The 52,333-nt window shown below is 39.1% G+C and overlaps 1 protein-coding gene and 1 long non-coding RNA gene across 3 annotated transcripts; one reads left to right on the plus strand and one right to left on the minus strand.

Moving 5' to 3' along the window:
* Positions 1 to 12,545: 12,545 nt before the first annotated feature.
* Positions 12,546 to 15,729, minus strand: dmrt2b (doublesex and mab-3 related transcription factor 2b). Of its 2 annotated transcripts, none has more exons than XM_035413198.1 (3): positions 14,928 to 15,729; positions 14,177 to 14,273; positions 12,546 to 13,897 (listed from the first exon to the last, which is right to left on the minus strand). In XM_035413198.1, the coding sequence occupies exons 1-3, from the start codon at positions 15,261 to 15,263 to the stop codon at positions 13,122 to 13,124; spliced, it is 1,209 nt and encodes a 402-aa protein (XP_035269089.1). In that variant the 5' UTR covers positions 15,264 to 15,729; the 3' UTR covers positions 12,546 to 13,121. The 2 variants fall into 2 exon arrangements, with proteins under 2 accessions (XP_035269089.1, XP_035269087.1); XM_035413196.1 differs by having other exon boundaries at positions 14,177 to 14,297.
* Positions 15,730 to 24,069: 8,340 nt separating this feature from the next.
* Positions 24,070 to 38,781, plus strand: LOC118225387. Its single transcript, XR_004764821.1, has 4 exons — positions 24,070 to 24,117; positions 29,397 to 29,469; positions 36,312 to 36,379; positions 38,427 to 38,781. It is a non-coding gene; the product is annotated as an uncharacterized LOC118225387 (long non-coding RNA).
* Positions 38,782 to 52,333: the final 13,552 nt, after the last annotated feature.

Below are 52,333 nucleotides of genomic sequence, written 5' to 3' on the forward strand. Positions count from 1 at the left end.
ACCCTAACAACCCTAACCCTAACCCTAACCCATTACATTACATTACATTACATTACATTACATCACAGGCATTTGGCCGACGCTCTTATCCAGAGCGACGTACAACAAAGTGTATAACCATAACCAGGAACAAGTATGACGAATAACCCTAACCCTAACCCTAACCCTAACCCTAACCCTAACCCTAACCCTAACCCTAACCCTAACCCTAACCCTAACCCTAACCCTAACCCTAACCCTAACCCTAACCCTAACCCTAACCCTAACCCTAACCCTAACCCTAACCCTAACCCTAACCCTAACCCTAACCCTAACCCTAACCCTAACCCTAACCCTAACCCTAACCCTAACCCTAACCCTAACCCTAACCCTAACCCTAACCCTAACCCTAACCCTAACCCTAACCCTAACCCTAACCCTAACCCTAACCCTAACCCTAACCCTAACCCTAACCCTAACCCTAACCCTAACCCTAACCCTAACCCTAACCCTAACCCTAACCCTAACCCTAACCCTAACCCTAACCCTAACCCTAACCCTAACCCTAACCCTAACCCTAACCCTAACCCTAACCCTAACCCTAACCCTAACCCTAACCCTAACCCTAACCCTAACCCTAACCCTAACCCTAACCCTAACCCTAACCCTAACCCTAACCCTAACCCTAACCCTAACCCTAACCCTAACCCTAACCCTAACCCTAACCCTAACCCTAACCCTAACCCTAACCCTAACCCTAACCCTAACCCTAACCCTAACCCTAACCCTAACCCTAACCCTAACCCTAACCCTAACCCTAACCCTAACCCTAACCCTAACCCTAACCCTAACCCTAACCCTAACCCTAACCCTAACCCTAACCCTAACCCTAACCCTAACCCTAACCCTAACCCTAACCCTAACCCTAACCCTAACCCTAACCCTAACCCTAACCCTAACCCTAACCCTAACCCTAACCCTAACCCTAACCCTAACCCTAACCCTAACCCTAACCCTAACCCTAACCCTAACCCTAACCCTAACCCTAACCCTAACCCTAACCCTAACCCTAACCCTAACCCTAACCCTAACCCTAACCCTAACCCTAACCCTAACCCTAACCCTAACCCTAACCCTAACCCTAACCCTAACCCTAACCCTAACCCTAACCCTAACCCTAACCCTAACCCTAACCCTAACCCTAACCCTAACCCTAACCCTAACCCTAACCCTAACCCTAACCCTAACCCTAACCCTAACCCTAACCCTAACCCTAACCCTAACCCTAACCCTAACCCTAACCCTAACCCTAACCCTAACCCTAACCCTAACCCTAACCCTAACCCTAACCCTAACCCTAACCCTAACCCTAACCCTAACCCTAACCCTAACCCTAACCCTAACCCTAACCCTAACCCTAACCCTAACCCTAACCCTAACCCTAACCCTAACCCTAACCCTAACCCTAACCCTAGCCCTAACCCTAACCCTAACCCTAACCCTAACCCTAACCCTAACCCTAACCCTAACCCTAACCCTAACCCTAACCCTAACCCTAACCCTAACCCTAACCCTAACCCTAACCCTAACCCTAACCCTAACCCTAACCCTAACCCTAACCCTAACCCTAACCCTAACCCTAACCCTAACCCTAACCCTAACCCTAACCCTAACCCTAACCCTAACCCTAACCCTAACCCTAACCCTAACCCTAACCCTAACCCTAACCCTAACCCTAACCCTAACCCTAACCCTAACCCTAACCCTAACCCTAACCCTAACCCTAACCCTAACCCTAACCCTAACCCTAACCCTAACCCCCGGCATGTCTTATGACTTAGTGCTGTAATAGGAGAGAGGCATCTTTAAATACTTGTTCAAAGCAAGTACTTTTGTCTAAGATTTCAAACATTTGGCCGCTCACCAGCATGTATAACCCAGTAAAGGACATGTAGCCTAAATTATTAGGCAATAGTTTTAACGGATCGTTCCAATGAGTTCATCTGGGAGCAGTAAGAATAAGACCCCAGGCCAGATGGAACATTAAAGATCTAACCTCAGGCTTAATAGCACCCTTCTGAGTATGTAGCTGGGGCCTATTTGCTGGTTGATACATGTACTGGACTGGACTGAGCTGATTTAGACTTATAATCATTTACAGTATATTTCTCCCATTGGCCTCTTTAAACATAATACAAGGTGGCTGTTTATATTTTAAACAATTTTATATTCTAATTGTGTTGTTATTATTGGTGATGCATGTTGGTGATTGTGTAACAAGCGGTTAATATTTTTCCATGGAGCATGGAATGAATGTATTGGAGTACAGAAACTACAGAATAGTTAATCTGTTATAATAACTATAGAATATAATTAGCACTTTTAATGTGAGGCTATACCAGAGCTTGCACCTCACACCAGGCCTACTGAATAGTAGAGACATTCTACAGTTAGAATACAATCGAGAAGAGGTCTACTAAAACAATTCGCCCTCATATGTATGTCCACCTGTGTTCTAATAAAGATACAAATAAATGTTCCCAGCAAATGTAGGCTTAAATGTTCATTTAACCTTCTTCTCAAGTCTTCAATAATTCCCAGATTTCAAACAAAATTACTGAAATAGAGGTATCTGAGGAAGAAGCTTGTCTTTTCAACACATTGAAGTCTGAAAGCTGTTCTCTAAAGACTTCGACGTACTGTAAGAGGAAACCTAAAATAAACATTGGGCCGGGTTACAAGCACAATGCACCGCCCAAAGTAAACACAGAGGTGCTGGAGAGACACGCTTCTCAACCCACCATAGGAAATCAAAATAATTACTGAGATACTTTGATACAATGATACTCTTTCCATCCGCACGCCTGCTTTTCAACCGCCCCTCGGAGGAGGCGAGCCAATGAGTCTTTAGACTGCAAATGGCTGCAAACTACCGCTGATACAACTGCTGCTCTCGAGCAGAACCTAGATGGACAGCGCTCTATGACTGCCTGAGCTGTTTCGCATGACTGTAGTTTAATAATAATAATAATAATAAAAACTTTTTGCAGAAAGGCTTGTTAGTTTCCTGACCTTTTTTTGTTGTAGATGTTTCTTGCTTGTGGTCATTCACACTCAGCATGGGGTAGGCCTGAATCTCGATTTTCTCTCTAATTATTGAAAGAGATTGACGTTTGGTCGCAGAAGGAAAATGAACATATGGACAATTGTAAATGCACAGCAAAGTTTGTGCGAGATTGTGCAGATGTATGAAGAATTGTCACCAACAAAACGAATGTGAGAACGATTCTTCAAAAAAAAGCAATTAAAAACTATGATAATATCTGCAATTTGTCCATGTTAAACAGTTTAATTTTAAACCCATGTTTCTTAGTTATTAACTTAATTCCACAAAGTACCAGTTAATCAGTGAGTTGTATATACAGTCTGTGAGTTTTGTGCTAATGATGCTTCAGGCAGCTGGTTGGGAGTAATGACTCATTTTTCTGGCAGCGTATAGACTTCTCATTCAGTTGTCCTTGAGAATTGATGTTAATTTGGGACTTTTGTGCTGCAGTTGTAAGGAAGCGATTTAGAATGAGAGAACGGAACGGAAATTGGCAGGGTAAATTTTTGCCTACACTAATTTATAAATAATAGTCTTGGAGGCCTGTGTACACTCTTTGATTAATGACTGGAGAGTAGCTAGGCTAAGTGACTTTTGAGTTGAATGTAAAGTAAAAACTGTGTTGGGCAATAAGGCATCTGACTGTTCAGAGTGCTTTTTAATTGTGTGTTGTGTCAACTGCATTTTCACAAAAAGCACTTAGTTTCAAAGTTGTAAAATGGTGTACAAATTTACTTTACAGGTGAGGTTTTTGGATTAATTCATGACATTTTACAGTACAGCCTTACATATGCTCCTATGAATTGATTCACTCTGACTGACTCAAAATGCTCAAAATTGTTTAGCAATTATCACCCTCTACTTTCTCACTAGATCAGATATTCACTGTATTTCTAACAGAGTTTTTAACTCTTAAGTGGAGTCAGATAGTTTTAGCTATTCTTAACTGCTTCTTGCAATGAGTTGGTTCCCCACTGCACTGGAGACAGACTGTAATTATGAAACCTTTTTCGAGAGAAATGCAACTTGGAATCCTCTGTAAGTAATTTTGGACCAAGGTCAAATCTCCCATTTTAAAGCAAAATTTAAAGAAAATGAAGGGTGGTTTCTAAGCAAATTAAAGTACACCTTAATGAATACACCTTACAGAAAAAGTTTTAACTGGTTAATGTTATAAGAGACCTTCAGCTGAGTGCAGTTGCTGTGGGCATATCTGGTCTCAATTTATTACATCTAACTGTTGCTTTTGATATAGTAGAGCATGCAATTTTATTCATTAGCTTGAAAAATGGTTTGGACTCTCAAGCACAGTACTCAACTGGTTGAAATCCTGTACGACAGGGAGACGATACTGTATTATCCTGGGAGATACTACTTTTAAAATGGTTGACATCATGTGTGGAGTATCACAGGGATGAATTTTGTGAACTTTACTATTTCCTCTGTATATGTTCCCCTTCGGCAGTGTAATGATAAAACACAGTGTTAGTTTCCATAGCTATGCAGGTTACACACAACTCTATATTTCAGTGTTATCTCATCATAGCAGTGCCACCAGCCGTTTAGTGGAATATCTAAAGCTGTGGTTTGCAATATAGCACAATAAACACAATATAAACATGGGAATGTTATTCTTCGTGGCATGCCAACAAGGTGAATAATCCCTCTAAACATGAAAAGCACCCAATTAAGAAAAATGAACAGCTTTTTAAAATTCCGGTATTGCAATTGTGGTTTGAATGAATTAATGAGATCCAGCATACACAGGGGGGTACCAGGACCAAGTCTGGGAACCAGTGATCTACGTTGCACAATGTAATAAAGGCTTGTGTTTGTGACAACACAATGCTGTGCCCATCCTCAGTTTATGATGTTTTTGATGTTTTTAAAATCATTACATGTCATTAAGGTGAATGACATGTGTCACATGCCAGTACGACACCCCAGGGAGGGAGTTGCGGTAATTCTGGGTGTACACTGTTGGTTGCCGCATGGAGAGAGAATGAAATGAAACAAGAAATGAAATAAATCAAACACCTTTACCCTCCCCCCTCACAAGTTCCGGGAAAAAACCATAAATTGAAACAGCCAACTAAAATATCAAAGAAAGAAAGCAAAAACAAAGAAAGCAAAACTTTCTTTTCTCCTTGTCTCTGACAAACAAAACTCAAAAACTTGCCCTTTCAGCGTGTTCTCCCGGTCTCGGCCCCGAACTGTGGAGCAGAACACACCATTAAGCAGGGTTGGTTAAATAACGCAACCCAGGTGCGTGTGCTCTGTCCATCAGCCAGCATTGCCGAGACCAATCTGCTCCTCCAGCGAACTGAATGTTCACAACCTGTAAAGATTTTCATGTATTTAGAAAAAAATCTTACTTCTATATATTTATTGATACATTTTTTCAGATCTGTCCACTTTTTCTTTCATTCTGGTGCCTCCTGGCATTTAGAAGTTATACCAGAGGATAAGTTATACCAGAGAATCCCATTTTGTTGGGCACAGCAGGCAGTGCATCCATGCTGTGACATACAGTACTGCACAGGCTCTTGAGATGTCAGTTTGCTCCAGTCACAGTTCCATGCTCACACTTTGATCCCCTTAATGTGCTAAGGCTGAATGTCTGGTGGTTTTGACTTTTCAGCTGCTAAGCAGGGCTTCGTGTTCATATCAGAGGCAGTGGTGCATAATCATGAATTTCGAGTACATCCTCAGTATGTCCTGGATCTGTGCCAAAGTCAGCAGTGGGCCTTCATGCCTTCACGATGTACAGGGGAATATACCTGAAAGAGGTTTGCAAGCATACACATGTCATAAGCTGCCCTGACAAATCACCATGTTTACCAGACTGTTCTAAAGACATTCACCTTTCAACTGTAACTTCTGGCAAAGCCTTTGCTTTCACAAAGCTACATGATCAGTAATAATGTCAGAGTTCTTTCTCTGGGACTGAAGGCACAGCCAGGAAAATTGCAAATGTGAACACACCTGTCCAACCATTCCGTAATAAAATAAGCTCTGGGAAGGTAGTATAAATATCTTGCACAAACTTCAGCACAGAAAAGATTAGTCCTCATTCTATCAATGTCACAGCAAGTAGAAGGCCACAGTTTAGTTTACCATTGTGATGCATGTGAAAACAATGACACAAAGGGGGAGGGATGATTTCAGTGGCTGTCAGGATTTCACTAGCAAAATCTTCACAAAGTTTTAAACTAATATGAATTTTATAAAGAAAACAATGTATCATAATGATAACTTTACAGTATCATAGAGATAAGCGCACATTCAAATATAGCTAATGTATTTACAATGGGACTAGTCATGATACGGCCAAGTGGAAGACAATAGCTATCAAGTAGAAATCTTATAAATTAATTTTATAATGGGCCAAGTAATGAATACTTGATCTTTTCTTGACACATTTTCATTCCTTGTAGTTGGTCTGCACATAAAGCCTGTGTTTACTGTTTTTTTTTAAACTTTTAATTGCTACCTTCATCAGCTAAACTGGACAGTGTACTCACAGTTAGGATTTGGGTTTAATTTTTACTGTACAAAACAATTAATAAAAATTCATAAGCCCTACCGTATTCATCTAAATATGCAAACAAAAATGAAAACAACTGAAAAATCATTACTTACTGTTGTGTATAACATACAGGGGGTATTTTTGTGTTGTATTTTCTGCAAACTATGACTGAACATAAACTGGTATGTTAAATCATTCTTCAGCTTTTTTCCTCCATGAAGTGTGACACTCCAGATGTCTCATCAGAATCAATCAACACGCTTGGATCTGTGCAATGACGCGCGCAGTAAATCCTCCCCTCTCCCCGATGACAACATGTGGTCAGGGTCTGGCATGTCTTATGGCTTAGTGCTGTAATAGGAGAGAGGCATCTTTAAATACTTGTTCAAAGCAAGTACTTTAGTCTAAGATTTCAAACATGTGGCCGCTCACCAGCATGTATAACCCAGTAAAGTATCATCAGTAAGAGATACAAGCTGAACATAAAAAGCTGTGAGAGCCTGGTTGTTGAAGGAGTGAAACATTTACTACTGATTTCAAGCAGACTCAGCCCTTGAAAATACACCAATTTTAAAGGACATAGTCAGATTTAAAAGACATTTTTAATTCAGTTAATGTTTGGTTATCCAGCACCAAATATTGTATGAGTTTTCCCCTTGTGGAAATGACCATGTGGATCATTTATAAGTCTGCCTGGAACAGTTATTAGTTTGACGTGTGGAGAGTTGCGCCTGCTCAGGTTCATTGAGGGCGATTAATGTGATTAATGGCTTTGTTAGAAGTGAAAACACAAGACAGAAGAGCTTATGTTACAGGCTAAATATTTTTTGGAAAAAGCCATCAGTGGGGAGCCATAACAAATGCGATCAGGTCTGTGTACAGACTGGGGTGTACAGAAAGTATGCCAAAACAGACCGTATTACATAAGGTGTGGGTCATTGCATGGAAATCTCCCGGTCAAATGTTTTGGGGAAATGGACCCCAGAGCATGCACTCAGGGAGAAAGAGTAATATTGACATGACAGAGCCGGGCAATAAAGAGCCACTGTTTCTACTCTGGTCTCATTATTGTCCGCTCATGTGGTTTAAGCTCACGGTGACTGCTCTGGGCCTGTACGTAGACTAAATGTCAGCAGTCATTATCCCTGTTGCTCTGTCTGCACGAGTGACGGACTGATGTGGCTGAAATTCTCCCACTGTGTAATTTGAAATGCGTAAATGATATTTGCAGGCACAGTGATGTTCATACAAGCCTGTCTATGAGGCAGTCAAATTATGAATAGAAAGTCTGAAGTAATAGCAGGCAGCGGGTTGATTCCTGTTCATGAATGGAAATGATCGAACTTGGTGGCCGTACACTTACATAATTATAAATACGTGCGTGTATGGATGATCTTTTCTTTATTAACTTCTGTCAATTAAAATAAATATGTAGCTTGGATTATGCATATGCTTATTCATTATCAATAAAAAATACTGAATGCAAATAAAGAATTCTTATACTGGATATATATGTCACAGTGCATTCACACTATTGATGGGTATTTATTTAATGTCGCATCATCATTGCCTTTTTAGAATTTGTCAAAAATCTGACTATTCATGCATGTTTTGTAAAGATGTTCAAAAGCTGAAATTAGAGAAATGAAAATAGATTACAAAATTAATGAAGATAAGAGCTGTTTGTCAACAGACTGGAGGGAAGAATTATAGATCCATTTAGTCTAATGCTCAATATATTCAGAAAGAAATATTGATATTATCGTTGCACATTTCACTAAATGCGAGGCAATATAAAATATTTTGGCAATTTATTCAGTATACATTAAAAAACATGATTTCCTGTAATGAATGCATGAAAAGAAGGTTTACAAATCACAGCATCTTCCCAGATATTAGTCAGAATATCATTCCCTGGACATGAGCTTCTTCACATTCAGGTACAGCACTACCATAAGGAAAGAATGACTTTACCAGATGTCTTACAGAAACACAGAAACTTAAGCAGCATAATAACCCATTTTAATGGCAGTTTATATTGTCTTGGCCATTAGAAGAAATGTATTCTTCATCCCTTTCATCCAGTTTTTTTCTCTTTGAAACTAGGACCTTGGGTTGTCGTGCCTATAACAGTGAACAGTAAATGGAATAAATAGCATTTAAAGGTGCTGTTGTTCTTGGCAGGTAGGAGGTTCCCATTCATCCAGCAGCTGCAATGGCAACAGTACAGCTTGTATCACACCACCTCTGTTTGCCAGCCAGGCGCATGGGTCCATTGCTCTTGGCTTAGCAGCTGTTATTCTTCTTGTGCCCTGTGCTCACTGCCACCCAGAACTGAAGTTTTATGTGTCAATAAGGCTTTTTTCCTCCCCATTATGAGCTAGGCTCTAGTACCATCAATCACTCATAAGGAGGTGCCAATAAGTTTCCACACTACATTTATAGATGGGGACCACATAACATGAGAGGATTGTATTTCCAGTACTGAAAATATTGCTGCCATTTGTTGGTTTCGGTTACCCAAGAACAGAATCAAAACCAGCCTTTGTAAATATCAGGCTAATGGCTCATGCAGGGGGAAACAAATCTATTTTCATCCTCATGTAGCTGCCACGGTCAAGTCATAAATGTTCCTGAACAGGACTGGCATATGCTGCTGCAGCTGGGTGAAGAATAGACCAGCTTTTTTTGAGGTGGGTGTAGAGGGCACAAAGGCTGAACTTGTGATTTGAGTGCATTCCACACTGGGACTCTGTGTGTGGGTGGTGCATTCATTTTTGACACAGCATATAGGTCTATGTCCTTCTTACTTCTGGAACTACAGTTTATGCTCTTGGATTGCACAGTTGGGCCTTAGTGGCCAAACAGCCTGTGAACATGTAACAGTATCACACAGCTGCAGCTGCAGGGCCAGAGTCAATTACCCTGGAGCTCACAGAGTAGCAGAGACAGGAGCTTCAAGCAAGTTCGCAAGAAAAACCAAAACATTTGGATATGGAGTGGGAAAACTATCTTTCTCCTTCAATTGCATATATAGAATTGTGAAATTTCAGTTCCACTGTGCCTTTCTCATCTACAAACCAGTTTCTGGAAAAAGTGCTATTAATTGATGACACTTTTTTTGTGATTCTGTGTTCACTGAGTAGTAAAACGCAAGCTGACTGCAAGCTGTAGCAATGTGGTTATCAAGAAAGAGGCCAAATCAGTAGCTTTGAATGCAATTTCCTTTACTGTTTTGCTGGTACAGGAGGCCATTGAAAACATAGCATGCATTTTAACATGCTTCATCCTTGGATATTTCTGCCTGTCATATACTTTCTTCCTCCATGGCTTTTTAGAAAAAAGATAACTTAAAACCTACATATTGTTTGAAAACCTGCTTATTTTTCAAATAAAACTGGCCCTTAGTTGCCAATACTACATAAAAAGTACCATACAGATAGATTGTTTTAAATGATGAAACATTATGAAAATGATATTAGGAAATCCCAATTTAATATAAAATTTGTCATAGAAAATCCTATTTTACTATATCAATGTAAAAAAATGTACACCAGAATCCCTTGACAGACACCATGTAAATAAATATAAATATTCTTTATTTATTCAGTTATTCAGTTGGAGTTATTTATTCAGTTGTTTAACATTGAATAACTAACAATTTAAAGGTCTAAAAAATAGAGAAAGGCATCAAAATCTTAAAATAATTAAATATAAGATGAGGTTACATAGACTTAGAAGGCAAACTTATGCTTTGCTTTGTTAGAGAAGGAAAATATAAATAGGGGCCACACTTCACAAGGATATATAAATGCATGAGGGAAAAAAATCTATTTGACACCCTCAGGGGTTTTAAAATATCCTGAAATCAGAACTTCAAAAAGTGTCAAATACTGACTCAGAAAGTGCTTATAAATCTGAAAGATAATAAATGGGGGGGGGGGGGCTACACTGTTATCCTGGCTGATTGCTACTTCAATGTGGCCCCAAGATTACAGTGCCATACATTCTGTGGTCAATGACGTGACACAGAGACTTTTTACTGGACTCAGCAGGTGATGTGCCCATAGCTTCTGGCCAGCCCACCCACTATGTAAGAGACACTCCAGCTTAGACAGCCGGATGGGCCACAACCCTATAGCTGCGTTTTGGGGCACGCCTGCCCAGTGTAGAAAGGGAACCCTATGAATGCCTGATTCAAACATTTGGCAGTGAGATCAAAGGCTGACTTTGGGCCCTGATATTAAACATTGCTGATATTCTGTCAAATGAAAGAGATGTTCATATCTAGATTTAAAAACAATATTTGGGTGGCTTCTTGGTACAGGCTATGCAGATAAATAAACTCAGCTTTGGGGTGGCTTATTCTTTGAAATAATAAAAAACTATATTCAGATTGGACTGGGGACACGTTCAGTTCAAGGGAAATAAAGCAAAGACTTAAACATACTCTTTTGGGAAATTAATGTAACAGTAATGAAAACCATTCTTAAAATATTCAGTGACAAAAGACATGAGGTTAATGCCTTCAGTAAAGCCAGTACAAATCTCACAATGTGTTTTGTTCTGCAAACTGTTCTGTCTGCTAACTGGCCTTTATTCAATATTAGCTCTTTTTCTTTAAAAGAAAATGTTAATAAACCAGCCAAAGGAGGGCAGTGCAGACATCCTCAGACAATGGGAACAATTCTAATCGGCTAATCGGCATTTCACGCAATCCTAATGAGAAATGTAATAAGAATGGCATTTACAAAGAGGTCAAAATGTATTAAACCATTCTATGAGGTTCTAAAGATCCTGAAATTAAATGTGGAGAAACGATAAATGTGGCTTCTTTGTGCCAAAAATTAATTTATATTTATGTACTATTCTTCAAAGAAGTCATTATCTCTCCTTCTGATTGATGTTTGTGTCCTTTCTAATTGTTGTAAAAATGATCATTTAAGCGCAAGTGGTCTTAATGCTGTAAATCTGTGCTGATTGAATATAAAGGAAATGACACATTTTCTTCCCACTTTTGGTGTTACTGCATTCCCTCTGAAAACGTTCAATAAGTAGCCTAACTACATTCCATGATGCACTGAGATAGCTCCACACAAAGCCAGGAGCTGTATGATATCGCCCATATTGACGCCACATGGCCCAGAGCTGTCAAAACTATCTCCCTACCATATCATGGAGTTTACAATAGAGAAAAAAGACAGTGTTTGATACAGATCAGCAGAAGGTTCAAACAAACACACCGAGACTCCACAATATTGCCATGTGATAAAGGACAATGCTGGCAAACTCAACACAACCCCCTCGCATTGAGGAGTTAGAGTTACAACTCAAATCCAGGAAAGAAGCTAGGCAAGGAGGGTATTTCTCTTTATATCTACACTGCCTCTCAGCTGTCTCTCTGCTAATACTGTGAGATTGAGAGATCCTGATGGTTTACTGGTTCCTTTGATTGGTGAACATGGTACAAAACCCACGACTATGTTTGTGATGGTGTACGCACACATCTTCCTCTCTGTGAATTACTGATTTGATGAGGACATATGAACTGATTAGTTTTCTACAACATAATAAGTTTATTTTCATCCATGTTTCTGACAGAATCTTGCACCAAGAAGCCTGAAAGTGTAATATATATATATATATATATATATATATATATATATATATATATATATATATATAGGCCTATATATATATAATGATTAATTGGGCACAGAAAACATCTTTGTATTCAAACCACCTTGTTAATTATTTATTTATTTTTTATTTCCTAATATATATTTATCAATTGGGAAACAAGAAGACATAAAATTAAAGCAATTTATTCTTATTTATATATATTTTGATGATTATGTAACAAAATGTATATAAGAGCAAATACATAAAAACATGAATTTTGTTACAGAACAACTGCAAAATCAAGACACACAAATAACATGATAAATCTTTTAGAAATATCTTTGTGATAGGTAGAATTTTGGCCTTAAATATTGAAAGCATTTAAGTTTATGTCTGCCAAAAAAGGGGAAATAATATGTATCATTGTATTTTGCCATTTTAATGAATAATAAAGCATTAGAAATGTAGTACTTACTTCATACATATATAGACTACATGTTATAATGTAGTCATTCCTAGTTAAATCAGAATAACCAAACAATTCAAGTGTTTTATAGTCATCAATATTGATAAAACTGAACAAAAAATGTTTGGCAAAGAATTAAATGCACTGTAACTGTATGAAAAATTTCCTCAAAGCATGTTATCATTATTACTCAACACAATATGAATATTTCCATTGTGGATATGGTAGAAATCATCAAGTATAATTTAGACCCTGATTTGACATCATTTCATGGGAAAAAAGTACTTTTATTATTAAAAATGTATCTTTACATATAGTGTTATATTCGTCTCAATTTGTAGAAGAGTTTAAAAATCAACAATTCAGTCTTCCATGGATATTACCTAATAAAAACTCTGAAAGTTTGCTTAAATAGTTTTTTAGCTTTTCAGCAATGACTCCACAGAAAACGGCAAAGCATGCACAGCCGTGTTCTTGGTAACTTTTGTCTGCAAGCTGTAATGGGTGCTGCCTGCTGAATTTCCTTTGTGTGTGAGAGTATGAAGGCTTGTGGAACAAAAATTTGCAGAAGACAGCAAACACTCCTTAAAGACTTGGTCTGAATCTGATGTGGAACAAGAGATGCCTTGCTTTGGGATACTGGAAACCCTCGGGAGTGCTTTCGGTCCAGAGGCATCCATGTTCAAGCCACCCGAAATCTCAAAATAACTCCGCTGCTGTAGTCGAGGAAATTGTCCTGGTGACGTTTCATGACAAGCCCTGTCCTCCTTGTACAATTCCCATTTTTCAATTGATTTCATTCTGGTGACATCCAAGTGCTCCAAAGGCAATGAGCCAGAGAGCACTGGAGACTGCTTGCAACTGCTCCCTGTTGACCTGTCTTTAAACAGCTTGTGTGGACAGCAGTGAAAGTCACACTCAAACAGCAATGAGCTGCCTTTGTACATAGGCAGGTAGGCTGCCGGTATTGGCTCTGCCAGTGGACAGCAGAAAGGAGATGCATAGGACAATACAGGCTGAAGGATTTTAAGTCCAGACAAATCCTCCAGTTCTTGCTGCCTTAATTCTCTTTCAAGCATGATGCTCTCTAGTTCTTTATCGGCGAAGGCACGTCTTTTTCTCATCCTTTCACTGATTGTGGGGTAGGGCACCGTCTTTGACCAGGCGGTATCTTCTGAAACAGGAGGTTTATATCCTGCAATATGAGAGGGGTGTGAATGTTTGGCTTCTTACTTTGTGGGGTACACTTTTGGAGACATTTCCTGTTTGATATACTGAAAGTACTGCATTCAAGGCATTTCACTTATAATGGTACATCCCCATGGAATCTGATTTACAGATGTTTATGTTTGTCATATGAATCCATTGTAATCCTAATCTATTTATGTTTTACACAAAAACTGATTCTAGGATCACATGCATATTGATTGACCTTTTACACTTAAAGGTTTGGCATGTAGAATTAAAACTATACCGTCCAAGATGCTCTTTGCCAGAAGACTGGGCCCCCTAGAGCACTGCTGGTATGCTGTCCTTCGCAGTGGTGCTGACGTCGTGGCATCCTTTTTCCCCTGCCAAAAATACATATATCTATACTAATTAAAGCAAAACAGAATATTCTTTAAAAAGTGGAACTGAACTATTGCACCACCTGATCTTCTCTGAATACACGAGAAATCTCTCAACCAAAGGATAATACATTTCCGTTAATTTGTCTAATTGGGTTATGCATTTTAAAATATTCTGCTATGTATCCATGCTAGTTATTTTAGTTGTAACATTTCCTATTGTTTTATAACGGCTCCCTATTATACTCCTTGTAACATGCCAGTGATTACCGGAAAAGTATCAAACGCCCACTGTACATAGTGTGGTGAATTATATGGCTCGCTGACGCTCATTAGCCTACATGAATGTATATTGATCAGTAAGCCAATATGTTTAGACCATAACCGAGAAATGGATTAATTCCTTCGCCTACTGAGAGTTCTAATCAAATGCGTGGATGCAAGATTAGTTCATTTAAACAGTCATTGCTTTTTATAGACTGATACAGCGGCATTATTAAATAAGATTAAGCTACGATACTTTACATTATTTTTCGTATACATTTTTACGTATACGAAAAATAATGCAGAAAATTGATTAGCAAATGAACAAAAAGATTGTGGAATTGAGACCCTATTTTCACGCTGCATCGGGAATTTTGAAACACAAGCTCTCACCTCGGTGGCTTGCTGTCTTCTGAGTGCGACTTGCGCTGCCATCACTCGTTGTCGTTCCACCACCAACAGACAGTTAGCACACTGGCAGTCACGCCAGCGGCAGAATCGTTTGTGGCCCTTCAAGCGAGATACAACCCCGTGGTTTCGGCAGCGAGCGCACTTCGGGCTGCGGGTCAGCCTGCGATGCTGCTCCGACTTCGTTCCCATTCCGTTAAGTTGTTCTTGATGCAGACTTCCGTCAAGTCGCTCCACATCAATTTCCTCATCGCACTCGGATTTGACCAAATCAAGTTTTTCTGAGTCTAACTTTAGAACCATATCCAATGAAGAGGGCATTTATATGACAGACTTCCCCGTTTCAATAGACCGCTATATCCACACTTTAAAAAATCACAACAAAAATAGTTAAATCTAGTTCTACTTTCTGGTTTGAGGCTCATGAGTCAATTGTCATTGTAAGGCGTGCATTTCATGTCCTAAAAATGAATGACAATTCACTCAAAAGGAGGCAAACACCTTTTCCGTGGGTGGAAACTGTTAGCCTTTGCAGCAAGCTTTCAGAATCATAAAAAGTAGGCTACGCAGCTGCTCAGTGACGTCCGACCGAACTGTTTCCAAGGAGGCAGTCACACTTCTGTGCCTCTGGCAAGTGATTTCAAGTCGAATGACCTAAAATGTGTAGGCTATCATATGCTCCGTGCACGACAAACACACATACTTTAGGTTAACTTTCCTTCTGTGCGAGTACCAAATAATTATTGACGTCACACGGTGCGAAGTAGGCTAACCCAACTTGTTCTCAGCAGCGGTGTAAACATTTTGCTGATTCTGCTGTCCGGTCAGAACTCGGGGCGGGAGCAGGCTTGTCAAGCCGCATTAAGCAGGCGGTATTTATGACGCTTTTTGCATTTCAGATGTTTCTATTACTAACGATGAAAATGTACAGATATGATACTATAATATTACTAGCAATAATAGCCATTGCCAAAACGTAGCTCAATTAATTAGCCCACACCACAACTGCTTGGCAATTTCAGACTTCTAACTTTCGATTGGTTTCTTTTTGCACTAGATAATCCCATGATGTGCGCTCCAAAATATGAGCAATAAAATTACACCGTAAGCCTATTAGGCTGTAGCCTATACACGCATAAGTTACAATATTCGCTAACACAAGCTAAACAAATAAACATTTTAATTATGTTGGGGCTAAGGGCATTAATAGGTTTCCGACAGCAGTTGAAAAGCAATTATATCAGCTCATTAAATTTCTCATAACCTGTATATGCCCAGTGGTTTAAATAGCGAAATCCTCGCCTTCATGTAAATGTTTAAAACACATTACCAGTTAATTATGTGTTCTAAACGCCACAGGGTACTTATTTCAGTTTAAAAGCGACATAAGGAAGCCGTAAAACAAATGGCATTCCATTACTTCCGAACATCATCAGATCCCCCTTAGATACCAATTCAAAAGCTGTTGGATAATTGAGGTAGTGCTATAACTGGATAGTGGATATTGTGAGTTTAAGGTAGACTACGTGTGTAGCGTTAACTAGGTACGCTACATAAAGAGCTATAATGCTGCTTCGTGCAAAATGTAGCCTATTGTCTGATATATTATTATTTATTAACAGACCACGTAAGCTTACTGACATGGTTTTGAGCACAATATACTACAGGGATGTTCTTTTCGGAGTTTAAAGCACTTATAGTTATGAAATCAGACGTTGCACTTAGCTGATACTGTTCATTACCGCCAGTACACAGTATGTTCAGTCTTTATTGTCAGACTCCATCGCGCGTGGTTAGGAACACTAATAAGAGAAGTGCCAACAGTGCCACCCTGTGTACACTTTGTTGTAACTGTTGCACATAGTGTTTGCAGAAAAACCCATATGAATTCATATCTTCTACAAAGAAATTCTGAGCCATTAAATCAGAAATTCAAATATTAAAATATTCCCTGGCTTATGTTGCATTAATCTGATTCCAGGTTAGCACCATACAAAAATGGGTAACCATATCTACTTGTATTCACACATAGTATCCCACAGACATGTTTTCTATGTATTTTTAAGATAGAACACATCTCTTGTGTTCTTCCCCATGTGACTTTGAACATGATGCCAACAGTTTAAGAATGTATGTAGGTGAAGACTGCTTCTGGAGCATGTTTTTTTTTTAAACTTGATATTGTGGACAGTGAGGTATGCACTCAACTGAATATCACTCTAGTTAAGTTGGGTGTGATCACGGTAATGTAATGTGCAATAAAAATATACTTAGACCATGATACCATAGCCAGATTAATTATTTAACTTGCTTGAAAACACAAATTTAATACCGTTTTCATTTATGAGAGTAAGGTCTTCCTGAGGGGAAAAAAAATCATGACATTACTTTCCAGAATAATATAAACTATCATTTACACTACATTTTAAAATCTATATGTTACATTTAATGGGGTGTGTTTAGTGTATCATTGCTACACATCATTATGTGTGTACTATGATAAGTTAAATATGGACGTGTTGGCAACATTACACAGTAAATTTCTGGGATTCAGAAATGTGAAATTAGGAAAAAAAGTGCTCAGTTGTTAGATATCTGGAGTTTATTTTCAGACCTGTACTCCAGCTTGTGTTCAGGGTTAAGCCTTTGTGGTATATTATTGTGGTGTTTGTTTATTAGGTGTATATGAGCCTGATAAAACTCCACACCAGTGCTGATTACGCACCTCGTGCCTCACTGTGCCCAGTGAACTTCAGGCAGCCTTTGTGTTGTGTGGCAAGTAAAAGTGGAAATTTGTCTTTGATCAATTAGCTATCTACTTTGTAATGTGACGGTGCACAGTTATGCCAAATTTACACTTTGAGTGTTCAACGTAGTGTTTGCTAGATAACAGTTACCGCAAGGGTCTCCGGTTCAAAACCGTTCTCCCTGTATTTGTGTGGGTTTCCTCCCACAGCCCAAAGAGGGTATAGGTTAGCCTGCAGGTTAGGCTAAACGGCGACTCTAAGTTCCCTGTGTGTGAGTTCATGTTAAAATAAACTTAGAGTAATATTTTACTGTTTGAGAGTAATATTTTAACTCGCACAAGAGTTTCAACTCTTGGAGAGAGTTAAAAGATGAACTCTGAAGACAGAGAGAGTTCAGTTCTGCGCTGCACTCTATTTGATGGTCATGCATGTAAACTCCAATGGAGTTGATTCTAACTCCTAGGGAGTTTATTCCAAAGACCAAAATTTGCTGTGTCCATTCTCAGATGTATATTCTGAATGCACACATGGGAACTGACATGCAAGATAAATGAACTTAGCTGCCCCCTCCTGCTGCCTTTCATCAATTACACCTGAAGCAAAACACCTCTAGCAGGATGTACGTTTGAAACAGAATAATCTTATATGGATGAAGACCCAAGAGTTTGCAAAATACTTATTTGGCAAAGCATGCTGTACTGGGGAGGCAATGGATTAAAAAATGAATTCTAAACAAAATGCTTATTTAATACAATTTTTGGCTTTATAAAAAGACAATTTTTAAAAAGTTTTTAATGAATCTGATCTTTCTAAATGTGAAATTGTAAACGAAGTATTTACTACAAATCTTATTCTTGTGGGATGTTTTGGTTAGTCTGCTTTAAGACAACTTCAGAACGTTGTACTGGATTAGCCCATGCACAGTCACAGGGTTGACTCTTACTTGTGTACCAGACAACCACTGTTGTGTTAAGTGAAATTTAAACAGTGTTATTCTCAGCTTCAGTTATATACTTTCACCCAGCCACTATATAATAATAAATGCAAACTCCTTGAACATAAATACTGATGCATGCATTTTTTTTAAAAATAAAGTAAAAATGCTTTGACCTGCTTTCTGTTCTCTCCAATGGGCCATATCCCCATGGAAGCCCAAAGATTGATCCATGTGAAAGTAGATGACAGTGCCTCTTGCTATCCAGAGAGAATAAAAACAAAGCAGCTCACTTGTCATAGAGTATCATTCAACATAAATACATGCCTGAAAGACATGCATTCAAAAGGACCTCAAAAAACACCATTATTTGAAAATGTTCTGTGCCCCCAACTGAACTATAATCGATTCAAAAACACCCAAATATCAAAGCCATATTTAGAGGACATAGCCTCTGCACAGGATACAGAACACCTATGTGTATTCTGCATACTGAATAGCTATTAGATATTAGAAAAATAGGATAATTTAAAGCAGAGAAGCCAGTTTTTATCATCAGACATTAATTCATTATTGTGTACTTTTTCTCATGGCACTTCAAGTAAAGTGTAATCCTGTCATTACACTTGCACATAAATTGATGTTACACAATTTAACCACTGGATCCACTATGTAATCAGAGGTATATAACACCTTGAAAACATCTTGCAGTTCCCCTATCTGTTCAGGCTATAGAAAGAAAACTACACAAAGTTCTCTGAAAGACACAGTACCTGGAGTCAATTTTCACAAGAACCTCCCTTAAAACTTGATGTAGAACGGGAACATTTAAAAGGAAAAAATTTAATGCTCAGAACACACCAATGCTGGAAAAGTATGATCATGTCTCTCTGGTTCTATGCAGGTTCATTGGACAAACAAGTAAGTTCTGTTAAGTCAAACATTTGATGCTGCTTATTACATAGAAGTCAATAACTAAGGCCAGCTAAAAACTGAATTTGTTCATAGTCAGCTAAGTCACCTAAAATGACCCATATGCTGTTCCAGCTTAATCTTAACAAACTATGGAATTTAGGATATGACTGAGTAGTCAGAGTCGTCATCAACAGAATCTAAAGCAAATCACCTGTAGTGTGCTTCATTTGCCATACAGCAAGTCATTCAACTACGAGGGAAAATGAGAAACCAAATTTTTATATATAACCTTGCCAGGCATAAGTGCATGTACTTGTATACAAAAATACACCCACAAGGCTGAGTGTATAACCACTGCCTTTTGCTGAGCAGTGTGGGCAGTACGGTAGATGGTGTACAGTGATTACATTAATGAGCTCTCTCCATCCGTCCATCCATCCATTATCTAACCCACTTATCCTGGTCAGGGTTGCGGGGGGTGCTGGAGCCTATCCCAGCCATCATTGGACGAGAGGCAGGAATTAATGAGCCCTGTTCTGAATGAAATTATGTAGCCATACTGTCCTTTGCTCTGTCGCGTTCCAAAGCTCATACATACATTTATTGCTCTAAGCAATAAAAAGTCCAGAGGAAAAGACATTGTTGGTAGAGAGCGTTTTGCGGGAGCACTGTGAGAGATGACCACCTCTCTTGACCTATGCTTGATTGTGTGTTACAGAGCAGAGAAAAGCCAGACATTGATTTATTAATCCATCTTCTTGCCAACAGAAGTGTGTCTGAATTCTGAAGCATGCTGCTTTCTTCCCCCTTCCCAATGCTCACCCTTTTATTTTATTGATAATAACCATATCACTCTCGGTCTCAGTTAAAATATACTCACAGAAGGTAGAGCATTACCAACTTCATTCCAATTTAGCCTTGTTCCCCTTATTTAACCTGAACAACCTATTGCACACTTAATGCAGTTTTCCCCAGATCTTATCCTGATAATGACTATTGGAGGTATGCTGAGTGATGATTCTTGCTGAAATTCAATTCAAATGAATGGCCAAATGGTACATTGGTTTAACAGTATCGATCCTGTAGTGTGCTGAGTGGCAATAATTGCTCTTGCATTCACCTACAAATTGGAAGTCAGCTTCTGGCATATCAGTGCTCTTTCTGGCATATCAGTGAGCCAGAATTGGGTTCAGTTAATCTCAAAAACTGCCATAATGAGCAGGTCATTGCAGAACCCAAGCATTGAACATATAATATTTCCCTGCTTTTTGTCTTAAGACTCACTGAAGTGGCTGACGCCTTAGGTAGACCCCTGAGCTGCACTCACCACGAGTGCAGGCAGGGCCCTATAGGCCCTAGACACTGAAGGTACAAACACAGACCATGTCACTGCCCATAATGTGACCAGGAACCTGCAGTGGTGGGACACAACTTGTTTTGTCTCATCAGGGATTAATGCTGGCCTGGGTTTCTATGGTTATTGCTGCCTTTGGTCTTCCAGATGCCTGCAGGGTACCAGCTGTCTTCAGTGAGAGATGTGCCCTTCCTCCTAAGTACTGTGTGAAAAATAGTGGGTGACTCACTTGGCACAACTGGTCATTCCAAATTGGTGGGGAAAAGGATTTTTTTAAAAGGAAACACAGAAGTGGATACTGCAGGGTTTATTAAGCTACATGGACAGACCCATTTTAAACAACATGGTTTAGTCATCCATCTGCAGAGACTGGGTTACCACTGGGAAATGGGAACCTGGCTGGACAGAGTACAAATGGCAGCCAGGTGAGTTTGTGTACCCTGAAGTCATATTCTCTACTTTTCCACCTCTGAGCAGGAACTGTGTTAGTGAATAATTGTAGAAGCCTAACTGATATATTGCATCAGGCAAACCCATTTGTGATTTTTTTGTGTGTGTTCCAGGTTCAATTGGGGTGAAAGTGTCAGGGACAAAAAAAGCCTGTCAATCACATATCTGGCAATCAATTACTTGCCTTCACCACATCAATGATCATTTTATTCCTCCCTTAGAATGCTGGCCAGAACACAGATTAGAAGAACCCCCACCCCCCTTTTTTGTCAGATGAAATGCATTTTTCGTGATTACTAGTTTCCATTCATTTATGTCATTTCAGTGCAACTGCGTGCTGCCTCCAGATGATTGCTGCACCTCAGTCACTATACTGAATGAATGCAAGGGAAATCGAAAGAACTCTGGAAAGTTAAACTCAAGGACTAAAGATGTATAACTCCATTACTGAAACACCTTGTCTGACATAAAAAAAGACTGATTGCATTCTCAAGGTCATCTGTAGAGAGGAAGCATGCCTGCACATTGTGTTTGTTAGGTTGGCAGCCACTCATCAGGAGCATTTGAACAGGCTCCACAGTCTCTAGATTAAAGAAGATTTGTTTGTGTCATCACAGGCCAATACTTTCCACATAAAAGCAAAACAAAAACTAAAAATAATTGCAGAATTAGACAATTGCAGATTTCATATACAGTCGACGATTAGTGCTATTTTAATCTCAATGGCTAATAAATGGAATTAAAGCAGAAAATAGCAAAATAATTTGTTGAACAACTACAACTGAACATTCAATATTTTCTACAATATTATATTGGGAAACAGTTCATATGTTCATCACAAATATATTACATGTAAAGATAAATTAGCCTAAATATTCACAAGATTGTTATGCTTTGGGCTGTAGTAGTAGCAGAGGGGTATTCTGCTATCATCTCTGCCATGTTGCAGATTTGGCAGACAATCGTTTAGAAATACATTATGAATGCCAACACAGACACATCTTCTGTCTCAGACTGAGGCCTGGATTATCAACTGCTGCTCTCCCTGTTTAACCCTTGGATGAAATGGAGTAGTACTACAGACCAGATACAGCAGACAAGGTCAAGTGTGAGAATTAAAGTTCAGATTAGAGCCTCTGATGTGAAAAAAAACCTTACACAACAGGAATATTGAAGGGAATATCATACAAGCTTGTGTGTTGTTTGAACGGTGTTGTAATGCTAGAAGGAATGCACTAACCAGGGATGTGGTTCATTGGGGAAAAAAGACAAATATAAAGATGTACCAAGAATAGAACTAATACAACAGCTCACAAAGACATAAAAATGTGGCTTCAGCAGTGACCCTGACAACTGTAAGAAAGTCATAACATTAATGCTAAAGAACCAATCTGAAGAATAACGCTACTTATTGGTACCTGCATTGAGCTAAGAACAAGAAGAAATTGAAAGAGTTTGTGAAAAAGTCACTAAACACAAATGTACAGGTCATTCAAGGGGACTCTTAAGAATGAAACGTATCAAGACTGAGCTTGCGCAGTCTGCAAATTTGGAATAGAACATCAACAGCCAAAGAAAGCTATTGCCTGGAATGGCTGACCTTGACACAAACCTAGCAGAGGAATTTCAAACAGTAATTTCAAACAGCACTTTACCAGTTTGAACAAGACAAAAGTAATTAAGTATAAAAATGTATATGAAGGGGCACTGCACAGGAAATAAATGCATAAATTAACTTTGATTTACAGATGGAATGCTACAAATAAAACTAAATAAGGATAGCAAAAGAAAATGCATACTGCAGGGCAGTACATAAGTGCTGAGAAAAAAACCTTTGATTTAGAGTATTCTGGCTGCAGAAAGCATAATTCTGTAGTTATGAGTTATTAAGTATATGTGTTCATCACCTGAAGCAGTGCTACTGGGACCTAGGTTCCTTAGGAATGGAATGTTCAACAATCACCTACCAATTGGCTTGCTAGAAAGAGTCATGTGTGTTAAACATCTCTAGTAAATTATACCCTGCTAACAGTTACTGGTACATTCGTAAATTCGTAAACAGAACTGGGAACTAGTGCCCCCACAGTGCCCCCTACTGATGGACAGGTTCCCATGCCAGGGAATAGTGGCAACATGTATTGCAATGCTAGCCAGCTCATCACAGTATAGTCATCCTCAGATGAGTTATAGAATTACCCTACTTGATCTATAAAGACAAAGTATTTAGTCCTGTTACAAGGATGGTTGTTTGATTTTACAGTGAACTTGGAGATGAGACAGAAACTTGTGTAACCCAAGTGTGGTGTTTTATTTACAAAAGTGCCCCCAACTATTATACAAACATTTATATAAATATAGGAGGGAGAAGAGGGGAAACAAAATCAGTACATCAATCAATCATACTTGCACAATTAGCAATCTACTGCAGACACACAACTGATAACAGTTGGCCTTCTTACATAGCTACTATATATATATGTCAGACTATACCATTTCCATACAATATCCACTTATCTCACAAAAGAAATGACAGTGTATTTTTACTAATAGAAATCATTACACATATATTAATAGTCGCTACTTTATATCTAATAATGACACATATTATTAGATACCAGAAAATATTACCGAATAAACTTTACGGTCTCCCCCGTCTAAAATAGCCAACTTCTTGTCCAGCGCTTCCAATAAAATTACACAGAATCGTGACGTTCCGTCTGCGTCATTTCAGTTTGAACTTCGAACGAACGGGACGAACAACGGTTAGTAGCTCTGGTTAGTAGCAACACTGTGTTGATCGTACATGGTATACTAAAAGAAATCTATTTAATGGTACAAACCAGAAATGTGCATGTGTAAGTTATTTGCTGTACATTATGGTGGTGAACAGATGTACTGTAGCGAATATGTTTGAGTTGACAAACCAGAAAACTTAAATGGTGCGCACTACATTTATGAGAGCGTAGCCTACTCTCACCAACCAACCGCTACCATGAGCAGATACACAGCTAATGATTCGTTAAAATAAATAAATAAATAATAGTACCCTAGCGGGAACGGAGGGTTCGCTCTGTTACAAGTCCTTTTTACTTGTTAACCCTCCTGTTCTGTTCATTTTTTAGGTACAGCAAAAATGTTCCCGGGTCAATCCCCATACAGGGGGGGTTTGCAAATGCATGAAATGAACCATTTTCATTTAAAATGTTGATTACACTAATTAAGGCCAGTAGAAGAAGTTTCATACTGAAAAAATAATTTTAAGTATTTTTCCTAGATTTTCAAACTTTAAAAAGGGTCAATTTGACCCGCAACATAACAGGAGGGTTAAGATGACAAACTAGCTACAGGCCTATAAGCCATGACTGCCAGCGCTTGATTTACGAGACATTGTAGTTCTGACATTGTATAATTGTGTGGTACAACCTTCAAAAACCAAGGGGTTTGAAGTGGAAATGATGTTCATTTGGTTTGAGTCCTCTATTTCTAAGGAAAAGATGAGAGAAAACAATAGAGAAGAGGTAAAGCAGGCTAATGAAAAGCAATAGATGAAGGCTGGAAACGCAGCAACAGCCAAACATTTAATCTGTTTGCCCACTGAGAAAAAATTGTCACAGCACTGTTGCTGTCTTCAATACCCATCAAGGTGAATTGGATAATAGTGCACTTCAACTGATTGAATGGACATTCCAGTAATTAGGCAGGAAATAGTCAGTTTTCTAGGAATACAACCATAATGGATCACTGTTAATAACATGCTTGGTTGTATCAGCAAGCATAGGAGAGTGTACTAACAAACGCACGTTTATGTTTAGATAGCCAAAGAAGGCAATTTGCTCTTATTTTTGCAAGGACATAGTACACTTGTTTGTACAGCATGAAAAATCTCAAATTCTTTAAACTTCTAAAATCAGCCAAAGTGAAATCAAGTCAGAATCAAATGGGACAAGCAATCAGCCACATACCTCAACAGCTGTAAATTGAGTCTCCTCCCCTGTCACAATGGAAATAGCCTGACAGCCACAACTCACGAGCGCATTGGCTCACACACGCTTGATAAGTTATTTGATGACCTGAAAAAAATCACTGCAAGAATTTGCTACATTCTGGCACATTTGGGTGAAAATGTGTGGATTTCTTTTTGTGTCATGTTTTAAGTTTGCTTCGAAATTATGTATTTATAAATACCAGCAATTTTATTCTTGTAAATATTGTTGGTTTACTGGTTTGCAATCTGTGCTCTTAAATCCAATAACATTTTTAATTTCATAGAAATTTTGAACTTGCTAGTATGTCTCTTGGTAGCTAAAATGAAAGGGGGGCCAATTGGTGAACCCCCCAAATAACTCTGTTTCTGTTTTTTTGTAAATGGCTTTTGGGCTTTACTCCTGTTGTACAATCAAGCCTGAAAACATAGCAAAGTTATGTGCAAACTAACCCATTAAGTAGCACCTCCTTTTTTAACACAAGCCTGAATATAGTATACCAATAGAATGGTTACTATTCTTGAGCCCTTTTGTCTGTTGGCATGATCCTGGTGTCTTCTGAAAGGTACTGTAACCCTTGGGAGTTTGTTTTCCAATTACTCTAAATATTATTGAAATGGAGTAACAGAAGCTCCAACACAGTGGAAGTGGAAGTTTATTCTCACCTGAAATATTTTTGTGGGGACACTGATGCTTATGGCTGTGCCTGGTGAGCTTAGAAACACCATGGAGCTACATCCAAAAAGCTGGGCAAATCCTGGTCCAACTTTGATGACAATATCACCAAAAATGAGTAGTCTGCATATATACTGTAGACAGGTTTCCAAAAGGACACTTGCTAACGAAATGATATTATGAGTCTTCAGCGGTGTAAAAGTGAATATATTGTGTACTATATGATTGCGAAAGAAGTCGCCTCCGTAGCAAGCCAAACATCCGATAATACCAGTAGAAACGTGATTTCATTATCTTTAAGATGCTTCAGTCTCAGTCACTATAATCGCGTGCCACTGGCTGGCAGTGTACTGGGCATGTCCATGTTGAGTCGTGGGTCCCATTGCCTATATTGGGGACTGCTTGACCCGTACTGGTTAGGGAAGCTTATTGGTGGGCCTGTTTTGTTCCAGAGAATCTGTACTAACTGGAGATAACATTATTTTGTGCAAAATATTTTGGTGTGTATGCAATGGTGAAATGGACAACAATGATTTCTCCAGAGAATTTCGACGTAAACGCAGGACATTCTATTGAGAATTCTCAGAGTTAGTACATTTTTGCGACAAAATGATTATGAATTTGTTTTGCTGGATTCTTGCCGTGACAAGCGTATTGCCTTTATCGTGATTTGTGTGGTCTATGGAGTTCCAAAGAGCAAAGAAGTAGTATTTTGAATAATAGGCTAATACTCATATCATCATATTCATCCTCATTTTCATATGGATTTTAATTATTGCATTATACAAATCTTGTACAAAATAATTTACTATTAAATTTAACATCTTTGAATTATCTCCCCAATGTAGTCCTGACTGACCTAAAGGAAGTTGTGTTCACTGCATTTGATTACTCTAGTGTGCATGTATGCACATATGCACACGTGTGTATGTGCACATGCATGCACACACGCGCGCACACACATACTCACACGCACACTCACACACTCGCATAAAAGTATTTACGTATTGACACGTGACACAAAAAATCATGAAGTAATGTAATTATTTAGACAAATGTCAATGTCAAGTGGTTCATATTTTTTGACCTGATAAACTGTTTTCAGGTTTAGTTTAGCTAGAGACATTCTTTTCAAATTGGCTACTGCATAGAAATACAGCATGCTGTAGTTTGATTTTTTTATTGCATGTGCCCAATGCATGGAACCGGACAACTCTGACATCTTGAGTACTGGAAAAAAAACAAACTAGAAAACCATTTTCAAACACAAGTTGATTCATATTTTGTTCCTGGATTCATTCTGCATGTAGAAATTTAAAGTGATTAGCCTATATTATATGATCCAATTCTGAAATAAACAGACGTTAGGCAATTCCTGGGACCTTTTTACATGTCAGTCCAAACAGAAATGAACGTGTAAGTATTTTGCATTGCAAAACACATTATTGTGAAATCTTATTATTCAGGGGGATATGCACGGGGGAGCAAGATTAAATTCATTTTGTTGTTTAATTCAAGGCAGACACACAAACAAAACTGAGATAAAGATAATTGCCAGTCTGCATTCTGAAAATGCTAAAATGATCATCAGTTGCATTCAGAAAAAAAGGCATTTTTATATGTGTTACATGGCATTAGAAACCCTCCATGGGTGACACCTGGTGAGGCGTCATGTCTTTGTAGACTTTATCTTAATTTTTTTCCTTTTTTGTATAAGTAATCTATAAAAAGACACAGAAGCCTGGAGGTCTCATCGGAATGACATGCTGAGATATGAAATTGTCATTAGGTCTCCACATGTCATTAAGTGATATCAAAATGCCACTTGTCCCAACAGTAATGTCTGCCCTGTGTGTTCACATGCATTAAATGTAGCTCCACAGCATTGAATGGGAATGACAGCTGGGTATAACTTATGGAGAACAGTTGCTGCAGGAGCATTATATATGTCATCATGCTTCAGTGTTTCTTCTATTAAATCCAGTCTTGAAACAAATTAGGTCTCCATAATTTACAGGAACACAGCCCTCACATAGGCTACATGGAGGAAAGCAGTATAATGGGCTGATAAATGAATGAATACATAAATAATAAAAAATAAGGCGAAGGTGGTCAGCATCTATGAGGAGCTGGGGAATAAATTTGCATAAAATGAGTATTTCCACATGATTAGGCTTTAATTGTTGAGTCTCTGACTGCTTGACTGACTTCTCTCTACTAATTATGCCACGGTCTCAACCTCCATATGCCCCTAGAAAAAAAAGCAGCTCTGAAGTAGCATCTGATTTTGAAGCACTAGAGATCTGTTTTTAACAAGGATCACCATTGCTACCTCAGTCTCCTGTTTAATGTCATTGGAGCATTATTTGCCTACACTGCTGAGAAATCTTAAATCTTAAACCATAAGACAAACTAAACATTTGTCAGATTAATGTGCATAATGAGGGGGTGGGGAATGCAGAGCATTATCAATGTTAATGAAATGGCCTGCGGTAACATCTGCGTGAGAAGGCAAGATGCAGATTTCACAAACCTCACACATTCAGAATATTGCAGACTGGTTGAAAAATTAAATGGCTTTCTAAAGAAATACATGTGCTTCCTTTTGTGAAGGAAACACCATTATTTGTTGGATATTTCCCGGAGTGCAGTGCAGGTTCACGTGCAGAAGTAGTACGCCTATGTAACAGGATTATGTGGAATTATAATTATTGAAGAAAATATGTAAAGAATCATGTGCACAAAAATGCAGCATTTTACATTTCCAGTGTCAAACCAGCCTTTTCTCATTCAAAGCCAAAAGTTTGGGTACTTCAGAATCTGTAGATGCCTGTAATCGTGATGACTTAACAGAGGCAGGTCTGGCTGTGATGGATGCCAGGAAAAATCCATCAAATTCTTCAGGCTCTGTAGAATAGAGAGAATCTCATAATTGAAAAGGTTTGCTTTGGTACATCAGCTGAGAGTACGGAAGACAGAAGTCAGACTTAAATAGTTCTTCAAGACTTTTGGGAGATGAGCTGGATAAGAAATCATTGCTTCTCCAAACACACATCCAATGTCCTGTTTGCACAGACAGAGACAGGTAAATATATAAAGATAAGAAGTAGCCTATACTCCAGCACAACCAATAATCCTCGCACCAGTACAAATCGGAACAGTCAACCGGCAACAGAATCTTTGGAGGTTGTTTTTTTATATTTGTTTATTTTATGTATATATGCCTGCAGATAAGCCTCTTAATAAAGGGAAAACTCTGTCATACAGACCCAATCCCCCTGCTCAGCTATACTGGGCTGTTGTTATTCCCTAGGGGCTCGGTTCAGTAATGCCCAACGTGACATTCTGCTTCCCACATTGTCTTCTCATGTTTACTTACTGTCACATCCCATCCAGACCTGTCCCTCACTGTCGCACGTTTCCAGTTCTCTGTCCTTCGTCCCTCTCCAAAGACGTACCTCCATCTGCTGTGAGTATTCAATAGCACCACTCTCTCGGCTGCCCTTTCTTATGAACACGTCTGTCAAGTTTCTTCTGATTTCACAGGAGATGCTACCATCTGGTATAATTAATCTCAGCCGTGTCAAAGTCATGTCTCACACATGTTGTGCACATCCTGGGAGGCTTTTATTCATTAAGAAAAGAGGCTGTTCTGCAGTTGTTCGCTTCAGAAAAAGGATATTTTTTCTTGTCGATGGAGAGATGGAGTATTGTGAAATGTGATGTCATACAATTGCAATGGTAGAGATGTGAGACCTGTTCTGCTGATGGAGCAGATGTGTTGTCCTATAATCAGGTTAGGGGTATGGGTTACTGATTGGATTTTAAAGGCAAGGTTCAAAAGTCGGATAGACAGTTGCATGTGCCTCTGTCTTTGACCATGGGTTCTCAAGAATATTGCATATATGAGAGAGCCAGGGAGATGTGGCCACGAATGCATGCATGTGCCTCATTGTTCTGTCACGCAGGGGAGTTCTGGCTCCACTGCTTGACAAACACATTCTCCACCTTCTTGCTTCTGGAGTGTTGCAGAGAATTGAAGTATTGTAAAATATCACTACATATGGGAAAGCAACCCTTCTGGTTGTATCTCGGGGGCCGGTTGTAAGTGTGATTTGGCCTTTGTTTGAAACAACGCTACTGCTACCTCTGTACGGTAATGTTGACTGCCAGAATCTGTTCTCAAACTAAAGCATAACAAGTTTTGAATCAGCTGAGCTTTGAGCTGAACCTCTACTCTCCATTCAATTAAAGACCAATATGGTACTGAGTGAGCCGTCTTCTCACAGGGGGTATTTATCATGAACAATCAGAAGAGAGAAGTCATGTAAGCTTTTGCTCAAATAAAGGTCACCGTGTTTTTAATTCTCAACATCCAGATCTGTGGTTCTCGAAGTTGGTCTTGGGTGACCACTGTGGTATTTTGCGCCAGCCACAACTGAAATCCCAGAATTTTAACACGCTGTTTTCTTGATTATGCTTTTCATTGCTTAGAGTACGGTGGCTGAGAAATCCAAAGCAACGCAACATTATCACAGCATGAATGCAAACCAGAAAACACATTAACAAATAACAAAACAGAAATGAAAATACGAAAACACAATGACAAAAAAAAAACACGAATACAAAAGCGTGAAACAAGAAAATAACTATCGGAAACACAATGACAAAAAAAAACAATAAGAAAATTACAATGCGACTGCAAAATGTGAAGCAACTGCAAATCGAAAACGCAACTACAGAAACCTGCTGCAATTCTGAAAAACGACAGAAGAACAGTAAATGTTCACTTATGACCAAAATACGGGTGGCATCAGCCACTGTTGAATTGAGTGTAATGCATGTATAATGTGTATATTATACATAATCTACAGACTATAATTTCATCAGAGATAATCATGGTTATATATGCAAGAAAGCGCTAGCCTACCTAAAACCATGGTAAATGGTAAAAGCTCACCTAGCTTTATGTGGGCTTGCTGCATATGATTTAAAAATACTTGGATTCTACCTGCTGGTCTGGTACATGGTCTGGTACAACCTGCATTTCATCATAAGCGAACATTTCTATTGTCATTTTTCTAAAATGCGGCAGATTTCTGCAATTTCATTGTGTTTTTGATTTGCAATTGCTTCGCAATTTGCAGTTGCATTGTCACAATTTGTCATCGTATTTTTTATTTGTGCTTCAGAGATTTATTTTCTTGTTTCATGCTGTTGTATTTGCATTTGTTGTCCGTCATTGTGTTTTCATATTTGTATTTGTGTTTTGTTATTTGTTAATGTATTTTCCAATTTGTGTTGTGATGATGTTGGGTTGCTTCGGATGTCTCGGCCAACATAATAGAGGGATTATTTTTCCTCTCAAGTCACATTATGTCAGAAATAGTCATCTATGCCATGAGGAATAGAAATTCCATGTTCATATTGTGCTACATTGCAAACAGATACAAGAAGAGAAGTAAAAATTAAAAAATGAAGGTGTGTGCATGTATGTGTGTGTGTGTGTGTGTGCGCGCGCGCGTGTGCGTATGTGTGTGAGTGAATCTGCAGTGTACACACGCGCACACGCTTTCTCTATCTTTCTCACTATCTCTGTCTCTATATTCCTTTTCTATGGAAGAATGATTTGTGTATGATTACAAAAAATAGAATGAATGCTTTATTTAGAAGACAGTAGTCAACAGTAATCTCCAATCTATTGTTGAAGGCACAGAGCACACAAATATAGTAAGAATGATTCAGTAAATTTAGTAAATATATTGCACCCATTAGAACAGTGTTTACTAAACATACAGAATAGCTTCCCTGTATCCCAGTGTCTTTGAGTTAAACTCAATCATTTTCCTTTTAATTATAATTTTCAATTATGGTTTTTTTATTTTTTATCTCTGTCTAATGAATAAAGAAATAGAACCGTCTTGGGAAGAACTATTTAACAAATGTGTCCTTTGAGAGGTTCAATCAAATCTATTGCATTATCATAGAAAATGGTGAATTGGACTGGGTTCAATATCCCTCTGGTCTCTTTTGGCTAATAAAGATGTTTTCTAGCTGCTCACTTCTTGGAACACTAAATGCTTTTTTAATCAATAATTATTAATATTTATTAAATTAGTATGAAGTTCCTGAAAAATAGATTTTTTTTTTTTCATCTAGAGTGCAGACTGATAATTAATCTAGGCACATGATATTTTGCATCATTTACGGCAAATCACTGTTGGTATGTTTCAGGTTCAATTAAATCTAACATCATTTTCTAAATAGACCTATCCTGAACCTGAGATACTTAATTAGTTAGTACCACGATGATTGGGGTGTACCTATTGTCAATCACCGAGGTCTGTGTCTCAGCGACAGTGTTTGAAATATTCACTTCCTTTATACTCTGTCTCCTGACAGTAATGGTGAGCTGCATCGTCTTGTTTTCACAACGATCTCTTTCTATTATGAGCGCGATACCCCCGGGCATGCGTGGTAGATCTATGCCGGCAACCAGATTGTTTTTTGTCACTACCAACTGAAAATGGAATATTCCTGGCCTTCTCTTTGCTTCCCTTACTCTACCTCTCTCTCTCTCCTTTCTTCCCTCCCCCCTTTTATTGGAAGCTTATTTATTTGTTGCGAGTGTAGTTTTCTTTGCTTTAGAAGTGGGCTGAAACATCCAATTATACAGACAATACTGTCTATATATGTGTGTCAGGTAGACCCCCCCCCCCCCCTTCTCCCCATCTTTGAACCCTATATTCCCCTATTCTGAACCATTTTCTCTACCTTCCCTTCCACATTCTAGTGACGTAGGAGTAACTGTCGCTGGGGTGTTATGGTCCAACCATTGCATCTCTCATTAATTGCTACTTGGGATATTGGTTATTTACAAATCTGGGACTTGTCTTTGTGTGCACTGACTCACTGTAAGTCTCTCTAAGAGCTTTGGTTAAATGCCTATAATGTAAATGTAAGGACATCAGAGCAGTACTGTGGCCTGGTCAGTGGTTTGTATATTCTGCTCATTGTTTTATATATTGGTGTAATTCAGAAGATCTTGATAGGAAGGCCTCATCTTTCTAGCCGGGCTGACTAATACATTACTCGGTGACCTCCTTAGACCCAGGCGAATTTACTTGGAACAATTACCATTTGCACTGTTCTTAGTTCTTATACTGATTCTGGATAATCACAGGCAACCCATAGCCTGCATATAACCATATAATAAATCAGTGGTCCGTTCCTTTATATCTCACCAGTAACCTTATCGAATATTCAGATGTCCGCTGTCATTGCTAATAACTGAGGGATGGCTTTCATGAGTCTAAGTCAGAATGACAACACACAGAGTGCTCACGTTGTACATGCTTGTTTTGGTTAGGATTAATACAGTGCTGCTGGTCACAGGGAAGTGAGCACAGGGTTCAACCAGTCAGGGAGTGGGGTGCAAAACGCTGATGTTAATTGGGCAGAGCTTATCTGACAGCTGCAACAATGGTCTGTCTGATTTCTCTGAATCGGAGTGGCATGGTGGCATCTATTACGTCAGATGGAACATTGCGACAGTCCTCTACATGTTTCGTTCATTGCAACATGCATATGATCCCTGTAATGGATTTCAGCAGCCAAGCAGGGGTAAGCTCTTTGGGGAGATGCCTATATAGACTTTCCGCAGTCTGTTTTAAAATGGAGGTTCCTGTATTAAATCATTATCCTGTAAGTGTAAGATGCAGATCTTATCACAGATGACAAGGATATAGATCTTGCTTTCTAAACCTATAGATGTGGAAGCATTTCTTTCTTCATGAGAAGGTGACAGTAAACTGGATTAAGGCACCATTTGATGATTGGATTGGAATGGAAATGGGTCCTTTGCTTATCTGTCCCCCTGATGCTGGGGTAATGACTAGTAACTGTAGCAGAGTCTGATGGAGGAAGTCAAATTGAGTCAAAATGGAGTGTGCCTGTGTGTGTACCTGTGTGTATATGTGTGTGCGGGGGAGGGGTATAGTGGGTTTGGAAGGGAAAGTGGTTTGTTTGTCACTGCAGATCAGAGTAGAGTGTTTGCTCATCACCATGAAAAGCCTGATTCTTTGGGCTGACCATGCCCTTGCCAGTGAGAAAAGTCATTCAGAGCCTCCGACTGTTGCCCCTGAATAGCAGTAACCTTTTCCAGTGTCCTAAAATGCCAGAGAAGTGGGGCAGAACAATGTGCCTGTTGGGTTTCTCTCTCTCTCTCTCTCTCTCTCTTTCTCTCTCTCTCTCTCTCTCAGAATTTCTGAGTGCATCTTTCTGTCACTCGTTCTCTACATGATCTCCCACAGCCATGGCTTCAAAGCCTCCGCATACAGGAGCTCTGACCAGGTGGCACTTCAGTGTATGAAGCGAAAACCTGTGTGTGGAACTGATCTGATAGTAAGCAATCAAAACCTTAGGCTAATCTCCTACTCTCATCTCTTGGGAGAGTCGTCAGCCATAACAGAACCCAGGAAAATGGCAAGCATTTTTGGGCTGAATGGCCTGTTCTCATCGTTATGTTGTGTTGTGTTGTGTGTTGTAGATTATGGATTGATGGAAGTATTGGCTAGACGTCCTGAAAGTTCTCAGCCAACAGATAGTTAGAAGTTGTTTTGATGTGAAGAGTGTTGCACCATGTTATGTGAAATCTTTCTGTTTTATCATTGTCATTTCCATTATTGGGGTGCTGATAGAATTGCCAATGTTCTTTACTCCATATAGGCTAATACTATCTTTAGAGTTGTACCTTTCTTACCCTTCCCAGACACTTTTGCATTGGTATAATTCAGAAAATTTGAGTGAAAAGATTAGCTGCTTTCAGTAATTGAGATTACTGTGACGTATAACTTTACTGACAGCACTACAAACCTCAGCCATCACAGCTGAACAGTTGTACCAAAGAACTGCCCTGATAACAAATGTGCCTCAGCATATCACATCTCTGAAACAAAGTCATACACGTTCACTCGTTGATCACAGTCAAAGGCAATCTAGTGCATCATGCTGAAGTAATAGCTTATTTTACAAGAAGAATGTTTTTTTTCATTCCCAGTGTAATTTAACTGTTACTTTTGTTTTGCTTCTTGAGCTTCTCCTTGTTTTGGGTTTTGTTGTTTTTGGGAGCGTTGACTCCAGTGGAGCGTAAACTGGGATTGGAAACCACCACTCTGCAGCCGCTGACAGTTTTCAGTACCATCTCCTCTCATGTACACCACAGAGAATATTTACTGCTGCCTGTCATCATATGGGCCCAAAGTGCTCATTTTCTGTAAGTACCAGGGCGGGAGCACAGTTGAGAATAACACTCCTTTGTGTGCAATGAATTTTAGGTGCTGCTTCCGCAGACATTGCTCATGCATGTGTAAAATGAGCGCAGATGATTGATGCCGTGTTCAGGGAGACGTGCTTAATTGTGTTTATGAGGTGTAAATGTCTCCCACCTTACTCGTGTCAGTGGCAATAGCTTGTAGAAACCATTATAGGACAATTAGAAAGGGATCCTTGGGTGGAAATCCCTTGCTCCACCACCAGAATCGGCTTGTTTCTGTTTCTCCATTGTCTTTGTCTTCACCTTCTCTGAACCCCAGGGGCTGCAGGCCAGGCAGGCAGATAGTGTGAATTACTGAGAGCACCTGCAAAGTAATTATTAGGACACGCAGCATAATATTTTGCTCCCGGGCAATGCATCATGCACAGTGTTTCAGCAGTGTCACAGAAATGTATGCGGAACTAGTTTTCTATGTTGCAGAGCATTCATACTAACCAATGGTAAGACTATATTTATTCATTTTGTTTACCATGTCTGTATCCACAGCTGCTATTAATGGGTGGGTGGGTGGGTGGGGTGAGGGGGTTGGCAATGGGCAATGCATCCATCTGCTGGTATTTAAATTGTGAGGTGTGCCTCGGCTTGGCCTGGCACCTGTGCAAGCTGGGGCTGTGCATTAAAATCATGGTTCTGATGCCCAGTCGGCGCAGATACTGTAGTAGTCATTTCAAATGGGACTTATTGGTGCCATAAGGTACCAACGTGGACTTTAAACTCTACATTTAGAATTTCAGTTAATCATTCAGTTTGCTCTGAAACTGAATCGAAGCTCTTTATTTAATCATCACCATTTTGAAGTGTGTGTTTCTTTTTATCATTAAAAAGAGGAACATATCTACAAATAGGCTAGTTGTTTCTGTTCAACCTCAGTTCTAGGCATTCATTTCAGTGCAATACATGTACCTTTTATTATGTAAATATGAAGAGTTTATCAAGAGGAAAATACTTAATTACTAACGTGTTTGTCACAAATTCAGGGTAAAATCTTCCATGCTGTGAATGCAGTGGCGCCTTCCTTGCTGGGGGGAGAAATGTCTGAGGCCAGGTAAATGTCACATAATGTGACATTCTGTGATGTGTCCTTTGTGGTTCAGCTGTCATTTTGATGTGACACGTAGAGATTCAATCTCATTTCCCCCCTGGTGTGTCTCTGTGTGTGAGCAAGTGCTTTGTTTTCTGCCACCAGCAAAGCTTCAGTAATTATGAGTCCATATCTCTGCTGAAAACAAATATCAGACCTGCCAACCTGCATGCATTTTGTGTACCAACCACGCAATTCTTAGTCAAAATACGCAGGTACGAAATGCCAGCTGAAACTACGCAAAAAATACGGAAAACAATACCGTGCATTTATTCGGTATTTAAACTACATCCCTCGGATTGAACCAGATGCTACGACATTTTGCTTGTGGTTCTGTAACCCCTCCCCGACCCACTCAACATCCACTGATACGCAGCGGTACTTTATTATCCACCGAGGCGTAACGCTGCATTGCTGAGGTAAAATGGGAAGTGAGAAGTAATAATCAAGCACATAAATGTGACCGTAATGTTAACATAAAACGTTAAAACATGTTCGGTAACTTTATGAGATGATGCATTTCAAGGGGTATATCCTAATGAGATAAATTTGTGTATATAGTTAGCCGTAGTAGTAGGTCGCATGCGATTTAGCCTCGTTGCGAGACGTGTGAATAACTGATGGAGTAATTTAGCTGCAGTAACTCAAACGCTACGGAGACTCCCTGTTCAATCTTTGAATCGCGCACGCTCTGTTGGAGCAAAGTGACCATTGCAAAGGTGTTTGACTACAGACTGCTAACGTAGCAAATAATTCCTATTATTGCAGCTAGTCACCCGACCAGCCTTGCAGTTAGAACATAATCATGATGACGAGGATACTAACAAGGAGATCCTTCATAATATGACATAAGAGAGAGAGCAGCAGACCTGCTAAAAAGAAGCGAGTCCATGCCCCCCAGAAGTTCCTCGCAAAATATCAGGAGCAATGGCCGTGCCTCCGCCCCTCAAAACTACCGCACCATGCATTTTGCACATTGTGCAATTATGATTTTGACATTAGCCACCAAGGAGCTTCAGGTAATAATTTAGCTAAACCTCTAGTTACAAAGGCCTACATTCCTAGATAATTTTTCAATCCAATACTTTTTTTCCCATCAGGCCTATATGATGTGTGCTTATTTAAGCCGATTCAATTATTTATTAAATAAAAATGGAAATCATGAACAGAAACTTGGTTTTATTCATTATTGACAGTGTTTTGCATCGCAACATAAGTTTTTTTTTAAATTTATTTATTTATTTTTTTAACATTACAACGTAAGTTTCTGTAAATACTTAAAAATGAAAACGTTACAATATACAAAATAAATTATTTCCTTTTTTATTAAATAATTGAATGCAATTCACTTATGGTTATTTGTTTGTATAAGCACACACATCATGTAATGAAATATTAATCATGAATAAAATTGTTTTAAGCAGGTGTACTCATATTTGACTTGCAAGTATATCATAATATAGCCCAGTGCAGTGCAAGTGATATTTTAGAATCAGGTCAAATTATACAATTTTGCCTGATCACTTTAACAGTCAAAACTAGAATTATGAAGAAAGGCTTGTGTGTGCGTGTGTGCATGCAAAGCGAAGTGGTGCGAAAGCATGTGAACTAAGCGTTACACTGACTATTGTGGTACTCAAAATATTTTCCTAAGGTTGGCAGGTCTGAAATATATTTTGGATTCATCCAAGCACTGCCTCAGTTCTGCTTCTCTCTTCTAGGAGACTTGAAGGTGTGAATTTAAGAGGGCTTCATCCCCCCCCCCCCCCCACAACTGTCAAATAAATTAAAAAAATCATTCATTGAACAGGTTCATATCAGTTCAAACGTGATGGCCAGTAGAATTTATTTTCATTTATTCATGGATACATGAATGTGAGTGCATATATGGGTTTATATATGACCTTTCATGCATGAATACATTCTTTCCGCAGTCTGAATTAGTCAGGGGAAAACCTTTGCTTTAAAATACCCGTCCGTGATCAGAATGTTAAGGCCTGCCATGTTTCAGGTGTGTTTCTCATTACTGGCGGTGACGTGCTTTCTGGGAGGTTCCTGTGGCATGCAGCACAGGGAGCAGGTGTGTGCAGTGTGTGAAATCTGAAGACAGAAAGCAGACGTATACCACAGCGGGGTCGTTCCACTCAGCAGACACTTGTGTGCCCGTCTCCTGCAGCCCCTCAGTAATTGCAGGACACCCCCAGAGATGAACCGAGAGGGTTGAGTCATTAGCAAGCCAGACAGTAAGTGGAGGCTGCAAGCTCCCCTCCAGCTTGCAGCTCGTTCCTACAAAGGTAGTCGGAGTGGACACTTGAATTGGCCCCAGATTGATGAATAAAATTAGACTGGGTTCAAAATGACTGAAATGGACTGGGGTTGTTTTTGGTTCCTGAACAGCCCTATACATTTTGCATGAGAAACCTGCTGAGCAGTTGCTTTAAACAGTTCTGATGTTTTTTTCTTGCACTGTGCAGCTTTTCAATCTCATGTCCTGTGCTTGTTTAAATTTTCAGATTTTATTTCTGTTTCTGTCCTCTGGAATCAACGAAAGAGTCTGCTGTTTAGCGGCTCATGATAATGCGGCTGTCAGCAACTTTGAGTCTAATTTCCTTCCAGCCACACAGTCAGTCACTGTAAATGGCATATATTTGTTTAAATTCCAGTTCTTTTCAAGTGATGGACTCTCTTCAGACCACTGTTGTACTGATTGCCATGAAGTAAAACATAGTGTACATACAGCAAATGAGCTAAAAGATTTTGATTTGCTGAATCATTTGTTCCATATTTTCGAAAGGAAAATATTTTCATAACACCCAATCCAAATAATCTGGCCTGTATGTAACAGGCATAGCAGTGGATTATGAACCTCCAGAACTAGCACTGAGTTTATTTTGAAACCGAAACAGCTGAAAAGGCACAGAAAAAAGTGTACTTCCTTATATTCCACTTATTTACATGTCTGAGATACGGCAGAGATTTTGAATCTTCATGTGAAGAAGTCTCGGAGATATGATATAAAGTCTAGATTAAATGTTCATGAGTCTTACCGAAAACCCATAGAATATCAGGTAGCCTGTTTCCACTGCTCCTCTTTGAAATGGAAATGCATCTATGTATAAATGTGTATGTGGGGGGATGTAGTGCAGAGGAATGGGACATAGAATATGCCCTTTTTGAGTTCTCTTTTCTTCAGACTTCAGATTACATCCATCCACACCATGTTGACAGGTGAGTCAAGCCCTATTATTTGCAGCTAAGGGTTCACCAAGGAAACATCATAATTTTTCTGGAAATACAAATGGATCGTTCAAAAGTGAGCACCAAGTTTTTCCAATTAGACACACAAAAACACACATGTACACACACCTACAGAGACGGCAAGTGAGAGGTTTCCTCAACACTAGATAGAACAGAGGACTTCTTGGGGACATTTTGGGGACTTTATAATTCAAATTACTCCAACGCCATAATGCTATGTCCTCTTCCTTCCACGTCTTTCCTAAATATTTAGGCTTAAACTAGCTACATTTTTTAAAATGAGAAAAAAATTGACACAGTCAAGAAATACAGGCAGTTCGAACCATTTTCTTCACAACCCTTCAACAATAGACAGGCACTTTTACCCAGGTCCAAAAGTGTCGATGTCTACTCCAGCACGCTGTTCAGCAACTGAATGACCAGCACTTTGCTATGACTTTCCCAATGAAGCGCCATCAAAACTTACTTTGCACATACAGTATAATCAATTCAATTCACAAATAAATTCATTCACTGCAATAGTCTGACTGAGTTTATAAAGCCTTTAGGGTAGGGATGAATAATTGTGGATGCTGTAGTTATAGAAATCAAACATACAGGTAAAGTAGGGCTTCAACAAACGGGAGAAAGTATTAACAAACAAAAGACAAAATTTTAGCCTTACATTCTGTAATTTTTATTCCATTCATAGCATACAGTAGTTCAAAAATGAGGAACAATTTTTTTGAAGTCAGTTCATTGACTTCAGTGTCCCTTGGAGTTCATGTAGTTTATAAAAACATTTGCCTATGTTTGAAACTTGATTTGACTGGTTGTTTACCTCAGTGTTATAAAAGCCTGTTATGGCTACATAACGGAGTTCATTGTTTATTAAACACCGCTTTAAAAAGCAAATTACCAGTTGTTAAACTGCATTATTATTGATGTCATTATAAAACCATGACTTTAATGCTTTAGTATCTCAACAATAGCAGTGGTTAAAATAAGGGATTTTTGGCATTTTATACAGCTTTTGGCTAAATCCCACTTCCGTTTAAAGTAAATAATACAAATAAAAATTATTTTTTGGTTGAACATATACAGTTGCCTATGTGTGTATGAAATTGACCAACATAAACTGAAACCACCTGAATATATATTTTTTTAAATTGAGAAGTGAGACTGCGAAACATCTGCGAAAATGGTCAGCTGCATAGTGAGGTCATCTTCCCTGACACATAGAGCAGAAAAATGACATCCCTATGAGAATCTGGGAATAATTGCCATGAGAATGTAAAGAAGTGCTTATAGAAAACAGGTCACCTGGAATAAACAATGTTTCTCCCCCGATATCTGCCTTTCAACAAAGAAAACAATTCCACAAAATTGAAAGCGGGCTTGTTCCAAAAGTATTATCATCTGTATTACTTAGTTGAATATTATTCTTGTAGAAATAGTGTCCCATAGCTGCCCGAGTAAATTATAATAGCCTACAGTTTGTTGGCCCACCAACATTCAGTCCAGTTCAGTCTGCTGCAGCATGCAGTTGTGTTCTGATTTGCTGAGTTTTTAGACGGCACACTTGAATGCTTGTTGTCACGGTGTGAATGCAGCCAAGTGAAAATTCTGCCTGGGGTCTGATTCCTGGCTCCTGCCCCAGCCTGAGAATAATTTTATTTCATTCCATTTTCTTGAGGGTTAAAGGACCCAACATTTGCAGAGCTTGCACTAATGTACATACAAAAGCAAGGGCAATGTCTCTTCTTTTGCCCTGAACATAGGCTGGAAAACATTGCCTGCTGTTTCTTCTTCTTTTAGAATTAAATCAATGCTCTTTAGCTGAGAGCGTGAAACATTTGTTTTTGTGTGAATGTCTGAAGGGAACTGTCATGAGAATTCAAAGAAGGGTTTTTAGAAAACCGGTCACCTGGAACAAACACTGATTTATTTCCTCAGATGTCAGCATTACATCTCTGGAAAAAAGTGGGTTTGTTTCAAAGTGAAATCAGTCATGGTAAGCCTTAGCCTTCACCAGTGTATGGACAGTTGGAAGATTATTCTTGTAGTAATAGTGCTGCATGTTCCGTAGCTGTCTCAGTGGATTGTAACAGCCAGCAATCAGTTGGCCCACTTGCACGAGTTTGTTCTACAGTGTGCAGTGGGTGTTTTGCCTATGCTACGTCTTTAAAGACAGAACACTTGAATCATGTTTGTCAGTGAATGCAGTTGAAGTGAAATTTCTGCCTCAGGTCTGAATCCTGGCTCCTTTTATTCTCTTTATGTTTGCAGGAAGCAACATCTGTGGTGCATGAGATACTGTTCAAAGGCTATCGGGACACTATTCCCTTTGGTAAAAGTTTGGCTGGAACTTATTGGTTTCTCTTTCTTCTCATTTTGGAATTTAGTCGTAGCTGTGTAGCTAAGGGCATTAAGCAACTGGTTTAATGTAAGTATACTTATATTTTTGGTCATATAGTGTATCTATCTGGACACCCCATGCTCTGGGGCTGTTTTTTATGGTTTGGGCTAGGCCCCTTAATTCCAGTGAAGGTAATCTTAATGCTACAGTATATAATCACATTCTAGATGATTCTGTGCTTCCCCCACAGTTTGGGGAAGGCCCTTTCCTGTTCCAGCAGGCAGTGCCCCCAGGCAAAAAAACCTACACTTATGAATGCAACACTTGCTCTTAACATTATCAAGTGTGCAAACCTTTGTGACAAATATAACAGCCTAATAAATATAATAATAATAATAATTCCTTCCATTTATATGGTGCATTTCACATCGACTGGCAACTCAAAGCGCTTTACAGCGACGAGGGGGAAACTCACCTGAATCGCCACCAATGTGTAGCATCCACCTGGGTGATGCATGGCCGCCATTTTGCGCCAGTATGCTAACCACACACCACCCGAGGTGGAGAGAGGGAGAACTCTTTTGTCCAGAATATGCGCATTATGCATTGCTGTATGCAGAGCATAGGGAAGTACTGCACAGAACTACCATTAACAGGGTCTCCCTGGCCGGCAATTGAAGGGAAGGGCAGTGTGCAGCACACAGACATCAGCATCACCATGGATACGATGCACAGCTCTCGTTTGATGTCGTTCTTCATTTGTAAGAAAAGCCCAGTGGTCGATAGGACCGTGACACCAGGCACGTGGAGACCTGCTCACTTCGCTGTCCAGGTCTCTCAGGCTCTCATTCATCCAGACTCCAGACTGCACTCTCTCCATCCGCACTAAGGGCGGAGACTCCAATGAGTGATGGATGAAGCTTATATGACAGAGGTCTTCTTTTTGTCTCCATTAACTATCAGCATTCTACTGCACTTCTAAAAGTCACCTCTTACACGCACACACACACACACACACACACACACACACACAGACACACACATACATATATATATAGAAAAACAGGATACGTTATGTGCACATTTCCCAAGATATTTTCAGATTTACCCTAGGATGTAGGATGTATACATTTCCTGTTTTTCCAGATTTACCTTCACACACACATCATTTTCCACAAGCTTTTATTTCTACCTGCATTCTGGTGTTGAAGATGCTGAAGAATGTGATGATTTCAGGCAGCCTAGAGGCCCAGGAAATGACACAAACCCAGAGGAAACCACTGATTGCCAGAAATTATCTTTGTGCTCCCAATACGCAAGTGAAGTAGTAATGAATGCAATTCTGATAATACAAGGCAATTTCAGGATTATACATGCATTACGATATTTTGGATATCATGGACTGGGATCAATTAATAGGTGTTTCTGGCCTCAGGTACAAGTTTCAGAGGTCACCATTTTTTTAATTCTAAAATTTCTTCTGATCTAATAGGATATCTTATGCACTTGTGCTTTGCAATGTAAACCCATGTTTTCATGCCAATGATTAGAGCTAGATTATAGTGAGTGAACTATTGGTGGCCGTTTATTGTATGCTCCGTTTTCCCCATTGGCAACTTTAAATTGCTTCTTCTGTAGGTTTTGTGGCTTTCCTTATCACTCATTGAAAATGTATTACCAGAATACTGCAGTAATTGCAGTTTTTAGTTTACCATTTCCATCATTTTTGTCAAGTTGTCTGCTGCAGAAAGGCATGAGAAATGTATTTACCTGTCTCAGGGAATCTTGCTCTGCTCTGCACTACTGCTGTTCAACAGGTGCAATGTTTATGTATGAGAAGAATAAATCACGCTAATATATAAGATTTCAGCTAGCACAGTCTATCTTCCAATACTATCCTGCTCCAGTGAATTTAGTTATGAAACAGATCTGATTGATGACTGTCTGTTCCTATGTTGCACGCTCCTCCCCCAGCATAAAACCTGCAAGTCTAGAATTCACCCTTCACTGTTTGGAGCATTTTTTATTTATTTTCTCTTTTTTCTGGCAGTAGCCTTCAATTTAATGTGGTGAAAACTTGGTGAAATAGCTGCTCAGTCAATGAGGGAAAAAAAAGTTGTTTTCAGCCTGCTGTAGTCAGGCATGACATGAATAGGTTAAATGCTCCAATCTGAGTGAAAATAGTTTCTAAATAATAGGAGCGTATTTAAAATACATTAAAAGCCCTTTTGTTTGCCTTCACAATCCCTTTTGATTTGTTTTGAAAAGCCTGGTGTAATTATGTATAAATCTGAGCTAAAAATGCACTTAAAGGTCCTCTGTACTATACATGTGCAAATATGAATTGGGGGGTGTTGGGGGTATACTCTTTGTCTTGCCTTATGTATTTTTATTTTTCATTCCCAATTGTTCAATGCCAAGGCATGCTGACAGTTCTAAATGTAATGAGTCATTCCTGCATTCTTGATGTCCTGGTTGTACAGGGGTAGAGGTTCTAGAAAATGAAATGAAGTTAAAATGCCTGAAAGGTTATTGGCAGGAAGCACTAAAACCTTTGCTGCTATAGCAGCTGTTTTCTCCCCCAATTGGATTATACCCTCATCTGCACAATGAGTCGATGTGTGGTGTGGAATTCTTGATTTGTGCATGGCTAGCAATATGGTCTTTCAGGCAGTACTGCCTTGTTCTTGTGTATAGCTGCTTTCTCATTAGTTTCAGTTTGAGACGAGTCTGAGGAACATACACCAATTTTCCTAACAGTCCAAATGCACCTCACTTTCACACTTAAACAGAACTGTAACAACTCTTGTATTACTCTTTAGGATGATGCATGCACATGAAAACCCTTTATCTGGAGCACAGAACTCAAACATGGAGGAAAACAGGGGAGCCTACTTAGTTAGAAAGATCATGGATGATAATGTCAATCTAGGTTTTATCGCCATTATTTGTAAGTGTAATAAACCTGAGAAATGTTTACTATGTTGCACCAAAATGAAGAAGTAAATGAATGCTAATGCAAAATTACAACGAAGAATTTCCTGTGGTCAAGGGAAAAGAGGGCAGATGCAGGTCATAAGAGAGAACCCATTCTAGACATGCTGAAATGAGCCACAAAGGAAATGAGGATCAACCAGATGCTACTTCCATCTTCTTTTGCATATACGTATATTTTCTGTCCCAAAGTGGTCCTCTCACTGCCATATTATGAAACATGATTAACATCATTTTACAATAGTCCTCTTGAGAATTTTTGATACTTGTTTTAAGATATTTGTATCGATGGTGCTGTTTCATTTTGTTTTTTTTTATTGTTTAGATTATCTTTTTTTCTCCACTTTTTATTTTACGGGCCTTTTGTTTCTACATGCAATTTTTGAGAGCTGTTGAGTAAAAGAGTAAAAAACAAAACAAAAACAACAAACAGAGACAGGCTCTTCTCTCCTCTCTTCCCACAGTGTGAATGGGAGTGGACTGAAGCCAGCCATCGCTTTGAAACTCTTGGCAGACTGTGTTTACCATATGCGTGCTATCACTAAACGTGAATGTACTGTAAAAGAAAGCGATGGAGATGAAGCGGTCTCTGTCTCCGGTTCGTGCTTCTCATTGGGAGAAAGGGTCAAAAACGAAACACACAAAGAGCCACAGAGGCAACAGTAACATGGTCCAGTGCAAAGGATACCCTGCCTGCTGTGATTATGCGGCCTCTTCAGAGGTTTAGGGTTCACAGACTCCCGATTCTTCAGGTGGGCAGGCTCCCCAGCTTCAAACTTAAAGGAGACAGCGGCCACTAGTCTGTAGCGTGCCTGCACTGATAATGACTCCCCCAGCATGGTTCAAAAGGGCTCAGAGATAAAAGTGGAACAGACTGGCCATAGCACCTAATCCAATTTGCAAATGATGTGGAGGAGGAGAGTCCATACGCCTCTGTGAATGCCTTCCTGCATTAAATAACCGCAGGCTGATTCTGAGCTATAGCAGAGGCTTTAGGTGTGTTTAGTATTCCTGAGACAGGGTTTTAAAAAAATTTTTTTTTTTACAAGTTTCAGTTTTAATATGACTCAAGTAAAGGATCAACCCCATTGTTTACAGGCTACAGATTAAATTCCCTTTTGTATTGATTGAAAGCTTTACTCTAATGTTCCACAACCACCTTGTTTCACTTTAGCTCTTCTCTTCATTGTAATCTCCTTTGACTGTGTTTGGTCCTCTCTCTCCCGAAAGCCAGTTGGTTGTTTTGTTGCACAAGTTCATACCATAGCAAAATTTTTGATATTCGTTGAGGACAAAAAATGTATTCCAATCTCAATCTCATTATGTTTTTAGAAAGTTATCAGATCAATGTAATAGCTAGTTCTCAGCTGCCGTGTCTTGGAAGGGGAAAAGCAGCATACTTAAGAGGTGTACCGAAGGGTGTATGGTTTCTAAAAGAAATAGCCTATTCATATTTGTTAGGCTCACTCATCAGTATTTCACAAATCCTTTATTTGGATCAACCATTATTTTTTTTGCAGGTGCTTTCTGAAGGGTTTTGGCACCATTTTAAATCTGCTGGCTCAGGAAAGAGCAGGTTTTTGTTTGTTCATGAAAACAGTATGACCGTTTGTTTGACTTGGAACTCGGGAACAAATTAGCTTGCCTTTCCCTGAGCTCCTTCTCCTCTTTAAGTTAAAATGCCTCTAATGCTGTCTTGGATGGATCGAGTATTATTAGCATTCTTCTGTGAAATTTACTAATATTATACTAGTGAGCACCACCTTCTCATCCCAGGCTTATTTTAAAGAATGCATATTTGCCATTTTTCAATCCAAATTCCTATAACGAGCGCATTTGTTACTGACATACTTTTTTTTTTACCGAGGCAGCTAATTAACCATATAATTGTTTTTTTGAACATTTTCACTCATTGAGTAAATGTTATACTGATCTGAAGTACATTAGCTTATGTTTTTTTCACATAACATAATAAGGAGTTTTACAGTAGTGCACTGCCTGTCGCATTAGTAACTATGTGCAAATATGTAGCTATTTTCACATTCCTCTCACTCAGATGATTTTATAAAGGCTCTTGCTCCGAAGTAATTCTGTGACCGGGACAGGTAACCCTGGTGTTGGAATGCCAGACATGTTTTTGGTTGTTGCTCCATCTGAACCCTGAAAAACCATTTGGATGAATTATTAGGTGGCACTGGACAGCGTTTCTCATTCAGAATCTGTATATACTGGTTCAGACTCGGACGCTGTGCAATTATGCTTGGGTGGAACAAAAAACAGAAATATATCCGGTACTCTTAGATCAGGGGTTTCCACTCCTGTTTTATAGAATACTCTATATTTTTATTGTTTCCAGGTGCAATTGTTTTCCTAGGTGCATTTGGAGTCTGATAAGAAATAATAATAAAAAACTTTTCTAACTAGTTAAATACATACAATAAAATCTTTAATTTACTGGCTCTTGCCAAGAACAAAAGGAGGGAACCTGACCTAATGATGGTGTCTGACTGACTGACGAAGGAAGTGACTCCCACAGTAACAATATTCCACCACTAGAGGCACTAGAGTGAAATTTAAGGATGTGGGAAAAAAATCCAACATTGCCATTCTTGTATTATATATTTGCATGGTTATTTTGCTGTGATTGTTTATTATTCTATCCAATGTACAGTATTTTTCAGTCATGAATATGCTTTCTGAATACCCAGCACCGCTGTTTTACCCTTAAGCAGTAAAGTAAAATACATAATAATAATTGCTTCAGTAACTTGCCAGCTGGGCAATGTGGGGGATGTTATATAAAAATGCAAGCTGTGCAGATTGCCCTGGATAAAGCTTTTTTTCTGCCAGGAAAATAAGCAAAAATTCAATCACAACTTCTATTGAGACTAAATCCTATTTAGTCTCACAGAACAGACAATGATAGACCAGAGCAACCCAGTTTGTGACATCATAGTCCTCAGTATGTCACCTGTATAGGGTAGTAGACCAGGGTATAGAAGGAATCAGACTTACCTCCTGTGATATGGGCTTGGTTTTTGATAGATGCATGCCTACAACTGCTCTTGATACAGACTATGGTGACTGGTTATGAGTCAGTGTCAGTCTATATTTCTGACCCTGCTTGGACCCCACATTTCTCTGCAGGCCGCTGAACGCTTGTGACAGCATGCGTCAGTAAGTCAGTAAGAATACAGAAATCTGCTTTTGAATTGTAGACCCCTGAGTGAACTCATAGGGAAATACTTTGCAATAAAGGACACCTAATTTTAAAAAATAAAAATCACACATTCACACATGCTGACTGTGTTCATCTGTGAATAGGAAGTATTAGGTTGACCATGGCTTCATGTGGATTGTTCATTAAAACCAAACAAATAACTCCTGCTCTCAAGCAATGGATCTCGTTTAAAAACAGAGGGAGGGGGGCTGCCAGTGTAGCTTGACCTCTCTGTGAAATCAGCTTTATATTGTACCACACTGCGTAATGGAAATTTACATGAAAAAATGATGCTGCTCATAATCTTTCGGTGGGGTTGGCACTCTTTTACCGAAGGTTAATATGGCTTTTCATATGGTGGCTTGCATTCATTCTGTGTTATGGTAAACAAAGTAAGTTTGAAATTGAACCTGGCTCTGTACAACAGGGAGCTGTACAGGGCAGATTGCTGAAGTAAAAAGTTACATAAATACAAATATCTGACTTTTTTAGTGCACCTGAAGATAAACTAGATTAGATGCCCCTGTGTTGGCAGGACTCTTGATTGAGATTGGATGCAAGTTTTAACAGCTCTTTTCCTCCTGGTAATCCTGTGTTCATGGGTGTGGCTCGACCACCCTTACCGATGTGATGATGTCAGGGGGAAAGCAATAGCCTCTGTAGAGGTTTTGGAGAGCGACGACAAAAAAAAACCAAAAACCAAAAAAAAATGCAACAAATAACAATTTGGTGGAAAAGTCAGATGTAATATGATGACATCGATATTAAATAAAATGTCGGCATGTGCTCGGTTTGAGTATGGTGCAGCAGTGCTGAAGGTAAATCACTCTTCTGTGATGTGGTAGTTATTATGAGATAAGGCTGACGTGCAGGGATTGGCAGGGGTCTAATCTGAGGAATCACAGACTCCTCTGAAGCAAAGGGGTACGGCTTTCTCTGACATCTCGCACCACAAAGCTGGGGGTGTCTCTTAATCAAATGTGAGTTTAATCGTGAGTCCCAGTCTGAATTTAAAAAAATAAAACTGCAGGCAGAAAACGGATTAAGTGGAGCTGAGAGGGAGCAACCCTGTTGGAAAAAAAAATTACTTAAACCTCCAACTTCCTGCCCAGCGACCTTGGCAAGTTCTGCAAATACCTCCCTCTGCCCCCGGTGATGGGCGGTTTTGTGTAACTGCATGTTTCGGAGCCTTGCTCTCAGTGTGTGGCTCTTCCTGAATCAATAGCGCTGATTATTCCAAGGTGTCGCTGGAGCACGTTGAGCATTGAGCGCTGTAGCTACATTGTTTCAGATGTTTCTTGGCCCATCGCTGCTCTAATGTGCACAGTGTGAGAGAGGAAACCCGAAAAGAGGAACGCTACAATCAAGCCTTGCGGATACAGTCTGTGCACTGATTAGCCAGGTGTGACTTGCTAGTCTTCTCTGTCATGGCTGACCCAAATGGTGTTTGAGGAAGCAATGAGCCCACAGTCCACTGCATCCAAAAATAGGTTGTGTGTGCGTGTGCGTGCTGCCATGAGAGATTTGTTCTATGTAATGGTGATATATGTGGAAATATTGTGAGGTGGTCAGAACTCAAAGTTCAAACCACACTCAAGGACATTGTGATTGAGGCCTTGGGAAAGATTTAACCCAGCTGAATTCATGGATTTGAGTCATCATGAAAAACTGCCAAAAAGGTTAACTACAAAGCATTACGAATTGCTCCAAAGGAGGTTGTGTACTTAATAAGTAGACATACTGCTAATATATGTACTTCTTAAATAGATAAATACTCAGTAAAACATATAGATAGATATACTGCACTGTGCTGTAAGGCAAAATGTAGGATTTGAAGCAGGGATGTCCTTTCATCATGCTCACTAATTGTAATTATACACAGTGGAAAGTTTTAAATATCAATAAATGTACAGACACCAAAGGAATTAAAATATCCTTCATGGTGGATGGAAGTGTTTCAAGACTGCCATCTGCTTTCATGTTACAATTTTAGATTGCCGGCCTTACTGCGCACTGCTAATATATTCACACACTACTTCTACAAATCTTTAACCTTTAATTTCCTTTCATTTAAATTTTTACCTGTACCATATGGTATAGTCACCATGCATCACAGCTCAGAATCAGGGTCTGTCATAATAACGGCATCTGTACTTCTCAGCCAGGATGCACGACTCCTCTATTTGTTTTTGAGTAGTATTACTGAGCCCTGTTGAGTGTTGACCCCCAATTCACCCCCTGACCCCCTTCAACGGATCTAGATTACATATCTAAATTACATCACCTTTATGTGTCGCTGAGTCATCAAGTCCGCTTTCTGTGAAGCCAGATTGTTTTCCGTTATCAATCCTTCTGTAAACGAAAAATTGCAGTTGAGTGAACCCAGGTCAGATCTGGTATGTTCTGTAAGGCTAGGAACTCCAGTAGAATCACAAGACTGAAAGTACATTTCATCAAATGTCAAGCTTGCTAATAGTTGGGAAACGGATTGTCCATATAAGGAGGTTGACAATGACTGAACCTACTAAAAATATGTATATATGCATCTCCTTTTATTGTGAGAGACACCGATACTATTTACTTCAGCCATGTCTATAATGGGTTGCCGTGCATGTACATTATAAGTGATACAATGCTGAAACATTTCTGATTTTTTAAATGTTTATACTGTTTTTTTGTTTTTTTGAAATTGACTTTATGGACTTAAGATGTTTGTTTAACAGCCAAAAGAAAAATAAGTGTACAATTGACAAATGGCAATAACATTTACCCAGACAAGCTACTGAAAACATTTGTGATGCAGTGCAGAATTAGCATTTAGACAAGTTGATTATCATTTTGATAATTAAGATTGTGGTGCTGTGAATGGAATTAATATGAACCAAAGGTAAGAGGATCAGCAGATTAATGTCTCAGTAAACTTCCAGCAACACGACTCAAAGCACACATAATATTTAACAGCAGGAAGATATGTGGGGTGTGGCTCTCCAGCACTTTATTCTTCGCACCGCCATTTTAAGTTCCTGTTTGTTTTAGGGGATTTTTGCCTTCAGTCTTGTCTTCAGCAAGTGAAACACGTGTTCAATTGCATTCTGGTCCAGTGATTGACTTGGCCAATCAAGAGCATTCCACTTTTTGGCCCTGAAAAACTCTTTGGTTGCTTTAACAGTGTGTTTGGGGTCATAATCCTGCCGCAAGTTTAAGTACTGTCCATTGAGTTTTGAGCAGTGGTGGACAAAGTACTCCATTACTTGAGTCAAAGTATAGATACCCCTGGTCAAATATTACTCCACTACAAGTGAAAGTTGTTCAGTCAAATTTTTTACTTGAGTTAAAGTACTGGAGTACTTGCTTTTAAAAATACTTAAGTATTTAAAAGTACATTTTATTTTTAATGTCAACGCACTGTTGTATTGTTTCTACGATGCATTTACAGAAGCTCATTTACAGATGCATTTTTACTGTTAGATAGCAACACATGATAGACAGGGGTTAAATTGGGATTTGGGAGGTGGGTGGACCCTGAGATCCCGTGGGAGGTGGGTGAAAAAAGGTACAAACCAATGAATGTCTCAGCTCAAAATAGTTGTATCTTTAATGTATTGTGCACATAAATGTAATTAAGGAAAACAATTTTTTAAAAAGAATATACTATTGATGCAAGCTGTTACATAATATATTTCAAGTCTATTGAGTGTCATTAATGCTTAACATTTTTTTTACCCACGAAAATAATTGGTCATCCTCCTCTTGTCCGCACTTTTTTTTCCTTTTTTTTTAGGCTACTTGTCATTTGATTAATCTGATCGTTGGCACGCTTGATTATAAAGGAAAATTACTAATGAAAACAGGTTGAGATCAATGATTAGTTTAAAGTAAAGTTTTGCGCCACACGGTATGTGGGAAATATTCAATCCTAGCTTAGCTGCTGACCAGCAACCTGCTGATTTTGCTTAAGCAATCAAAGTTGCCGTTAATAATAACCGGCGTTCGTGGGGGCTGTTTATTCACCTCTCTTTAAAATGTTGCATAGATTAAATGACATGTTAATGAAACTACCTACCGAGTCCGCTTCCAATCAATCAAGACAATCAACGATATTTTTCTT

The sequence above is a fragment of the Anguilla anguilla genome, chromosome 4, assembly GCF_013347855.1.
Source record: "Anguilla anguilla isolate fAngAng1 chromosome 4, fAngAng1.pri, whole genome shotgun sequence".
Lineage (NCBI taxonomy): Eukaryota > Metazoa > Chordata > Actinopteri > Anguilliformes > Anguillidae > Anguilla > Anguilla anguilla.

Coding starts and splice junctions, on each gene's coding strand:
- dmrt2b (XM_035413196.1), bottom strand. CDS start 15,263: ATGCCCTCTTCATTGGATATGGTTCTAAAGTTAGACTCAGAAAAACTT. Junction 14,298..14,927: donor GAAGACAGCAAGCCACCGAG/GTGAGAGCTTGT, acceptor TGCTTTAATTAG/TATAGATATATGTATTTTTG. Junction 13,898..14,176: donor GGCAAAGAGCATCTTGGACG/GTATAGTTTTAA, acceptor CTCATATTGCAG/GATATAAACCTCCTGTTTCA.